The following is a 72,089-nucleotide window of genomic DNA, read 5'->3' as shown; positions in this document are numbered from 1 at the left end:
CTTCTGGCAGAGTGAATGAAAATAATTGTAAGGTTTAGGAAATTATCTGGAATAAAACTGAAATTAAGGAATACTGTACTAGAAGGAGTATTTTATAGTGATAGCATTTAACAATAGCATTTAGATTTATATATATTGTGGAAGGTCTTAAGCATAAAATGTATCAGGAAAGACTTCATGAACTCAATCTGTATAGTCTGGAGGACAGAAGGAAAAGGGGGGACATGATCGAAACATATAAATATGTTAAAGGGTTAAATAATGTCCAGTAGGGAAGTGTTTTTAATAGGAAAGTGAACACAAGAACAAGGGGACACAATCTGAAGTTAGTTGGGGGAAAGATCAAAAGCAACGTGAGAAAATATTATTTTACTGAAAGAGTCGTAGATCCTTGGAACAAACTTCCAGCAGACGTGGTAGATAAATCCACAGTAACTGAATTTAAACATGCCTGGGATAAACATATATCCATCCTAAGATAAAATGCAGAAAATAGTATAAGGGCAGACTAGATGGACCATGAGGTCTTTTTCTGCCATCAGACTTCTATCTTTCTATTGCTTCATAGTGCTTTACAGCCCTCTCTAAGCAGTTTACAGAGAGTCAGCATATTGCTCCCAACAATTTGACTCCTCATTTTACTGACCGTGGAAGGATGGAAGGCTGAGTCAACCTTGAGCCTACGGAGATTAGAACTGGCAGCCGGTGATCAGCAAAAGTAGCTTGCAGTACTGCGCTCTAATCACTGCACCACTGAGGCATCAAGGTCGACTCATCCTTCCATCCTTCCAGTAAAGTGAGAACCCAGATTTTGGGGGGCAATATGCTGATTCTGTAAACCACCTAGAGAGGGCTGTAAAAGCACTATGGAGCAGTATATAAGTGCCATTGCTATAGATTAAATAGACAGCTTACTGAATAGACTCACCTCTGCCGTCAGGCATGGGGGAACTAAAACACCTCTCCCTTGCCCATGTTGTTTTGTTGATTGATTGACTGTGTGCCTGTTTTTTATATATATTGGGATTGTTTTAGGAAATTACTAATTTTAAATTGTAATTAGATTGGTGGGCATTGGATTTTTATTATGTACTGTTTCTTATTATTGTTGTGAGCCGCCCCGAGTTTGGGGAGAGGGGCGGCATATAAATCCAATAAATCTAATCTAATCTAATCTAATAAAATAGATGAATCTTTATCTTGTTGAAATGTTTCAAAATATGGGGAAATGAATGGAGACTTTTTAAGATTTGCAAATACTGGTAGAAAGGTGGTAGGGTGTATGTGATATATTGTGACAGATGAATGTTTGTCTAAAAAATGAAAGTAACTCTGTATAAAAAGTGCTTTTGCCTACTTTTTTAAAAGGGAAAATGAGATTTAGGCATGGCAGAAAAAATGTAAAAGAACATTGTATGTAATGGAAATGGATGACTTTATGGAGTGCTGTATGTAATAAAATGAGAATGGATAGGATCAAGCATAAATGGGTGCTCAAAGGATGTGGATTGAATATAAAATGAGTAAACAGTATGAAAAGTGATTTGGAGTGATTTGGTCTTAACTGTAGAAGAAATGTATGAAAGAAGCACAAATGGGTTATGAAGAAGAGGAAGACCAAGAAAGTTGTGGTTGGACAGAATTGATAAAGTCCTTCAAAAAAGGGGGGGGGAGTTTAAACAACAAAATACAGTACAAGAAACACTGAACATAATGAAAGCAACAATAACTTCTAAGATTAAAAAAAGTATGGAAAGTTTTAGTTAAGTAACATTGCTGTAAATCACATTGATCCTTATTTTATGCCTTTGTCTTGTATTGGGGGAGGCTTTTTCTATACAGTGCAGTTTACTCTAAAGGGAATAGTATGATGGATACATCCAGTATGTCCTTATGAAAGAAATAAAGAAAAGAAAGCAAGAAAAAATAAAACAGGAAACATGGGTTTAAATGTCAGCAGCCACAGGTAAACGTATTTCACACTGGACGTGTTGTGATATGCTATACAGATGATAAGATGAACACTGCTGCTTGCTAAAAGTCTCACAGCAGCCGTCCTCAATTCTGTGACCTTCAGAGATGTTTATTTTATTTATTATTTATTTATTAATTAGATTTGTATGCCGCCCCTCTCAGCAGACATGTTGGGACAACCATGTTCCAAATTGTCAGACAGTTGACCATGGCAACTAAGGAGTGTGAGAAATGTAATCTCAACATTTCTGGAGAATACCACACTGGGGGTGGCTGACTTCAGATGGGAAAGAGGGTGTGGGGAAAAGGAGAAGTCAAGGATAAGATAAGAACTAGGAATTAATTAGGTAATTAATTAAAAATAAAAATGTGACTTGGGTGTTGGCAAAGGGAAGGACTGTTAAGAGGATACTTCATCATTATATCTACTTTATCTTTATACCTTTCCCCCAAAGAGATCAAGTTTCTTATTTTATTTTATTTTATTTTATTTTATTTTATTCTATTCTATTCTATTCTATTTTATTTTATTTTATTTTTATTTTATTTTATTTTATTTTATTTTATTTTATTTTTATTTTTATTTTTTATTTTATAATTTTACTTATTATTTATTTATGTCAGGTATGTATTGGCAGTATAAAAATATAACAATATTTATATACGTGGTATTGGTACTAATAATAGAGAAACATTAGGACAGGGACGGTAGGCACTCTGGTGCACTTATGCACGCCCCTGAACGACCTCTTAGGAATCAAGTGAGGTCAACAGTGGATAGTCTAAGGGTAAAGTTTTGGGGGTTACTACAGAGTTAGGTAGTGAGTTCCATGCATAGTTTGTTTGGGTTGTATGATTGTTTTTAAATCAAGGGTTTTTAACTGTTTTGCTTTTTAATCATTTGTATTTTGTATTGCTGTTGTGAGCTGCTCCGAGTCTTCGGAGAGGGGCGGCATACAAATCTAATAAATTATTATTATTATTATTATTATTATTATTATTATGTCAATACAACACAGCAAACGAGATCACTATGCTGGATTTCGTATTTCATCACCAGTTGGATGCTTCCCAAGCACCTAGGACTGCATGATGTAGCGGCGAATTATGTTTGCCGATCCCAGTAAAGCGACCTTTTGCAATTGACGGAGTTTTTGTCAATTCTGATGGTTTTCAAATGTCCGTTGAGATCCTTTGGCACTGCGCCCAGCGTGCCAAGTACCACTAAATTATTATTATTATTATTATTATTATTATTATTATTATTATTATTATTAATCTACTTGGTTGCTAAAGTCGTATTTCCTACAATCAAGTTTGGAATGGTTTACTTTGAGTTTGCATCTATCAATTTATTGTTGTGATTGAAGCTGAAGTGGTCATTGACAGGGAGGACATTATAGCAGATGATTTTATGAGCTATTCTTAGGTCGTTTTTAAGGCGACGTAGTTCTAAGCTTTCTAAGCCTAGGATTTCAAATTTGGTTGCACGGGGTATTCTGTTGCGTGTGGAGGAGTTGAGGGCTCTTCTAGTAAAGTATTTCTGGACATTTTCTAATGTATTTATGTCTGACATGCGGTGTGGGTTCAAGACAGATGAGCTGTACATGAGGATTGGTCTGACAAAAGTTTTGTATGCTCTGATTAGTAGTGCGATATTACTGGAGAAGAAGCTACACAGGATTGGCTTAACAACTCTTGAAGCCTTTTTGTGATGTTGGAACAGTAGACTTTGGGACTTAGGTCTTTTGATATGAGTATTCCAAGGTCTTTCATGGAGTGAGGGTTGTCTGTAAGGTCTTGTTTATTTAGTTTGTATTCGATGTTATGATTCTTTTTGCCAATGTGTAGGACAAAGCATTTTTTGGTTGAGATTTGGAGTTTCCAGATGTTTGACCATTCTGACACATATTTCTCCCTCTCAAGGTTTTGGCAGTTTTCACTTCTTAGCTTCATCCTCTACCCTCTATGATTTTTTTTGCTAGATCTTTTTTAAAAAAAGAGAATGCAGCAGTTTTAAACCACAATTTACATTTTTAATGAAACTTTATAACTCTGATACCCAAATGTGATGCAATATTGATAACGAGTTCTGCATCCAGCAAGCAGATTGCCCCAGAAAGCTTCTTGAGATCTTATGCAATACATAATAAAAATTATTTGTAATAAAAGGATCCAGGTCCCTCTAGCATTGTGAGGATCTGGCTTATGTAAAGAACTTATTTGCTTTATTACTTGGCTGCAAATTTCAGGCACCAGGGAAGAAAGTGACTTTGGGGAAAGGGACAACAACACTCGAGCACACAACAGATTCAAACTTAATGTTAACTGCTCCAAACTTGATTGCAAAAAATATGACTTTAGTAATCGAGTTGTCGAAGCATGGAACTCTTTACCAGACTCTGTAGTGTCATTCCCAAACCCCCAAAAAATTTTCCCTAGACTATCTATGGTTGACCTCTCCAGATTCCTAGGAGGTCAGTAAGGGCTGTGCATAAGTGCACTAGCGTGCCTTCCATCTCCTGTCCTAATGTCTCTATTAACTCCATGTATATGAACTCTATTATTCCCAATTATTATTTCTTCCATATTATTCCTAATGTCTTTTCTTCTATTCTTCTATTGAAGTATTTTACTATGACTATATCCTCTGAAACCTACATAATGTATTAGACTAAATATATATACTGTATATGTCAATTTTTTTTTTTGCTGAATTTGAAAATTAAGGGAGACTAGGATAGATCTATTTCGGCCTTATTTTGGCCTCATCAGCTAGCCATACCCACTGGGACTTGAACCTGCAACCTTTGCCTTGTAAAGCAGAGAATTATCCTCTAGGCTACAATATCCAATCCCTTCAGCTATATAAATATCGATATGGAAGAGGGACTGCAGCAAAATGCAGTAAACTTCAGACTGAGATCTTTGCCTCCTGCCTTCCAGAGCAAAAGAGTGGTCCGTCTTAAAGGCACAGAGGCCTTTTTCAAAGTGGCTGTTCCCTTGCAGGGTGCACTATTGCTGAACCATACACCCAAACCTGATTATGCTGCAAGTTCAAAGTCCTTGAAGCTTGCTTACTTTAGTGATTTCTTTTTCCTCCGGAAGACATCAATCCAAAGTCATTGTGTCAAACAGGCAGTGAATCTGACTGGTCGCACTGAATTGATAAGAGTGGCAGAAAATGCAAGCTTTAAATTAAAAAACCCCAATCTGGATTAAAGTTCCAATCCCTAGTGAAATTTCTACAGCAGCTTCTTTTCTTGGCATTTCTAGGCCGCTTATTTTAGCTCTGAGTTCCTGGCATCTAGGGCAAAAATATATCATAAGCCATTAGAGGTAAAGAACAATAAAAACAACCCACGACTGTGGAACTAAGAACAGCGAGAAAGAAAAATATATGAAAGAGTTTCAACAAAGGGGAAAGAATACACAGACCTTATCCAAATCAACGCACCCTTGTGAAATTCCTACAGGAATCTGCATGCCTTAATAAGATTAAGAATTGAGTCAGATCGGCTTTTGGGGCGCCTTCCATCTCAATTATTCCACAGTTTCTGAGAGTGGGCTTTCAATCTATGTGGGTTGTCTGAAGCATATATGCCTGGTCAGAGCTTTCATAAATCCTCTTGGTAAACCTGCCCAGCACTTTGCCTTTATTAATGGGGGTTTCTCTGATATGTGTCATTGGCTGCTCTTAAAAAAGGTGCTAGAACGGTGGCCTGAGACAGTTTTGGGAAAGTAGAGACTGCTATCGCAACAAGGAAGAAAGGGCTAACTTTCCCATTTAGCATCTAGAAAATTGGGTACCACACTTTGAATCATGAAAATGCTGAAAGGTAGAGGTGGGGAAGAGGGAGAGGACTGAGCAGTTTTATTTATTTATTTATTCATTCATTCATTCATTCATTCATTTATTAGATTTGTATGCCGCCCCTCTCCGTAGACTCGGGGCAGCTCACAGCAATAATAAACAATATATATCAAATCTAATAATTTAAAAGAAACACTAAAAGCCCCATTATTAAAAGCAAACATACACACAAGCATACCATACATAAACTGTATAGGCCCAAGGGAAATGTTTCAATTCCCCCATGCCTGATGGCAAAGGTGGGTTTTAAGGAGTTTACAAAAGGCGAGGAGGGTGGGGGCAGTTCTAATCTCTGGGGAGAGCTGGTTCCAGAGGGTTGGGGCTGCCACAGAGAAGGCTCTTCCCCTGGGTCCCGCCAAACGGCATTGTTTAGTTGACGGGACCCAGAGAAGGCCAACTCTGTGGGAACCAATCGGTCGCTGGGATTTGTGCGGCAGAAGGCGGTCCCGGAGATATTCTGGCCCGATGCCATGAAGAGCTTTATAGGTCATAACCAACACTTTGAATTGTGACCGGAAACTGATCGGCAACTAATGCAGACTGCGGAGTGTTGGTGTAACATGGGCATACGTAGGGAAGCCCTTGATTGCTCTCGCAGCTGCATTCTGCACGATCTGAAGTTTCTGAAGTTTTGGAAGCATCTTCAAGTCCCTGCTGAGAAATGAAAGGTATGGCGCTGGTCTATCTGCCAAGATATCTCCACTGATAATCAAGTGTACACACACAACGAGTCTCTAGCGATCTCATCCCTGTGAGTTATTTTGGAACACACAGCACTTTTGAAGCACTTCACTAATTAGAGAACAGAAGTCTATTTAAACAGCAAATACTGTCAATATCGAGTCATGCTACAGATTTAGAAGGGAAAAAAAATTCTGCACCAGAAAGAGAAAGGGCAGCTGCTTCAAGTTCACCTTTGCTGGGTGGAAATTTGTTCCACGGAAACGGCATGGAATTCCCTTGGAGAAGGGGGCAATTTTGAAAAGTTTTGACCTGTATATTGAAACAATGGACACTAGGCCCTGAATATTGATGCAGCCGTCCTTTCAGCAACCTCTCTCTTGCTGTGCAAAATAGCCTTTCCTGTTTTGCTGTCAGCCAGGTATTTGGTCTTGGAGTTCAGGAATAAATATAATACTGAATGAGCCTTTCAATAGCACTTTCTGAAGGTCAACGTGTCCGACTACGATCACTCAGCAAGATTTGGGAAATCTGGCTGAGAAGCAGTGACCTTCCTAGGATGACCTCCTGTGTTTATTGATAAAATGTTTTATTCTCACTCTTTAAAAAAAAAAAAATGTTGGCCACCCTGAGTTGTTTTTTATTAGAAAGGAGATCTAATAATGGCCCAAACAAATACATAGGTCTGAAATCATTGTTATCGATTTAGACATCTGACGTGATCAAAATGGCTAAAACAAAGGGGAGGGGAAATCAAATTCCAAAATAAACTTGAAAGTAGTCTAATTAAAAATCAAGACATTGATAATAAGATTGTCATTAAATCAATTCTGAGTAATGATGTAGTAGAAGTAGAGTTCTTTATTTGCCAAGTGTGATTGGATACACCCAAGGAATTTGTCTTGGTGCACATGCTCTCAGTGTACATAAAATGTATGTCTTTATATGAGAGAGAGAGAGAGAGAGAGAGAGAGAGAGAGAAAGAACAGGAGCCCAATACAGGCAATTTAATAATAATAATAATAATAATAATAATAATAATAATAATAATAATGAGAGAGAGAGAGAGAGAACAGGAGCCCAATACAGGCAATTTAATAATAATAATAATAATTATTATTATTATTATTATTATTATTATTATTATTATTTAGATTTGTTTGCCACCCCTCTACGAAGACTCGGATTTATTTAACAACCACTTGTTTGAACTGACAACAGCACTGAACAAGTGATAGTTATGACTGTTCATCATACTTATAGCCATCACAACATCCCTGTGGTGATGTGATCATCATTTATGTTCTTCCTTCCTGGCTCCCTGCAAGCAAAGTTAATGGGGTAGCAAGTGGAAGGTTGCAAATGGTGATTGTGTGTTGTCCTCACTTTATTTGTTTGTTTGTTTGTTTGTTTAATTTCAACACAATTCAAAGTGTTGGTAATGACCTTTAAAGTCCTACATGGCATTGGGCCAGAATACATCCAGAACGCCTTCTACCGCACGAATCCCAGCGGCCGATAAGGTCCCACAGAGTTGGCCTTCTCTGGGTCCCCTCGACCAATGTCGTTTGGCGGGCCCCAGGGGAAGAGCCTTCTCTGTGGCGGCCCCGGCCCTCTGGAATCAACTCCCCCCAGAGATTAGAACGGCCCCCACCCTCCTTGTCTTTCGCAAATTACTCAAGACCCACCTTTATCACCAAGCATGGGGGAGTTAAGATATTCTTTCCCCCTAGGCCATTACAAGTTATGCATGGTATGTTTGTGTGTATGTTTGGTCTTACTATAAGGGTTTTTAGTTGTTTTATTAATTGGATTGTTACATGCTGGTTTTTTTAATCATTGTTGTTAGCCGCCCCGAGTCTGCGGAGAGGGGCGGCATACAAATCCAATAAATAAATAATAATAATAATAATAATTTGACTTCTATGCTGCCCAATTCCAATGGGACTCAGGGCAACTTTCAACAATATTAAAAATACACTACAATAATAAAAGAAGTCAAATATTAAATATTAAAGCAATTAAAACCCAATTATAAAACCCACAAAGCAAGCAGTCCAATCAACACACATGCGTACCACTCAAACACAATTCGCCTGTGACAGATGTGATATTCACGCCCCCCAGGCGTGCGGGGGAGGGGCCCTGACCCATTATGATTTGCTTAACAACAGCAATCACGAATTTACATCCCTAAGTGGTCCAGTGACTCGATGTCACACTTTACAACCAGCTCATCTAGCAATAGAAATTCCACTCCCAATTGCCATTAAGTAAGGACCACTTTGCAGGAAGTAAAGTAAGGAAGTATTTACTATAGTTCATTGACAACAGACAAGACGGAACTTTCTAAATAAGTAATCAGCAGATGTTTACAAATGGAGTACCTTCAAATTTGCTCTCCCTGCATATCTGTCATCTATAGAGTTTTATAGCAAGGGATGCAATTCCCTCAAGTACCCAGTTCCTAGGCGACATAAAGCCTTTACGATTTAAACAAAACCTTACATTGAATCCCCAGATCAATTGACAATAAAACGAGTTTTTCCAAATGTCCATCATATGACCCTGATATTGTGTATCAGTTTATTTATTTATTAGATTTTTATGCCGCCCCTCTCCGAAGACTCGGGGCAGCTAACAACAATAAAAAAAGACAATGTAACAAATCTAATATATTAAAAAATAATCTTTAAAAAACCAATTTAAGAGGCCAATCATACAAACAAGCATACCATGTATAAATTCTATAAGCCTAGGGGGAAGGGGAAAAAATTCAATTCCCCCATGCCTGACGACAGAGGTGGGTATCAGTTAGTAGCCTAGCGGTTGAATTTTCCACCAGCTGAAGTGTCCACTGTCCAGATATTTTTATAAGGTTATCCCAGGTCGATAGCTATTGCAGTTGATTAATCAATGCATGGATAAACGTTGCCAACATTGTTTGACTGGGAAATGGTTATAAACTGATGCAATAATCACAAGTGTGCAAGGCCACTCATTGGCCCCACAACTATCTGCAAGTCCAGAAACAGATGGATTTCTTGGCTTATAGGTCACACTTTCTGAGATTCCTTTCCATCATTTTTCAGCTTTTATTGTTCACACCAAGTACCATTTATATTAGATTATCTTTTCCAGATAGAAGGCCTCATGCAATTGTTCCCCATGCGTTCAACAGCCAATTATCCTTCTGAATTAATCATTTACAAATTCTAGCCTTATACATCTCCCTCTCATCCACAACCATTTCTTTCTTCTAATCTTCAGGAAGAGAATGACTCCAAGTGAGATCAATTGCACCTGGCTCATCTAAACTACAAAGAAAAGCCAGCTGGAAACCTGTTCCCTTTTGTTTTAAATATGGGGAGAATTATTAAGAGACCAAAAAAACAAAAAACCCAACACCAACAGTTTTTTTTCTACACTGTCTCAATTCTTTAAAATAATTTCTTATACTTTGGAGACAAAAAGAGAAACTATCGAGGAAGATGTGACAACTTTCAAGTTCTTCCTATTGTGAACGAATTTGTCTAATCATGAAACAAGAACTTTCTCGCTGCAGGGCATTCCTGCCATAACATAGTTATTACTGATAGCCTGAACAGAGATTTTGCCACTTAGTCTTAAAAGTAAGAGATGAATGTCTAGATGCTCTCCTGATGCTTGGAATTCCATCTCCCATGTCCCCGATTAACTCAGCTTATTGGGATTTATCTCCAAAACATTTGTAAAGTATCATCTTGCTACACTTTTCTTCTTTCATAAAATTGCTTCAAATTGTATGCTTCTTGGGACATGATTTCTGCATCAGAGGATGCATCAAAATGCATATTGAGAAGCATATTGCAAAATTTCATATCAAGAAGAATATTGATAACCTCGCCAGTTACCTGCACACAATTTAATTATGCCTGAAGAATCACCCTTAATGGCTCAACAGGTTATCAACCATTAGCACCAGTCAATGGTATTTGTGACACATTTTAAAATATTCAGTTGACTGAGTTTTATGTTTAATGAATAAAAGAAATAATACTAATAATCCAGACAAACAGGCACCTTCCATATAACAACCCGTACTTAAAGGTTGTTGATAAGAAATACAAAAAAAGTCTGGATAATGGATTTGGCAGTGCCTGGAGGCAGCAGAAGAGAAAAGAAAAAAATGGAAAAGATAACAAAACACCTGCAAATCGAAATAGAATGACTATGGTAAAGGCAAGCAAAGGTAGTACCAATAGTAATAGGTGCTTTGGGTGCAGTCCTAAAGCAACTGAAGCACTACTTGAACACCATAGGCATTGACACATTTGTCATCAGTCAATTGCAGAAGACAGCTTTACTTGGAACTGCTTCCATTCTGCAACCATATCTGCAACACTGTCAAACATCCAAGATTTGCCTATCCCAGGTCCTTGGTAAGGACTTGATAGGTAGACAAAAATGCCAAATCCAGTCTGAACATCTGGCTGACTGTGCAAATAACAGCAGCAGCAGCAGCAACAACAACAACAATCTAGGATGCTGGCAGCAACCGTATCAGCCATTAGCACCAGTCAATATTATTTGTACTATTGGACACATTTCTAAATGTCCAGTTGACTGAGTTTCATGTTTAATGAATAAAAGAAATGATAATGTAATAACAATGGGGAAAGGGATAAATGATGGTACACTCCATAATTAATAAATCTTCTTCTTGTTGTTGTTTTAACATTACAATAACATTTAGACTTATATACCGCTTCATAGTGCTTTTACAGCCCTCTCTAAGCGGTTCACAGAATCAGCATGTTGCCCCCAACAATCTGGGTGTTCATTTTAGGATAGAAGGATGGAAGGCTGAGTCAACCTTGAGCCAGTGGTGAGATTTGAACTGCTAAACTACAGCTAGCAGTTAGCTGAAGTAGCCTGGTTTTGGTCTTCAAGAGAGAACTCTCACTACTGTGTCACATGCAATCCAAAACATGCTTAATTTAAATATTGCTTGCTGGGTCAATATAAAACATTGATCCAGAAACTTTTGTGAGGGGTAACTCAGTGTTGACCTTTGGCAATTGCCTGGGTAGGTCCCAGAAGTTTTGTTGGCAAGATTTCAGGAGTGGTTTGCCCTTGTCTCCTTCCTAGGGCTGAAAGAGAAGTCATTGGCCCAAGGTCAGGCTAAGAATTCAAGGTCAGCTGGTTCCTAGCCCAATGCTTTAACCAATACAAACTGCATCTCTTTAGTTCCAAAAACTAGTCAATTTCAATAAAATACAATATATGTAGCTCAGGATTGAACTGTGGAGTCTCTTCATTACCCAATCTGGTAGCAAAATGCCTGCAAGCAAACAATCAAGTTCAGAGAACATCAAGACACCACAACCATTCCCATTTTACTCTACAATGATTTGCAAACCTGGTTATTGAGAGAGCAAGGATAAGAGTACAAAGAGGAACAATGAAGGTAGACAGCAACGGCCAAGCCTGATGGACACCTATATACTTTGTTGTCTCCAGCCTCCTCTTTCAGATGTGCTGTAATCTCTAGTACAATGATGGCGTACCTATGGCACAGGTGCCACAGTTGGCACGCGGAGCCATATCCTCCAGCACGCGAGCTGTTGCCCTAGCTCAGCTCCAGCACTCATATTTGCATTGGCCAGCTGATTTTTGGCTCACATGGAGGCTCAGGGGCACTGTTCCCCATAAGCTGCACGCGTGCGCATACGCGCCCCCCAAAATACCCCCCGCGCAGCCTTTTCCATGGGCGCACGCTCCCCATCCACCTGCCAGCCCACTGGGGGGGGCAAAGAGGTGCGGCAGTAGGAGGAAAGGGAGCCGCGGCCGCCCCTGCCTTCCCACGGTGCCTCCGGCCAAATGCGCCCCTGGCTTCTTGGCCCTGCTTCCCACCCGCCCGATCTGCCCCCTCTCCTCCTCCACCACCTCCTGCCTTGGGGGCAACTTCTGCCACGGCGGTGGTGGCTGCAGGACGAAAACGCTGCCAGCCAAGGGGCTGCGAGAAAGGGCTTTCTCCGCGGGCTTCGGGAATGCCCACCCGCCCCTCTCGCAGCCCCTTTGCTGGGAGCGCTTTCGTCCCAGACTTCCAGAAAGGGGGCTGCAGTAGAGGCAGGGCAGGCGTTCCCGAAGCACTCGGAGAAAGTGCTCTCGCAGCCCCCTCGCTGTCGGTGCATCTGTTCCGGAGCTCCACCTCACAGCTGATCACCCTGCCGCCGCCCCACGCCGCTGCTGAGAGAAAGAGAGAAAGGGGGGGAGAGAGATAGCAAGAGAGAGAAGAGAAAGAAAGCAATAGAGAGAGAGAGAAAGAAAACAAGAGAGAAAGAGAGAGAGAGATGAAAGGGGGAGAGAGAGATAGCAAGAGAGAGAAGAGAAAGAAAGCAATAGAGAGAGAGAGAAAGAAAACAAGAGAGAAAGAGAGAGAGAGAGATGAAAGGGGGGAAGAGAGATAGCAAGAGAGAGAAGAGAAAGAAAGCAGGAGAGATAGAAAGAAAGTGAGAGAGAAAGAAAGCAATAGAGAGAGAGAAAGAGAGAGAGAGAGAGAGAAAGAGAGAGAGAGAAAGAGGGGGAGAGAGAAAGAGAGAGAAATGACTCTTGATTTAAAGCATATGGTAAAAAGCACCCAAATAATAACAGAGAAACCCCCCCCAGCCGTTTGTGTGTGTGTGTGTGTGTGTGTGTGAACTCTTGAAACATTTCCAATAGCTCACCTCTAATTGGAAATGGTTCAAGAGTTCACACACACACACACACACACACACACACACAAGGGGGGAGGAGACAGGGATGGAAAAAGAGAAGATAATAATAGTAATAGATTTTGGTTTTGTTTTATTATTAATTTCTTTTAATAGAAAAAGAAGGGAATTTTTTTCTTATTTATTTGTTTGTTTGTTTGTTTGTTTATTTATTTATTTATTTTTCTATGCCGCTCAGACACTATACTTTTCCGCCCACACAAAAAAAAAATTAGAGGGAACATTGCTCAGGGGGGGCATTTTTGGCTTCCAGAGGGCCTCCGGGCAATGGGGAAGGGCGTTTTTGTTCTCTCCAGGTTCCAGGGAAGCCTTTGGATCCTGGGGAGGGTGAAAAAGAGGCCTACTGGGCCCACCGGAAGTTGGGAAATGTGCTGTTCCTGCCCTACAGAAGGCCTCTTGGGGGGCACAGGAGGCAATTTTCGCCCTCTCCAGGCACTGAATTATGGGTGTGGGCTCTCATGCAGGCATGATAATGTGTGCGCAAACGCTTTCGGCACCCAAGGGAAAAAAGGGTCACCATCACTGCTCTAGTATTGTCGTCCATAGTGTTGCTGGTAGGGAATTAAGGGAGGCTTCCAAGACTGAAAAAGTTCATTTTATATAAACCAGTTGGGCCTTCAGCATTTTTCCCCCTCCTCTTGCTTCTAGCTTACATCATGCCGAGAAATCCTTCACATTCCTACAGTGAAGTCATGCATAGCCTATGGCAGTGTTTCCCAACCATGGCAACTTGAAGATATTTGGACTTCAACTCCCAGAATTCCCCAGCCAGCGAATGCCTGTTCTCCCAAATACTCAAACTTTCTATTACTGGTTCTCCAGAACCTGTTGGATTTCACCCCTGAGTTGTTTTGTTTCCCCAATATAGAGATCTGCACATGATCTTTGGTTAACGTTTTACTTCTGGAGTTATAGCCAGGGGTGGACTAATGTCCGGGGGGGATGGGACGCAGCGGGGAAGCAAAAATGGAGCTCCACCCCAGAGCACCCAATTTGCACTGAAAGTTGTTGAAAGAAAATGCATAAGCCATGCATTTGCTTGGTAGTAAAAATTTTGGTAGCCCTTCACTGGTTATAGCCCAACTATCTGAAGAGCACCAATTGAAGAAAGGCTTTTGTAAACAAGGAGAAATTTGCAGTAGTTCTTTTCCACAAAGAAGTGTGGATTCCTACCAGTTCCATTCACCGTCTGTGTGTGCATCCGCCCGAAACACCATCAGAGCCTCCTTCATTTGTCCCTGGGTGCCTTGCAGAGTGTAACATCCTCTTCCAGATTGTTAAGGCAGTGAATCACAGGCAGGGAGAGAGCTCCAAGAGAGCACTAGGACCTGCTGGCTCCTGGCCCAGAACATGTGCATTTGGAGGGAGGGAGGGTTCTGCTTTCTGCTTCCTGGCTTTGCAGCTCCCTCGGTGACAGCTCTTGCTACTGCTGCTGGTATTGTCTCCCCTCATCAAGGACACCAGTTTCAGATCCCCCTTAAGAGATGTTCAGTGAAGCCACTTCTGGTTAGTGCCTAAGGCTGCCACTCTTCTTTAGAAGGATATGGCACTTTCCCTTGGCTTTCCCCTTAAGGAACCCAACACATGTTAGTGACAGGAAATACCCCAACCTTGAGATTAGTTGATACGTTTGGATCTAAAGTTTTCAAAACAGAAGGGAAGCACTGCAAGAGAACAGATGGGAAGAACACTGCCTTCAGAGAGAGGGAAAGAGAAGAAAGCACAACACTTCCAAGGTTGAAGAATGGGAAGGGAGTCCACCCAAGAACGCATTACGGGCCTAAAGATCTAGCTCAGCAGTTCCTAAATTTTCTGAATGAGGTCAAGTAGAGGCCTGCACACGTACTGAAATATTCTTAGCCAATATCCTTGAGTGTTTGCATAATGACTGGATTGGATAAATGTGGATGATTGTGTTGGGATAGATGGACTTTTTAGAAATGTTTTAGTTTTGTAGTACAGTATTTTAAAAATTAGATTACTACACACTGTGTTGTACTTGAATCAGTTGAGAAGAGTGGCATAGAAGTCAAATGAATGCATGAATGAATGAATGAATGAATGAATGAATGAATGAATGAATAATCTATCTACCCATTCCCCATCTTTCTGTCCCTTTTTTTCACAAACATAGATGGGATGAAGAATGAATGATGGCAATCAAACAGAAAGCCCAGCAGGAATTAAATTGTATTTTTTTAGAGGAAGCTCTGGATGTAAGAAATGACTCTAAACCAGGGATAGGCAATAATGGCTGGCTCAGGAATTCTGGGAGTTGAAGTCCACAGGTTCTAAAGGTGGCATAGTTGCTCACGCTTCCCTGGAGCTGGGGAAGGGTAAAAACACCCTCCTCCATCCCCACAGAGGCTCTCTGAAAGCCAAAAATCCCCCCCCCCCCGAGCCTCTGTGTGAGCCAAAAATCAGCTGGCTGAGACACAAATGTATGTTGGAGCTGAGCTAGGGCAACCACTCGCGTGCCAGCAAATATGGCTCCGTGTGCCACCTGGGGCACCCGTGCCATAGGTTTGCCATCACTGCTCTAAGAAAAGGGAAAAGAGGATGGTGGAGGGAAGAGAAAATATGTAGGGCAGGCTGTAGTCCTCTATTCCTAGAGAATGATAGGTTGACGATCTCATCTCAGTTAAGGTGACCCAGAAGCCCACCCACGCATGAGGATGGGAAGTGGGTCTGAAGGTATCTTTTTAGCTAAGAAAGCTCCAAAAGTCTAGCTGAGACAGTGACCTACTTTCCCACTGTCATAAACCTAGTAGGACTGCTCTGGTCTGATCTGATGTTCGTCCATCATGTTTGGAGAGGATCTTGACATCTAATGGGTTGTGGGCTGTACATATGTCCGCAGGTGGCTGCTAAGGCCTATAAGTGCACAAAATGTTCTGCCACATGTTGGGCAGACATGTGTGAGCATTATTGTCCCAGCATTTGCAGCTTTGGCTTTGCGGAGGGCTGGCTTCTCTTCTGCTATGAATGTTCTTCTGGCCTGAGAAGTCCCACTGTTGTAAACTTAGTAGGTCTACTCTGGAGTAAGGAGCAGGATAAATCACAAGCCGGATGCGGGAAAATCAACCCAAGAGATTGATGAGGATATTGCTGGCCTTATTTTATTGATTGATTAATCATTCGGTGCCGTCAGAGCTCCATTGTAACTGTATCAGGGGACGGTTTAAGGACGGTTGGGGGGGGGAATATCTCACTTCTGATTCAGAATCACTACTCTCCCCGCCTTCATCCTCACCATCATCAAAAAGACGAGGGGTGTTAAAAGCGCGGTGCTTCTCAAGAGCTCGATTCAGGATACATCCCAGTGTAAGATGCTCGGAATCGTGCTTTCAGAATCCCAATTCCCCCTCACCGCCGACACACAAACACGCGCGCGCGCACACACACCACCCCGCGCGATGTCGGTCCGGGTGTTATTCAGGGAAAGCTGAGCTTTTGCTGTCCGTGCAGGGCGCTCTTCTCTCAGCCCCCATCGTAGGGTGTGATAGCGCCTGGCCGAGCAAAGGTCGGTTCCCGGCAGGAGAGAAGGCTCGTGGCTGGCAGCCTGGAAGAGGAGCCGGGGAGCTGCCCGCCCGCCCGCGGGGAAGAGGGTCGGGCGCTCTGCCAAGTCCAGAAAGGCCAGCCGAACCGATGCCAGGAGGCAGAAAGGGAGGGAATGAGTTCCGAAAGCGCTTCCCGCGGGAGGCGGGCGGGGATTGCGGGAAAGCGGTTTTCCCAGGAGCAGATCGGCCCGGGTTGGAGAGGGCGCGGGATGGGAGCGGTGAGGGTGGAGGGGAGAGTCCACACAAACACCCCGTCCTTCCCGTTCCAGTAAGATGATGCGGACATCCCGCCCTCCTCCTCCTCCTCCTTTCTCCCATTTCCGCCCGGGGAAGAAGATGTGGAGGGGGGGCGCCCTGTCTCTTAGGGCGAGGGCAGGAGGAGGGGACGCCGTGCTGCCCAACATCCCACAAGCGCAGCTTTCCATTCCGGCGCCAACGGAGCCATTCTGCTTTTTTTAAAAAAATCGCGGAGAAGAGAGGCCGAAGATCGGCCCCGGCCCGGGCAAGTTTCATTTTGGGCCGAACTGCGCTCTTTGAGACTCTGCTCTCCATCCGTCCATCCGGTTTCATGTGGAGGGGCAACAATCTCTTCCCCCCCCCACCTCCGTGAGTCAAAATGAAACCTTTCTTAAGTGTCTCCGGGGAAGAAGGAGTTGGAAAAAGAGAACGAAAATTATACTTAGGCATGTTGGCCTCTCTCTCTCCCCCTCCTTTCCCCACTCTCCCTCCCTCTTTCCACTCCGCCTCTCTCCCTCCCCCTCTCTTTCTCACCCTCCCACCTCCTCCCTCCCTCTCTCCCCCTCCATCTCTCTCTCCGCTCTCTCCCCCTCCCATCCCCCTCTCCCCCGTCTCTCTCCCTCCCTCTCTCCCCCTCTCTCGAAATGGGCAGGTGAAGAAGCAGCGAAAGATTTGGGGTTAGTAAAGCTGCGCTTCTCTGCTTAGTTTGCCCAAATCTCGGGCTCTCGCTCTCATCCCCCTCGCTCTCACTGTTTTAGATCGGCCGCACGCTCTTCCTTTTGCCCTCCTAGAATTGGACGCGTTCAAATCTGGCGTCCTCTTGTCAAACAGTAGCAAAGCGTGAAGCCAGCACCCCGGCCAAAGTACCACGCGGGGAGAAAAGTTACGCTCCGCAGTCCCCGCATCCGAAAGTCACAAGTTTTCTCTTCCACTGGGATGCACACACTACCTGTACCTTCAGACGGCCCTGTGGGGGGGATGGGGGTGGTCCTGGACTACGGGGGATAGGGGGAGAGGTGTCCTGGCAGTGCGATCCTAAATCATCTTCGAAAGCAGGCCGTCCTGATGATAGACCCGCCTGCATTTTTTAACACCCTAACATTCCTTTCCAGAACGCAAGCACGCTTGGCCGAGATCGTTGGCGATTCCACGCGGGGAAAGTTGCACCTAAGGCGGACCTGCCTTACGAGAGGGTTCCCAACATAAACCCTCCGAATTCCAGACGGCTGCGCTAACGTTTTTGCCCGAGGAACTTCACACACAGGGACTACTTTCTGGGGCATTTATTTATTTATTTGTTTGTTTTGTCAAGTACATATTGGTGGTATATAAAGATGTAATAATATGCACATACATGATACTAGTAGGAGAGAAACATTAGGACGGGACGGAAGGCACGCTGGTGCACTTATGCACGCCCCTTACTGACCTCTTGGGAATCGGGAGGTGGTCTAAGGCAGGGCTAGGCAAAGTTGGCTCTTCTATGACATGTGGACTTCAACTCCCAGAATTCCTGATTGGCTCAGGAATTCTGGGAGTTGAAGTCCACAAGTCATAGAATAGCCAAGTTTGCCTACCCCTGGTCTAAGGGTAAAGTTTTGTGGGTTAGGTGATGATACCACAGAGTCTGGTAGTGAGTTCCATGCATCAACTACTCGGTTACTAAAGTCGTATTTCCTGCAGTCGAGTTTGGGGCGGTTGACATTAAGTTGGTACCTGTTGTGTGCTCGCGTGTTGTGGTGGTTGAAGCCGAAGTAGTCGTTGACGGGAAGGAGGTTGCAGCAGATGATTTTGTGGGCTACGCCTAGGTCGTGTTTAAGGCGACGTCGTTCTAACTTTTCTAAACCTAGGATTGTGAGTCTAGTTGCGGAGGTTTCGGGAGCCTAGCGGCAGACCCGCTTCTGTGTTTAAAAAACCCAGCAACAGCAACCATTCCACTGCTGGAGCAGGCGGTCCGCCACCGCGATCACCCACCGTCCGAAGAGAACCGGCTCTGCCGCACAGGCGCACGCCTTACGCATCCCTCCGAGCGGGCTCGGGGCCTTTTCTGCGTGCGCAGGCCGCACCCTCTCCCCTCCCTCCCCTCCTCTCCCCTGCAGGTGGTCCCTGCGCGCCGTTCCATTCATCGCCAGAAGGCAAAGCGGCGAGTTCCGAGCAGGCGCCGGACCCGCTCGGCGTCCCTCTGATTTGGACTCCGACTTCCCGAAGCAGGAAACTCGAGGGGGGCCACCGAGCAATTAAAACAGGGATTCCACCCCGCGGTGACGTCAGCGGCGTGGTAGCCCCTCCCGCCCGCTATAAAAGCAGCCCGCGTGCCGCAATCGGCTCAGCAGTTCGGTGGACAGTTCCGTGGTGCTGAAACTCTTCGGCCCGCGGTTGTTGTTTTTTTTCCCCCCCATCATCTCCCCGGAGCTCGGCGTCGCTTGGGATCTTCGCTCCGGTCATGTTTGCCGCCGTCCGCTGCAGTTTGGCGTTGATCTCCCTTTTTTACTTCCAAGGATGCGCCCAGAATTTCGGACAGACTCGCTTTATCTGCACCTCGGTGCCGGTGGATATGGACATGTGCACCTCTTCCATGCAGAGCGGCGGGAGCACCGAGGAGATGAAGACCACCGTGCTCCAGCTCCGGGAAACGGTGCTCCAGCAGAAAGAGACCATTATGAACCAGAAAGAAACCATTAGGGAACTGACCACCAAACTGGCCAGGTGTGAGAGCCAAAGCACTCTAGAAGGAGGCCCCGGTGACTCTAAAACGGGTGTGGGCTCCAACCGAAAGCAGACCGGCTCTTCCAAAAACACGATGGGAGATCTCTCCCGGACTCCAGCTGCCGAAACACTGACCCAACTTGGGCAAACTTTGCAGTCGCTCAAAATAAGGCTAGAAAACTTGGAGGTACAACTTTCTCCTTTCTGTTCTTTCTTAAATCTAGGCAAGCGGATGCTTCGGAGTTGACTGTGAGTTATCCAGTCCTTGGCTGACTTCCCTCTCGTTTTAATGGTGCGGCTTTGCCCTGCATCGGAGGCAAAAAAAAAACCCCGTTCATCGTCCCATTCAAAATGTTCTCCATCGCTCAGTTCTTTAACAGATTGACTTGTTCCCTTTTTAAAATACGGCGCTGCTCTTTCACTTGGTAAGCTCTGAATGAGTTTAGCTGTGTCAGAGTAGTGAGCCTCAGAACGAGTCTCTGGAAAAATAATGCTTATGGTGTTAATTTGGTTTCCCCCCCAAGCCACTTACTCTCTTTGCTTCTCCCCCCCCCCCAACCTTGCACAGCAATTCAGTAGGATGAATTCTTCGAGCCAAACTAATTCCCTGAAGGATATACTTCAGAACAACATTGATGATTTAGAAAAGCAAGTGCTCTCCCGAATTAACAGCCTGGAAGAAGGAAAGTACAACTCCAAGAATGAGTCTGAAGAAAGAGGGAAAATAGAAAGCACCTTAACTTCCCTTCACCAAAGGATCACTGACTTAGAGAAAGGTAAAGCAACTTGGATTGAAATAGGTGTCGGGCTTTTTTCAAAATAGTGACCCACTTGGAGAAAGGAGAGTGGCTCCTGTATGTCCTTCCTAACACACACACATACACGCACGCACACACACACAAACAAACAAACAAACACACACACACATACTTTCCTGTAACTGCCTCGGCAGTTACTATTATGGGGTGAATCCTGAGTTTATGCAATTGGGAAGGGCAATAAATAGGTTCTATATAATTTGCCTAAAATAACATTGGTCCATGTTGGGGAAAAACACTGTTCACTGGTGAAGTGTCCTAGCAGATAGTTTCCAATGCACGTCTTAATATAACTGATTTATATAGATCGAGCTCTATCCTCTAAGTGACCTAGAACAAGAAAGAGGTTTTTTTTTCTTCAGACTCCAGTAAAATCACTGCATCCATTTACATTCCTTGCTCCTACTATGTGTGTGTTTATATACAGACATAGAGAAATAAAAGTCATTAAGAGTAAAAAGAGAGAAATGAGAAAAACAGGCTTTTCTCTAACCGCTGTCCATGTGATTAGGATTACTGTGCTGAAATGTGTTGGAGGGATTTGAATACTGCCATCTTAAGGTTCATTATATAATGAAAAAGAGAGAGAGATAGACAGGGGGAGAGAGAAAGAAAGAAAGAAAGAAAGAAAGAAAGAAAGAAAGAAAGAAAGAAAGAGAAATTTCCAAGATAAACTGTTCAGGTTTATGTGCTAGCATTGATACTGAGAAGTGATCAAGGCATTCCTACAAAGCTTCATTCCATTTTTGGCACTGCCTTAGTGGAACAATGTGTAATACTGTGTACGTCTACTCAGAAATTAGTCCAATTAACTTGATTCCAGATAAATGAATGCAGCTTTATAACCTTAGTAAATGAATGCAAACACAGAGCAAGCACTCTTTCTTATCTTCCTCCAGGTCAGAAAGATAATAGGCCAACAGATAAATTTCAACTGACCTTCCCTTTGAGAACCAATTACATGTACGCAAAAGTGAAGAAAAGCTTGCCAGAGATGTATGCATTTACAATTTGTATGTGGATAAAATCAAATGCCTCTCCAGGTGTAGGCACACCTTTCTCTTATGCAGTACCTGGGCAAGCCAATGAATTGGTACTTATTGAATGGGGTAATAATCCTATGGAGATCCTTATCAATGACAAGGTAAGCATCATTCTTTTATTGAAGAAATATGCATCATTAAATGTGCAGATCAACAATGAAAACTTTGCATTTGTCCTCCAAATATCATTTGGACATGAAGAATGTGTTTGCAAATCTTTGGTGCTAAATAATTACCATAGGTCTGGTATTAAAACACAGTTTAAAAGTAACAACACAAGATGAGTCTTTAAAAAAACATCACGTTTCAATGTATTCTCTAGAGCAAACAAAATAAATCTAGCTTTTTATATGATTCTGAATTAAACCATTTGATTTGACCAATATTTAAAGAAGGGCTATTGTACACAATGTAATCTTTAAATAATGTTTTCAAAGAAGGAGAACTTCTAACTTTAGTGAAAACTCGCATATTTTCATAATATGACCGGCTCATTTGTTTCATCCTTTCAGTTACACTCTGCCTCTCCAAATTTATCAAAATATATTCCAACTCAAGCAAGGCATTCTTGTGAGGCTTTACAATTGCATTCCGTTTTGAATACTGAAGAAGTCAACTCTCATTTTCTCAGCTTGCCGGAATTGTAGAAATACATGACAATATTTTCAGTTCTGTTCCCTTATTGTCATAGTATTTAAACCTGCAAATCTAATTCTGTGTCCTAGAACATAAAACAAGCATCCTTGTAAACTACTTCCAACGCAGTTCTGTTCATGGTTACTCAGAACTGAGTCTTGTTAAATTCAATAGGATCGATCCCAGATAAGTGTGTTTCGTTTTAGATTGCAAACTTTTGTTATCCTTCCAATAATATAAATGGAGATCAAAATGTCCCATGGCTATTATGGAGATTTGAGAATGTTCCCATCTTATTAGTAAATACAACAGCAACCGGATCTCCAATACCGTGCACAATATATTTGGGGAAATGCATATCTGCAGCAATTCTCGTTTTTCTCTCTTCAGGTAGCAAAGCTTCCTTTTGTCATTAATGATGGGAAATGGCACCATATCTGCATTGCATGGACAACCCGGGATGGTGTCTGGGAAGCTTATCAGGATGGTACCCAGCGAGGCAATGGGGAAAACCTGGCTCCTTATCACCCGATCAAACCCCAAGGGGTTCTAGTGTTGGGGCAGGAACAGGTAAGGTTGTGCAGCGACGACAGGAAACGACCATCCTCTGCAGCAGGGATAAGCAGAAGTCTGACTTGTGGGCTTTTAGAGCTAGAATCTTGAGGGCCACCAATTGGGGCCATGCGCAACACACGTAATTAAAGAGTGTGAAGTCCAAAAAAATTGTTTTGAATGACAGAACTGAATGTCATTCACAATCTTCTAATGCACCCACAAAAAGACTTCTGGCTATCCCTCCTAACCTCCCTCCACATATTTTTTTCATTTCTGCAATACATTTTGGTGGAGGGAGAGTTATAGTTGCTGCTGTTAAAAAAATAATAATCCATGCCCATCTACTGCAGATCACCCAGTGATCTACAGCAAATAATGGTCAGCTCATCCTTGCAGTAATTTGCTGTCATTTCATATAAAGACCGGTGAAGAAGGTGCTAAGCGTTAGAAATGGAGAAAACGTCCACTTCTGGTCTTAATTTATTTATTTATTTATTTATTTATTATTTGGATTTGTATGCCGCCCCTCTCCGAAAACTTAATTGCATTCAGTACTTCTGGATTTGCCCTTCTGAATTGTTCCAAGCTGATACAGGATTCCCTTCAATTCCAGATTGTGTATGCCTGTGTGTACTGAAATCAGTGGGCACTGGAGAGCTTTGTGTTAGTCTGTTTTAGCTCTAAATAATACTAGTCATGGGCCCCTGGTGCCAACATGACCCTGATCATATCAAAATATCTCACAGCCAAAGCCAGCTTTGTTCGTACATTATAAGGTTTCCTGCAGCAAAGTTGCCATGAGTTTCAGCATTTAACTGGTTAGATATGAAAAGATTTTTCCAGACTTGCGCTAGCATTTCCAAGCTTTGTTCCCCAATACTAAAGATGGTAGAATTTAATTTATTCAAAATAATAGCGGAAGAGAAATTAGAGTTGGTGTACTGGTGGGATGGTAGGAAAAATGCTTAAATGAGGAGTCCAGAATGCGTAGGAGTTAAAGAAGACTAATCCATTTCTTTTTGTGACACCTATTTAAGCTCTAGATACATATCCCGACATACAACCGCATTTTATAAAATGCATTAGTATAGATCTTTCACTGCGCAACTAACATTTTCAAGATTTCTTCTGCAATAAGATTTAGGCACCAAAACTACTGCCCAGTAATTTGTACCAGTGTTTGCTAACTTGTACTTTTGGAATACTTTCAGTTGTAACCAGGGGTGGGCTGCTGCCCAGGCGGGGGAGAACGCAGTGGGGTAGCGAAAATGGAGCTCCACCCCAGAGCACCCAATTTGCACTGAAAGATGTTGAAAGAAAATGCAGGGCATCCTGCATAAGCCATGCCCACAGTGTGGTAGTAAAAAATTTGGTAACCCTTCACTGGTTGTAACCATTCATTTCTCAGCCACCTGTGTGTTGCAGTTCCAATATATTTTGAGGGTATTAGGCAGGGAAAGAGGGATTTACACAGAAATGTCAATGTGTCACCTCTGCTTTATGGCAGTACTATATTTGGTCATCAGATCATAGATTCAGACTGCCCTGAATATTTCCACTCAACCTAAGCCATCTCAGATTTTTCTTCTCCCCCTTCGTAAAAGCAGGCAGCTGTTTTACTTATCTTACTATCAAAATAATATGAATAAATTATCCTTAACAATGCTACTCATCCACCTGAAGAAATTGTGTAGCCAGAGATAGAAGGACATGGTAATTATATAACGGGGAGGAAAAATCATGAATTCAATTATTGTTTCTTGATCTCCTCACCACTACCACTCCTTATTTGTAAACAAACTTTCTTCAGATGTGGATACATATAAGTTTATGTATTATTACATAACAGAATGAAATTACGGCAGAAAGAACAAAAATAAAAATTGCCAATTAGAGATAGTGTGAAAGAACGACGATTCAATTTATAGCTATTTAAAAACCTGGGCATTGAAAAAGCAATTCCTGTAGCTCATTAATAAGCAAAGAAATAGCAATTGGATAGGTCTTCTTGAAAATAATTTTCATTCTTCGAGGTACACCAGCAATATTAGAACTTGTAACCAAAGCTTCTAGTTCTGAAAATATATTCTACAGAAGACGCACTTCAGTGACTGAATATTTTTATCTCTATTCAATTTCCTACTGAGCTTCTTTAATGCAGTCTATTCTAGCTGACCTTTCCTTGCTACCCAAAAAGCTTTCTGGCTCATTTCAAGTGTTTATTATACCAGGTTTTAAGATGGTCGATGCTGTGTTCGTTCCCTGGAGAAGGGGAAAGCGCCTTGTGTACATGATGCTGTACCTATTAGCAGAGAATTACTTTTTCAAACCTTTGATCTTCATTTTTTTCCCCCATTCAAGGATACACTTGGTGGTGGATTTGATGCCACCCAGGCATTTGTGGGAGAACTGGCCCACTTCAACATCTGGGACCGAAAGCTCACCCCAGGGGAGGTCTACAACTTGGCTACTTGCAGCACCAAAGCCCTGCCTGGTAGCGTCATAGCCTGGTCTGAGACTAACATTGATATTTATGGTGGAGCCACCAAATGGACATTTGAAGCCTGCCGCCAGATCAACTAAATCTGCCATTCTTTCCCCGTCCCTCTCTCAGATCCACTCAACCCCGGGTGAACAGACATTCTTCTCATCCAGGAATGTTTTACAGACAACTTGCCTTCCTTTTTTTTTCTCTGTCACTTTCGAAAATCATATTACTTGTCCTGAAGAACCAGTATTTTATTGTGGGTGGCGGGTGGGAGGGAAGACTAGGAATCTAGGAAACGTAAATGGAGTTTCTTGATACCATTCTAAGATCACCCAGAACTTTGCAAACTGGCAAAAAAAAACCCAAACCGAGAAGGTCCTAGTTTTCCTCCTGTTTTATGACGTCGCGAGACGAATGGTCTGATTTTTCCGGCTTGCCAACTTCGTTTGAAGCCTGAGTGCCTTTGGGCTGGTGCAACTTTTTCAGCACATCTGTTTTCATTTGCATATACTTTTTAAAAGGTTATCTCTATATATTCCTACTCTACTCGATGTCTTTTAAGCAGCCATTCTCCTCTAGGCAGGTATTGATTGATTCTATTTTTTTTAATGTATTTACAATTAGTTTTCCGAGTTAACAGGATGGCAAAAACTTTTGAATGGTGCATAAGGAGGCTGGATAATGGAGTTGAGGGGAGGGAATGGGTTTCTTTTCTTAAATAGATCAGGTCCTCTACTGTCCCTCAAATATGGTGGTGTTCAAATATTGGCCATAGCCAGAATAGGACAGAGCCATCTTTGCCCCTTCAAACGGTACAGCTAAGACTCGGGAGACTTGCCAAGCTGAGGATCCTGGATGGCTTGTCCAGGTCTGGGATAATGTGTAGGAGCAGCTGTTGCTTATCCAGTGCAGCTGTAAAACTTTCCTATACTGCCTTTCTTTGCTTAGAGCCTAAAGGATCTGCCTCTGTTAGCCATCAAGCTTATGTGAAGTCTAGAGAGAGCCATCACCCCAGAGACATTGGCTACTGTTTCTTCCAAAGCTCTGTGGCCTGAAGATGGCAGTGAATACCCAAACCCCTTCCTGTGGGTTGACCTTCCCTTCTCAATTTCATAGCCAACTCTTCCCCTCCAAAAAAACACACAATGCATCTTGGACCTCTAATGGAAGACTTGACTGAGAGATGGGATCATTTTCCCCAACCCTTTGAGACATTCCACACCCTTGCGTAACCTCCTTTACTCTAAGAGCCATAAACCTGAAGGGCTTGTTGGGGGGAGGGGAGGGAGGGGTGGGGAGGAACAGGAGTCAGATCCAAAGTGTGTGGTTACTTTCTGACTTCCATGGCCATACTTGCGAACAGAGAATTTTGGTTTTTTATCAGTATCAATGGGGCATCGTTGCAGGGGGGGGGGCAGCATTGCCTAGTACAATGAGCCTTGCTTGGACTTTTCCCTAAAGGGGCCCTGTGTCAGATTCTGTGTTAATTTGCTCAAAGGGTTTCCTTTTTGATAAGAGGGAAGGGTGGGGAAGGCACCTTTCAGCCAATAGAGCTAAGAAGCCAAGCGAAGGGCCAGTCTTGGTTTTGCTCCGTAGACCCAAAAGATGGAGGAGGGAATGGCTGTGTAGCCATTTCACGAATCTGTTTGGAACTAACCCTGTGCTGTACTTTTGAAGCATACAAGGAATCCTAGCCTGAATGTAGGGGTAGGTTCCTCACCAAGGAGACAAAGTGCACTTCTGTTGTAAAAGCCAGAGTATTAAGGGTATCTTGAAAAGGACCCAAGACTAGGAAGGCATGTTGGTTGTCTTCTCCTGTGGGGATTGTGCTTTTGTTGAAGTAAAGGAAGCTACTTCCCCTGTGCGCATGCACACTCACATCTTCAGTGGCAACTAGTTGCAATTCAGTGTTGTTCCTTGTTTTGGTTCCCACTTATGGTACTCTTAGATTTCCGCAGGCTTCTAGCGAGACCAAGGGGTGCGCTGCCATTTCTTGCATGTTTCAGTAGGAGCCTCAATTGTGTCCCCTCGATCTAATGCTTGCCTCCTTGCATGGGCCACTGCAGAGCTGTGGGGGCGTTTGCCAAGCAATAGTTCATGCTTAAAAAACAAACCATCCAAGCACCTTAGTAGAGGTCAGGTGTGGCTGGAGAAAAGGCAGTTCATTCACGCCGTGTTCTTCCCCCTGATAAAAGCATGACCTTAACAAAAACAAAAAATGAAAAACCAACCACCTAAAGGACAAGCAATGAACTTGTTAACATTCAAATCAATGGGGACTGTTTCTTTCAAGCATGCTCTTGCCCCAAATGTTTTGGGATGCTCTCCGTTCAGCAAGGGAGTGTGATTCCAAACAGGAACTGTTTATGCCCTTCTGCTGTTCAATGAACCCTGTGCTTTTGGATCAAACTAACGGATATTTCCCGAAGCGCATGTCCTTGGGGTTGTCCCTTTACTGTCCCTTTGGGGTGGCCTCTTCCATGCCAAGTTTCCCAGGAAAAATATCTTGGGCATCAACGTTCCTTTCCTGGACATGGATTGGGTAGCAAACCCACCCTGGCCCAAGCCAAGGCTACTGCTTAATACAATTGATGTTCCCTCTTGCACTGAATAATTCATGCCTCTCTCAGGTGATGTCCTTTTATATAAGCAAAATGAGCACTAAACAAGCAGCACGCGTGTTTGCCTGAAATATTGTCTTGACAATTTCACCACATTCCTAGGGAGGGTTTTCGCTGGCCAAAAAAACCCGCCGTGGTTTTGTGCGTACGGACCACCGTATGAGGTGTCCTCTATTTCGTCAGTCAGAGAACCCGCCTCCTTCTGCCATTTGATTCCAAACATGCATAATTAAAAGTCAGTCCTATTTGCATCTAAGGAGCCTACTTGCAAAGAAGGCTTAAAGTCACAGATTAAGTGTGAGATTAGTTGAACTATCATTTCACCTTCCCTTGAAAGTGTATCTATTGTTCGATCTGTCCAGGCTTTGTGTTTAACACGCACTCACACGCACTCATGATCTCTTGTATTAAAAAAAAAAAGTTTACTTATCAAGAAAAGGGTATTTTTATTAGAAAAGAATATATTGAGAATAAACGGGTATTCCCTCGAAAAATACTTTTAAACTACAGAGGAAGGATAAAGAGAACAAGAAAGTTTATTTTGAAATATATGATGTTTTATATGGTTTCTGTAAAAAAAAAAAGAAAAGAAAAGAAACATAGAGAGAATTCCTGGTTTGTACGACTCTGTTGCAGCCTTCTGCCTTTTTTCAACCATCTTCCCCTTTTTCTGAATGTGGTCGAGGCTTTTTCTCTTGGCCATGGGGAAGAAAGGGAGAGGATCATAAGGCGAGTTGAAACCCTTTGGAATAACTCTGAAGCTGTGGCAAATGCATACGCAATTGGATAGGCAGAGAAGCAACCCAAGGCTAGGGATGCGTTCACACAAGGTTGTCGCTTGTCACAGAGCTACGCGAGAGAGCTAAGGGGAAAGAAAGCCCACCTGAACAGAACTCACCAAAAGAAGCCCTCTAAATAGCTTTCTTTTAAATAGCAACATACAGCAGCGTCCCTTATTATACAGTGCTCTTTTTAAGCTGACCAGCCAAATTGTACCTTGTAAGATCAATCTGCTCATGAACCTTAATGGACACCTTCTTCAGTATAATCTGGCGAAGAGGTGGTGGGGGGGTGGGATCATGAAAACAATCAATGAACTCAGTCCAAATTGCATGCCACTTGCCCTCTAAAGGGGGGAAAAAGGACAATGTTACAATTGTATATACTGTACAGTGTGAAAGACAGTATGTTTCTTGAGTTATCATTCTGTTAACCAAAGCTGTATATTTTCCAATTTCTTGCTATTAGTCTTTATTGGATTTTGAAAGAGTTATTGTTATATCTGACATCCAGAGAACACATCAGCAGTTCTTAAAATGCACTGTTTCTACTAGTTCTTCATGCTTTTCCCTCCATTTTATTGCTGGAACTACATGAATTGTCGAGTTTATTTTTACACAATTAAAAAAAAAAGATGAAAGACACGAGGTTTGCATTCATTTTCCTCCTCGCATGGTTTCTTTGTCCAGAAAAACTTCTATACTGGGTACTAGTGACCTGAGTCCCATGAGATAAGGTGGCATATAAGTCAAATAAATTACATTAAATAAAATACTGTGTCTGGGTTACTGCCAGACTTTCTGAATGAGTTGCTTCTAAGAAGGGGTTGCTGAGATTCCCACTCAGATCCTCCACAGATGCTCCACACATCTGCAAAACCCTTGCCAAAGAGGTGCAACCCCCAACACCAAAAGGCTAAGGCCTGCTCAGAACATTCACTACCATTTCTTCTGTCTAAACAATTTTGGTTGTCCAAAATTTTGAGGGAGGGGGTTGCTGCCTTTTGTTCTAGTACCAATTTGTTGCAGATTTTTTTTGGTCTCTGCTTTTATCAATTGCCTTGATCTAATGCATCTCCTGCACTCAAACCACAATGTATTTTTTTCTATCCCATGCTGTAGCAAGTTGAGGGTGAAGATTTCAGATATTTGTCAGTTCTATGTCTTAGTGATCTTACAGGACTTGTAGCATGGATTTCTGAGGCACGCTGATTGGGCTATATTCCAGTCTTGTCCTCTTCTGGTAGAAAAGCAGTTCCATCAGCTAGTGAGATCTAAGTAACACTGCCAGTGAGCAGCAGGGGTGGGTTCTATTCACCTTCTCCATTGGTTTGCATCGTGACGGAAGTGCACATTTTGCATGTACACGTGACTTCCTGGAAATGACCCTCTGCTCATGGATAGTACTTTAAAAAAAAGGATGAGAGAACTGACTCAGAAGTGTGGCAAGTCTGGGATGCTGCTAGTTCCATCAACTCAATTACTACCGGTAGAATAGAATAGAATAGAATAGAATGGAATGGAATAGAATAGAATAGAATAGAATTCTTTATTGGCCAAGTGTGATTGCACACACAAGGAATTTGTCTTGGTGCAGATGGTCTCAATGTACATAAAAGAAAAAGATACACTTGTCAAGAATCATGTGGCACAATAAGCAATGAAGAAACAATCGATATTAATAAAAATCTTAGGATACAAGCAACAAGTTACAGTCATAAAGTCCTAAGTGGGAGGAAAAGGATGATAGGAATGATGAGAATCCAGGCCGGGAGGAACCCATCTCTACCAGTGTTCCCTCTAATTTTTTTTGGGGGGGGGCGGAAAAGTATAGTGTCTGAGCGGCAGTCCCTTTGGGACTGGGTGGCACAGAAATAATAAATAAATAAATAAACAAACAAACAAACAAACAAACAAAAAACCCCACCCTGTTTTGCCTCAGAGAATTTCAAAATAAAATACTGTACTGTGTGTCTATAACAGTGAGCTCATAATAGGGCAACTCTATCAATATCAAAATGCCACTTAAATAGTTGAGCTAGTTTCAAACTAGATTTTGATTTTCTTTCTCTCTTCCTTACTCCCATTCTTTTTCTTTCTCTTTTCCTTCCTCTCTTTTTTCTATCTGTTTCTCTCTCTTCCTCTCTTCCTCTCTCTCTCCTTCCCTCTCACTCTTTCCCTCTCGACTTCTGGGCAGGTTTGGAAAACTCTGAGTTGATGATGATTTTTAAGTGAGCGATTGCTCACTGCTCAGCTTAGAGGGAACTATGATCTCTACCAGTAAGATAGAATTGCAGGCTACAGGTCCAAGTACGAGCAGAACAGCCCTTAAATTTCTGAAGTAGTACAGTTTATTAATACAACAGTAAGCCTTAAAAAGACCTTTTATCTAGAGCGTAAAATTTATCTCTTCTACTTCTAAGAGACCTAGCATTTAGAATACCAGAGAGATACATTCCACCAAGGAAAACCAAGTTAACACTTACCTTCTCTACCGGGAAATAACCAAAAAAAAAGGAAATGAAAATGTGAAACAATGAAAAAATGCCCCTTACGATGCAGTTTAGGATGACAAAAAATCACATTGCTCAAATAAGCCCCCAGAGATTATACATCAGTTTCTACTTTAACAGATACAGATAATGACATCTTCCATAAGTCAACTCCCATCTCCCATTTCCATTGCCTTCTATTTTCTGGTTGTCAGGGAAACAACATCTTGGAGTTTGGGCTCTTCACCGTTAAGTGCAAAAAATTCCACCAAAACACTTCTTCTCTCTCAGAGAGTTTTGATACTGGAGTTTGCCCTATTTCTTTTTAAAGAGTTGTTTGCAAAATAAATAAACAAGGGAAATGGAAAGAGAGCCAGCCTCCTATTTATAGACATTCAATCTTGTTTCAGAGAAGCAGCACAGATTTATTCCCATAGATGTTTGGGATACCTGTGACCAGAATTTCAAGTTTTCAGTACAATGTAGGATTCCAAAGTTCAGGTAGAAGAGATGATTAAAAGAAACCACAGGAATCTCGGTTTCATCCCCTTGGTGAGAAGAAAAGACGATGGAAATTTTCCCTGCCGCAACTCCAATGTTTGTACTATTTTAGTTATAAAGACTGTATGATTTGATGTTAAAATTGCCAGGGGAAAAACTCTGATTTGTTCCAAGGTACCATGAAGTCATATACTTGCCCTGCAACAAACAAAAGGAAAACAATCAAACTATCAACAAACCACTAATTTTTAAAAAGAGATCCATGGGGGATTCAGAAAATAAAAGATGGCTACCATAATATATTTTCTGGGTAATTGAACAGAAAGTATTATTAATTATGGAATTGCCAAACAGATAAAAGAATAGATAAGGCTGATGAAGGATCAACTTGACTTCTGCAAACATTCTCTCTCTCCAAATATTGTGCTGAAATTAACAGTGTTGTTATGATCAAGATGTTGCAACTATCAAGAGGATAGAATGTCTGGGAAACCAGATGTTAAGATTATGAAGCCAAAACATATTTGACGTAAACTGACCAATGCTGGGGTGGAGGTTGTTGGAAATGTATTTAAACTCTGTTTTTAAATGTATCATTTGTCCTTCTGTGGCTCTTCCAAATGAGCACAGATGGCCAACTTTTACAAAAATCCAAATAAAGCTCTCCTTTGTTTATGGAGTCTCCTGTTGATTCAATCTCACAATCTTCCATCCTTCCAAGATGGCTAAAATGAGGACCTAGATTGTTGGGGGCAATATGCTGGCTCTGTAAATGGCTTAGAGAGGGCTGCAAAGCACTGTAAAATGTATATAAGTCTAAGTATACTATTGCTATAGCCATATTTCAGTGGAAGGGGAATGGCATTCAGCATTTAGTCATGCTGGCCACATGACCATAGAAATATCTTTGGACAACACTGGAGATGAACCAAGACCCCTAGGGTCGGACACAATTATTCAGAGAAACTTTACTTAATTTTTTTTTTAGAAGATAGGGAAAGTATGCTGAGCATGGCTTCTGAAATGCTTTTCAGAGCCTTTCCCAGCTATGAGTATGGGAGAAATCTGTATTTTTTTGGCGGTAATGAAGTATTCTGTTGAGTCTCTGTGTGTGTATGCATGTTTCTACTTTCTTCACAGGTTGCATATCTGTGTGTGGTATGTGAGTGTACACACTCTGTGAAGCACAGGGCAGGCTGCCTACATTTGGAGATGTCAACTAGGAAAAAGAAAGGGGTTTAAAATGGACGAGTCAGCATCATTCTGAATCCCTGTCCAATTGGTGGAAGGTCTTAAGCATAAAACGTATCAGGAAAGACTTAATGAACTCAATCTGTATAGTCTGGAGGACAGAAGGAAAAGGGGGGACATGATTGAAACATTTAAATATGTTAAAGGGTTAAATAAGGTTCAGGAGGGAAGTGTTTTTAATAGGAAAGTGAACACAAGAACAAGGGGACACAATCTGAAGTTAGTTGGGGGAAAGATCAAAAGCAACGTGAGAAAATATTATTTCACTGAAAGAGTAGTAGATCCTTGGAACAAACTTCCAGCAGACGTGGTTGGTAAATCCACAGTAACTGAATTTAAACATGCCTGGGATAAACACACTGTATATCCATTGTAAGATAAAATACAGGAAATAGTATAAGGGCAGACTAGATGGACCATGAGGTCTTTTTCTGCCATCAGTCTTCTATGTTTCTATGTTTCTATTGCCACTCCAGCAGAGATGCATGGAAGGATCTAAGTCAACCTTCAAACCCAACTTTTCTTTTGTTGAGTTCTCCCACCGTATCACATTTGGTTCTGCTCTTTTGAACTGTTTGGGGAAGACTTATTCTGCTGACGGACAGATAGACAGAACACCCTGTCCCATTACATAACTATTTTTCAACGTTCTGTGGGGGTGGTGAGATTAACAATGACAGCGATGAGCTCCAGAAGGATTTTGGCACACTGCTTCTAGCAGGAAAGTATACAAACATTCATATTGCAAATAGACTTCTGAAACAGCAGTCACCACAGAGATCTTGGAGTGATAGTGTAGTGGAGAGCTCAGCGTGCAGCTGCTGGAACTGAAAATAAAACAGCCAATATGTAATATTGTTATATAAATGGGTGATGCAATCCCATTTAGCACACTGTGAATATTTTTCTTTATCACACCTCAAAATGGATATCATAGAGCTGGAATTATACTGAAAAGCTTAAGCAGAACAATCAAAAGCTTGGAGCAGCTGGGGGGGGGAAATAACACAGAGAAGTTGATCAAGAAGAAAGGGGGGGGGAGAAATGAAAAATATTCTGAAATTATGAGGAGCAAATAAGGGAAATACATAAGATAAATTCTTTTCCCTTCTCATGGTATTAGAATCTACAGATAATGTATTGAAATTGAAAGGTGAAAGAACTAGACAAAGAAACTATGTCTTCTCTCAGCTCATGGTCAACTTGTAGTATTGGCTTTCAGAAGTATAGTAATGGCATAAACTTGGGCAGTTTCCCTTTGTCTTTCTTAGAAATATTCCAAAAAAGACAAATCTGAATATTACATATGAGAGAAATTACAAACCTACCGATAGATGACTATCCAAAAGCTACTAAGAACGATTAAAATCAAAATGATGTGAAATAATTTGAACCAGATCTTTAAAGCCGCAAATTAGTGGTCAACAATATAGTTGACAAATAGGCAGTAAAGAAGTTTGGACGGCATCATCATAAACCTATGGAATTTAAATCTGACTCTATAAGATCTAAATATAAGGAAATTAAGAATGAAAATGTAAATTATGTTAACCCATACTTATATATGCAATACGTATTTAGTGATAAGTTACTATATATAAATTGGATGTATTTATAAAAATCACTTCTTATAATTACAATACTAAGTTTGCACCTTTATGATGTGTACCAACTATAGTTCACATTATGGAAATGTTTATTCAATGTTTTATTATGTGTTAATTGTCATGTTTGTTTCCCTTTCCTCCCCCCCCTTTTAAACTTTATATAATCAATAAAAACCATTTAAAATAAAAAATAAGTAAATAAAATAATTAGAGAGATTCATGCAGAGATTCATAATGGTTATTTATGTGTTACTTCAAGTGTGAAGCAATAAAACACTTAGTGCTACTTAGTAGGAAACAAAACTGGAAGGATACTATAGTACTCGTGTCTTGCATAAAGGCAACTTGATGATTCCTGATATTACTCTGGATATATTTTAGTATCTGTTAGTGGCCCTCCCACTAACAGATCTAATTAATTCATAGCTGAACCTTTGTGTACCAGTAATTCATTATAGATAGTCCTTGACTTATAACAGTTCCTTTAATGACCATTTGAAGTTACGGTGGCATTGGAAAAAGTGACATAGGTCTGTTTTCACGCTGTTTTCATGCAGCATCCCCAAAGGTCATGTCATCAAAATTCAGCCCCTTGGCCACAGGCTCATATTTTTGACAGTTGCATGTCATACGACCTCCTTTAGCACCTTCTGACAAGCAAAGACAATGGGGAAGCCAGGTTTACTTAACAACATGTTACTAACTGCAGTGTTTCACTTAACCCTCTGGCAAGAAAGGTCACAAAATGGAGCACATAACAACTGTCTTGTCTAGTAACAGAAATTTGGGGCTCAATTGTGATCTAAAATCTGATTCCTGTCAGAATCCATCAACAGGTAGAGCCAGCTAGCGTTTAATACCAGACTTGCATTTAATTAGTAATAAATCAAAATCAGGTCAGAACTTTTGAACATAATCCTTTAGGATTCATACATATTTTTTTCCCTTCAAAGCATGCACATATTAAAGCCTTAGCATTTTTTACTTCTAGCTGCGTGCAATACATTCTATGATGTTTCCATTAGGCTTTATAGTTGTTGGTATTCTCCCTGTAGTATTCCATTATTCCAGTTGTGTTGTTTTCTTTTCTTTCTATTTGTTATTTTGCTCTGTATTTAAGAAGAAGGGAAGAATTCTTAAGCATATTGTCATAATCTATTCATAAGGAGGAGGATTAGTAAGTGACCAGTGCTGTCATTTCTGAATATATATAGAAATGATTCAACATAACATCATCATTTCTACTATCAAATGTGCACGTCTTTTTTCTTAACCATTACTTGGAAATTCAGGCAATGAGAAGTGATCAAACTAGAGCCAAAGCAGGGCAAAAAAGAAAGATATATATTGAAAATATAGCTTCTCAAGGAAACAGTGAAATTTGCATGCCACCGTAGACAAAGTATTTTATCTTAAACAAAGGGGAGGTGAAAAAAATATGTACATAAACATGTCTAGACAGAAATATTCTAGAAGTGGATTGCCTAGTAGCCAGGAAATGATGGATGGCAATTAATAAAGAAAATGGGAAAACTAGAGTGGACATGTAAGATTGAATAGAGCAGTCTGCAGAAAAAAACACTATACTTCTAGTTGCATTGCTTCTGTTTCAATTGAACGTGTTGCCTGAAAAGGATAGTAATATCTCTCTGTGTGATCTCTCTTTGTGAATTTTACATTTATATCCTACTTGAGGCCAGCCATGACTTCAATAGTATTAGATTATGTTGAAATAGACATATTTATATGTCGGGACTTGGGGAAAAGGTGTTATGTTTGTTTAAATTGTTACCTTTTTTTTGGTTCTCCTTCTGTCTCAGTTAAAATCCCTCTTACCTGTGATTAATTTGCTGTCTTCACTTTGTTGTCTCTTCCCCTCTCTTTTCTTTCTCACTGCACACACGCGATGGCGCATTATGTGCCCACTTGTGTAGAATGTTTTTATTGTTAGGAAAGGAACCCCCTTTCTTTGCATAATCACTTTAGTGTTGAACCAGAAACGTAATGTGTATTTTGTGGGTTTGCTTTTGATTAAAAACTATTTCTTTTAACTTTTACATTGAGCGCTTAAATCACTAACACATTATTGTTCACATTATGACAATACATACCTTTCTTTCTTAAGGATAACATACAAGAAATAACACCCATTTTTACAACCAAAATTTTTAATGTTTACACATTGGAATGTTTAACTGAATTCTGACAGAGACTCCTGCCCCCTGCCCCAAGATCCTTTTATACAACATCCTCTGGTTTCCAGTCAGAACTGACTACTTTTCTTTTTAAGTAGTTTGGGTTTCAGTCCAGGATTCTGTCTCTTTGGAAATTAAGCCCTCTTACCAGGGAAGAATAAAGGGGTAATAAGCATCTCTAGATTTTAGACCACAGTGCAGGGGTGAAATGTTACCGGTTCAGCCTAATTCGGGCGTACCGGTAGCAGAGGCCCGGTGGTTCAGAGAACTGGTAGTGGCAGCAGCATGAGGCTCCGCCCACCCACCTGGAAGCCACCATTTTCTTTTTTAACCCTCTCCACATGCACAAAGCATTTTGCATGTGCGCAGAGGGTGAAAAAATGCACACACAAGCCCTGTACACACAAAGTGTGCACTTCCAAACCGGTAGGAAAGGTAAGTAGATTTCACCGCTGCCACAACGACATGGCTTTCAAGTGCTTTCTGGTATAATTTTTTTTTTCTCCGCCATGAAATAAAACAATATATGGTTATAAACACAACAACAATGCTTAAAATCAATAATATACAAACTTTTCTTTTCTCATTATTCGCTCAATGGAGGGTCTTATCTCTCTTCCCGTATAAAATTTTCTGTTGGTTTTATACAATATTAGCAATTCTTAAAATTCTAAATTAAAAATTTTCCTTCACCGTCTTACTACTAAAGGTTACAACAATGTAAAGAATAATAAAATCTCTTTTATCTAAATTTAATCTTATATCATATAGTTGATTAAAAATTCTACCTCTCTATATGTATCTTTAGTAAAAGAAACTATTCATAATATGTAACCTACATCGTAAAGTAAATTTCTATAAGTTTAAATCTAAACAATAGGTAATTTTTGTGTTATATCATTATATAGTGCTACCACCATTTCTCATCTTTGCCATCTTGTTTGCAAAGCTTAAATCAAATTCACTTGTTTCTATTTTTCCAAAATTAACCAATTACTAATAATACATAATGTATCTCTTAATTTTCTATCAAGTGCTTTCTAGGCCATCTTTAACCCAAGTAATAGACAATGGTGCTGTGGTTACAAAGAGATAAAACCAGAGCAGAGGCATGTGTGGTTCTGGAGAATTGATGCCGGAATACAATGGCCGGTTTGGTGGGCTTGAAATGGGCAGCGAGCTTAGATTTCAAGGCGTCCCAAGCGACGGAGTTTGCCGGCAACGGGTCTGTCAGCATCTGGGCAAGATCGAATATTTCAGAGATGCAATAATTAAGGAAAATGGCTCTCTGCCTGTCGCTTTCTGCGTTTTTCATTCCTGCAGCTTCCAGGAAGATGTCGAATTTTGATATGTAGTTGTCCCAGGTGGATTTTTCTGGGTCAAAGAAGTCCGGAGCTCTTCCAACAGGCAGGTTGTCCATTGTGGGAGATCGTAGGTTCGACCGTCCTTCGTCGCCAGTGAAAAGTCTGAGGCAGTCGGTTCCAAATAGTTTCTTTATTCAGTTCAGCTCTTTCGGAAAGTGACTTCAGCAAGGAACGCGACTGGCTTTACACAGAGCCAGACGCTCCTTTTATACTCTTTAACTTCCCGCCGAAACCCAACTATCAAATCTCAACCAATCACAGACGTTCAACACAAATTCAACTATTTACATTGCTTCATGCATACAGTATTTAACAATAACAGCAAAGACAACATCAAGAGAAAGTTTGAAATTCAAGACATAAGCTGGCATGATGGGAAAGCAAATGTGGAAAAGCGGTTGACGGACTGATTAGGACCATAAATAGCACTTGGCCATGATTCATCTTCACCATATTACATAAGCCTTGATTGCTGCATTTGTCCAACTTGCTAATGCAAAACACAGCAACCATATTGCAACCTGGTGTGATGACTGAACCCAGTTGTTACATGAAATTCAGGAGATTTCTTCATAGCTACTACAGCCCTACAGCCAGCAAAGCACAACTGAACTAAAGAAAAGTCTGCATGGAATTCACCCAGGGATGAAAGTCAGAAGGTTATGAAAGGTTACGGAGAACTGGAAGCTGAAATTTTGAGTAGTTCAAAGGATCCACAAATACCACCTCTGGCTGGTCCCAGAGTGGGATGGGGGTGGAGATTTTGCAGTATCCTTCCCCTGCCATTGCACCAAACCACGTCCACAGAATTGGTAGGGAAATTTTTGAACTTGACTCCTGAATTCACTGATGCCTTGAAATCATGTTCTCATTCTGTCTCCAGGTATAACTGCTAGAGAAAGAGGGTGTGGAAATACTGTGTTGTACTCTTTAACCATGATTACAAGACACTAATGATTATATATCCTGCTTAAACTGTCTTTATTACTTTAGGATAAATTGACACAAATGATTCAGGACATCAGGGGGAGAATCAGATATAACTCATTGCAACTTTTGCATTCAGAACAATTCCTCAGGACGGAACAAAAGAACAACAAAAGCACAAGCCTCAAACACAAGGGAAAGAGGGGGGAACCTCTGGTTTTGGATTAATTTATTTACCTAGTTGGTATGTTAGTAGTATTTTCATTCCAGTCTTTATCCTGGGAGAGTAAGGCAGGATGCTGGAAACATTTTAAAAGCATGATAGCAATTCTACCAAACTTTATCAGTCAAATTACAGAGCAGCGCAATTTTTAAAAATCACAAAAATATAAAAGCAGCAGTGGACACAAACAAATGGCACGGTACTTTTGAAACAAATGACCCTATTAGTAAATTCAGAGAAAGCTACTCCTGTTAGAGTCAGATTTGGTAAGATGGGCAGTTATATAAATTTGATTCATGAATGCAGAAAATACAGTTAGCCTGGTATTAAAAAGATAGCAATGATATATTTATTTCATGATCTTTATGTGGATCTCACTATGTGTACTTGTATATTTCTATGCAATTATTCCTCTTGTTAAGCATCTAATGATGTGAAAAGCAATGATAATTTTGTTGGTCCATTAAAACAAAATCTATGTTTTATAGTATAGGAGAGTCATTTTGATTGTTCTCAGTGAAAGTTTTTCTCTACGAAGGATATTCATTTTTTTCCCTGCTGATAATTATTGAAGTTTCTCATTGATCCACCTTCTCATTAGTTTTTCTTGCTAACCTATAGATTCTTCCATTAGAAGAATCCATATGTCTGGCCTGAAACTCTTGCAGTAATCAATACAGTGAAAAGCCACATGACAATCACTATCAGATGTTCTAATATAACCACAGACATTTTAGAACGATACTTTCGTACATGAATAAATTTACAGTATAGAGATACTGGATCTTTTGAGCAGGGAATAAAGGGCTCTGATTTAAATATATATGAGATTTGGGGGTTGTTTGTAAGCCTATACTAATTATTCATTTTAGAATAATTAGATTGGGAATATAATTAATGTGCTAGCCTACACCCTGATGTGCTGCTAAATGCCTTCTCAAAGCTTTTCTTCCTTATTTATAATGAATCTCTGTTAGAGATTTGAGCCTCAACAATGTTCCCATCAGCACTGACAGGGCAAGCCATTAGTACATTAAAAAGGAGAGCAAACCCCACTCAGGTCTAACACTGAAGAGGTTACTTAGATGGATAGCAAAATGTCAGCAAGCAAACAACCAACCTCCAAGAACACCAAGGACTCTAGAGCAGTGATTTTTCCTCAGGTGCCGAAAGAGCGTCTGTGCGCGGTATCGCACATGACCGAGTGCCTACGCCCATAATTCAATGCCTGGGGAGGGCGAAAACAGCTTCCCCCACTCCACAGAGGCCCTCAAGAGGTTGGAAATGGCTTCTTTCCCAACTTCTGATGGGCCCAGTAGGCTTGTGTTTCGACCTCCTCCAGGCTCCAAACGCTTCCCTGGAGCTAGGGGAGGGCGAAAATGCCCTCCTCCATCCCTCCAGAGGTTCTCTGGAAGCCAAAAACACCATACCATAACCAAAAATCAGCTGGCTGGAACACACATGCACATTGGAGCCTAGCTAGGGCAATGGCTCATGTGCCAGAAGATATGGCTCTGTGTGCCACCTGTGGCACCCATGCCAGAGGTTCGCTGTCACTGATCTATAGTCTCAGTTTTGTCCAGTCATCTTCCATCTATGTCCTTCAACAGTGTTACACCCTTAACTTTGAAAACTCAAAGTTTGGAAGTTGAGCTATGGCCACCAAACCTCCACCTCCTCCTCCTCCTTTTCCTCCTCCTCCTTCTTAAAAGGACGTCCAGTTACCATGACTCAAGCTCCAGACAACTCTACTTGGATGACTGAGAATCTTCATTGATTTTCTGGCTAGAAATTCTGGTGAAGTCCTCTGGGAGATATGTTCCACTGTTCTCTGTTCTCCTCTTTTATGCTCTTTCTTTCCTTCCACTTCTCTCTGCTTTGAGCTTTCTCGGCTCTTATTTTTACAATTACTGATGCTGGTTACATGTTGTAACTTCCTCACTTCTCTTTCCGTACAGATCCTTGTAAACTGAACAGGCATAAGCAGGTCTATGCGTGCGTATCTACATGCAGGTGTTATAATTTCATTTCATTCTAATGAAAAGAGTCATAATAATCAATATCCTTCTAATTAAACAGGGCAGTTTCTCACCATTACAATGACACAACAGTGAAGTTATTTGATTGTCATGATGAGGTTTGGAGTTGGGAAATCTTTAAAAATGCCTTCTTTAATATGCATTAAAAAGAGGCACCCACAAGGGTCGAAACAGAAGAGATGGCAGCCACAAATCATGTGTCCAAACCTCATCCCTTTTTTTTACATGCTTTGTGCAGTCTTGAGCAGGCTACATCAAAGTGAATTATAACTCTCCAATGGCAGCAGCGAGCAGTCTGATCTTGGGTCTACATTTCGCTTTTGGGTAATTTTGCACAGCATCAACCCAGCTAAACATGCTTAAATTTTACATTATTCTGTAGAAAATTAGTTCAGACTTCTGGGAAGATTCACCTCACCCGATACCTAAGAGGTCAGTAAGGGGTGTGCATAAGCGCACCAGTGTGTCTACCGTCCCTGTTAATTGTTCTCTCTTATCAATACCCATCTTATGTGAAATAGTCGGAGGCAAGAGTCGGTAACCAAAGGCTTTATTCAGGGTGTAGAAACAGCGTACCGAGATGAGGAACTGAGGCCATAACAAATGACAGAGTTTATATACTCACGCCGACTAAGGTAACAACCAATCGGGTGACAGAGCTTTTGCCGCCCTCGCTTCCGACGAATAACTTAACCAATCACAGCATCCTGGGTTCACCAATTACAACTAATCTCCAAGCTTACTTCCCCAATCTCTGGGCAGGACATAATATTATGTATATAAAAAATGTTATATCTATGGATATCACAAATACGGGCTTGAGATTAATCTGATGTATGCTAGTGGTGCAGAAGGAAAGAGGGAAAGAAGAGACTATCAGGAAAACAGAGGAATGTCACGAAGAGAGAAAGAATGCTCCACACAGTTTGAGATTTGGCTCTGTCTGATAAACCAAGTGTTATTGCTCTAATCCCCGTCCATCCTTTGTTTCAATGCAGCCTGCCAAATTGCTTCCTCCAAGGATCATGGTCCTTCCATGCTACCTGCTATTTTTGCTCGTGCCAGGTAACAATCACCTCATCACTTGCCCGTATAGTTTTTCTGAAAGCCTACAACAAAAACACTTGCAGATAATCTTGTCTCATTCTCACATTGCAACTGATAATTGGTATTTTATGAAGCCAGATGGAATGCGCTCCCTAGGTGACCACCCTCCCTGCCCATCCCCAGAACCCCGAATCCTAACATGACATCAGGATGGTGCCAGCAAGGATTCTGTCCAAAAGCAACTTCTTTTCTGGCTTGTTACTCCAAAGTCGTACTACCCCAGGCTCCCTTCGAATTATTTATTGAGCTTTGGCAGGCTATCAAGGCTTACAAAATTAGTCTCAAAGCCAAAATATTTGGTGCCACGGATCTTGCCAGCTGACTGATGAAACACTGTTATTGCACTGTTCTATTCCATTTAATTTTTTTTTTTTTTTTGCTCCAGACTCCTGGCTTTTGATGAAAGAAGGATTTTTCCCTCTCATGCACACTCTTTCTCCCCAGCAATCATTTACACTTATTTCCCCTGTGCATTATCCAAGCTCTCTGAGCATCCACAAACATGTTCAAATCTTCACTGTGACACTTTGTTTCTGTTAGAAATGAATTGCAGAAGCAGGGATTTACGAGACCCTCAGTTTCAGGTCACAGCTAGAGGCATGAACCTGCTTTAACCTCTCTTTATCTATGCATCCTCAGCTCCAAAGATATATTCCATATTAGGAGAAATACATAGAAACATAGAAGATGGACGGCAGAAAAAGACCTCATGATCCATCTAGTCTGCCCTTATACTATTTCCTGTATTTTTATCTTAGGATGGATATATGTTTATCCCAGGCATGTTTAAATTGAGTTACTGTGGATTTACCAACCACATCTGCTGGAAGTTTGTTCCAAGGATCTACTACTCTTTCAGTAAAATAATATTTTCTCATGTTGCTTTTGATCTTTCCCCCAACTAACTTCAGATTGTGTCCCCTTGTTCTTGTGTTCATTTTCCTATTAAAAACACTTCCCTCCTGAACCTTATTTAACCCTTTGACATATTGAAATGTTTCGATCTTGTCCCCCCTTTTCCTTCTGTCCTCCAGACTATACAGATTGAGTTCATTAAGTCTTTCCTGATACGTTTTATGCTTAAGACCTTCCACCATTCTTGTAGCCCGTCTTTACCTTCGTACAGCTACCACACAAATAGCAAGCAACTCAATAAATGTTTACCTTGTTCTGCATACCCTTTTGCCAGACTGCCACCATTCTTGAAATAAGCGTTACCTTCTCAGTGGGTAGTCAAAACATTTCCAGAAGCATCTGGACTCCATAATTACTTGCCTTGACTACTTTAGAATAGATCCTTTACAAAATTCACCTTTTTCCTGGAAACTTTATTTATTCTCCTAAGTCCTTGTGTTCAACTGCAATAATGTCTGAGGTTCATCGCCTAATTAAAATGGAAATTATTTAGGAGATTTTTAATTTAATTATTATTTTTATTCTACTGAGGAAGCTCATGCAATGAAGTTTGAAAGAAGCAAAATCTTTGTGGGTGGTTCACACACAATGGAGGATGGGGTGCAAAATTTTAATAAAATCAGGAGGTTGTGAGAAGTGTTTCTAGCAACATGCTGGTGGGGGAATATCTGTAGGCCAAAGAAAATGGAGTCGAGATACAAATAAAGACAGGTCACATGGAGATTACAGTATGGCCTGGAGTAACTAAGGGAGCCAAATATTTTTTAAGAAAATAGTGTAAATTACTTGTTTACATCTGCTTCAGGATATCAGTTTCTTTCTTTACTTGACAAATCCATAGTCATTACTCCGTTGGTACACTCTTGAACAGACATGTTTCCTGAAAGTAGGGAGAAAATGTTAGTACAATTATAATACAAAGTTTGACATTTGTGGGCCCCCCAGAGCTCAGGAATGACTAAGTTGCAAGGCTCGAAGAAGGGGATAAATAAGTTAAAAGAACCAGGAAAAAAAATTCAGTGCCATAAGGTGTGAACAGCAAGTAGGGGGGGAAATCCAGAGAATGACAGCAGCTGGACCATTATTTCACTGAGGATAACACCTGCAACCTGAGAAGAAAGGCCAAAAGTACCTATAGGCCATCAAGGTCAGGTTTGGGCAGATCTAACTCTTTGCCTTGGCCATCCATATCTAAAAATGAGCATTTTCACATTTGCAACCTGGGATAGAAATCTGTTCTTAGATTGAGAAAAATGAACAAGAATTGGAGAGGGACCTGGTTTTCTTTTTCTTAATTAGTAAACGCTGAAGCAGTTTTGATCATTAAACATCAATTTTTCTTACAGAAATGGAACATTATTTTCATTTTTAAATTAAATACTGTGACGGAATGCCATAATATGATTTTGGCTTTTTTTTTTTTTTTAAATGATTTCGCTTTAAGCCAGAAACTCATTCCACTAATGACAAGTTACCTTCCAGTCCTAACTTGCATGGCATTTATTATGCAACATGAAAGGTATCAAGAGGATCTGGGGAGAGAGAGAAGCTGGAAGAATTGTGCCTATCATACTGCTATGATGACACATTTCAAGTTTCTTTGGGGAGGGGAGAGATTCAAATGGAAAACTTTTTTAAAACTTTGGCTAATTAGGAGAAGTTAGTTGAAATGTTGAATGCTGGCATTATGACAGGTTCGTCTCTCCTCTCTTCCTCTCTCCTGCCTGATTTTGCCATTGACACAGTACTCCTGGTCCTTGGGGGATGAAGGCCTGCCAAAATGTCCAAAAAGCATGAGCTTTTGGAGGACAATAACGAACAAGCTGAGCTTACAAAACAAAACTCTGAAAATGAACAAACCAGGCTTTATTAGAACAGATGCATTATAGACAGAGGAGATACCAGTATATATACAGAGATAAATTATAGAAAGATGAGAGGGGGGAGGTAGAAGGAAAGAGGGGGGGATAGACAGAGGGAGAGGAAGATGAGAGAGGGTGAGATGAGAGAAAGATGATAGTGATAGAGATGATAAAGCAAGAGATAGGTATTGAGATGATAGAAATATAGCATGAGATGGATGGATGGGTGGATGGGGATATAGATAGATAGATAGATAGATAGATAGATAGATAGATAGATAGATAGATAGAAATAGATAGAAGATAGATAGATAGATAGATAGATACATAGATAGAAATAGATAGAAGATAGATAGATAGATAGATAGATAGATGATAGATAGATAGATAGATAGATAGAAAGAAATAGATAGTAGATAGATAGAAAGAGATAGATAGTAGATAGATAGATAGATAGATAGATAGATAGATAGATAGATAGATAGATAGGCAGATAGACAAGGGAGGGAGGGAGAGAGAGAGATGTGTCTCCTTCCTACCCCGAGAGCTGCTTGTTGCCTCCTTGTCATGGCGGAGGGAGGAGGGTTATTCATGGGGGGTGGGGGGATAAGTAAAAAACTCCGGGAGTGTCTGCCTAATTCCTAATCCCAACAGATCACCCAAATTCTGAAGTTCATCCAACTGCCTGGCTATCAACCGGCAGGAAGATGCTGGAGGTGAGTGACCATTTTAGTGGCAAGAGCAAAGGCAATGGGCATGTACTTTACCAAACAGATCAGATGGATAGAGAAGATGAAGCGATTGATGATACACTGGCCATGATCAGGATCAAATGACCCTTCACATGTTACTGAGGAAGACCTGAGGATGTTTTCGGAATGCTAAGGGGATTGCTGATGTGGTTAGGTTAAAGCCCTAAGGGCATCCAATTGCTGATCTTGCCATGCACGAAAATAAAATCCAAAGCTTCAAAGAGAATTACATGGAAGGTATGAAGCGTAAACATGGTAAAGTTCAAAACAATGAAAGGTGAAATGAATTGACTAATGTTGACATCTTAGGCATCAAAAAATGGAAATGGAGTCTCAAATAATATCAATCAAAAGAAAACAAAAAGCAGAGAAAGAACCACTATTTCTTTCACTGCCGGGGAGGATATAGTTAAGTCAAACAATACAATCCTTTAATATGTTGGTTATCCAAGTTTATGCTCCAAATACGGATACACACCCACACACAAAAAAAGAGGAAAATGGCAAGTTTTGTGGCCAATTTCAATCTGAAATAGACAACATCCAAGCAGGATATGCTGGAGAAAGGAATGCCAAGGCTGGAAATAGTACAGAGCATAACATAATTGGACTGAATGCTCTAGGAAGAGAAATAAACTAGGAGTACAATTCATCATTTTCTGTCAATCTGCAGGTGAATTAATTGCTATCACATTCTTTAGACATCTCAAGCTATAATATCAAAGTCATAGCTTCACACTCTCATTCAGATACACTACAGATATAATAGAATAATGCAAGCCTGATTATGCCTTACTTCTTCCCATTGTTATATTCATGATTTAAAGGATGAAACGTTTAGATATACATTCTTATTTTTGACTTAAACCATATTTTCTTCTTTGTTGGTTTGATAACAGATCACTCCTCTCTACATCAAGGTCATCCTCTTGATACTCCACACTTGGTCAGGGGTTAATTATGGAATAGATTATGATTGCTCATGTGTCAACTCTGGTCAAGCTAAAAACAAAGGTTTTCACAAAATGTTTGTCATTTTCAAGCAGAACCTCAGTAATCGCTTTGAGGTCCTGAACCACACTGACAGACACTCAGATGAACTATGGAATACGATCACAGTTTTTAAGGATGAACATGAAAAGAGACTGTCAAATACCAAGAAAGAGAAGAAAGCAATCTGTATTTCAGAACATATGGTGGAAATTGCTGAGAATGGAAGAAAAACTAAAAGCCCAAAAGACTAATATCTTAGGAAAGAACTTAACAAAGAATTTCAGAGAGCTGTAGAAAAGAATGAAGGACAGCATTGCAATGACTTCTGTAAAGACATCAAGGATGGAAACAGACACACACAAAATAAGGAAAGTCTTCCTAAAGAGATTTCAAAATCAAAGTGATTAGAGGAGACAGTAATTGTTCAAAAAGAAAAAGAAAACCAGAAATGGAAAGAATATAATTTTATTTATTTATTTATTAAATTTGTATGCCGCCCCTCTCCGCAGACTCGGGGCAGCTCACAACAGTAACAGAAAACAATATATAATACAAATTCAATAATTAGAAAGCTAAAAACCCATAATTTAAAAAAAAAACATGCACACAACATACCATACATAAACAGTATAGGCCTGGGGAAGATATTTCAGTTCCCCCATGCCTGATGGCAGAGGTGGGTTTTAAGAAGTTTGCAGAAGGCAAGGAGGGTGGGGGAAGTTCTAATCTCAGGGGGAAGCTGGTTCCAGAGGGTAGGGGCTGCCACAGAGAAGGCTCTTCCCTTGGGACCCGCCAAATGACAATGTTTAGTCGACGGGACCCGGAGAAGGCCAACTCTGTGGGACCTAATCGGTCGCTGGGATTCGTGCGGCAGAAGGCGGTCCCAGAGATATTCTGGTCCGATGCCATGAAGGGCTTTATAGGTCAAGACCAACACTTTGAATTGTGACCGGAAATTGATCAGCAACCAATGCAGAATGCGGAGTGTTGGTGTAACAAGGGCATATATTTCTATGTTTCTATACTTTGAGAAGCCCATGATTGCTCTCACAGCTGCATTCTGCACGATCTGAAGTTTCCGAACACTTTTCAAAGGTAGCCCCATGTAGAGAGCATTACAGTAGTCGAATCTTGAGGTGATGAGGGCATGAGTGACAGCTGAAAGATGATTCTCTAATGTGAACTGTGGATCGAGGAGGACGCCCAAGTTGCGGACCCTCTCTGAGGAGATCAATAATTCCCCCCCAGTGTTATGGATGGACAGATGGAATTGTCCTTGGGAGGGAAAACCCACAGCCACTCCGTCTTATCCGGGTTGAGTTTGAGTCTGTTGACACCCATAATGAAATATTGTATAGTACACATGTCAACATTCAAGGCACTTTAGAAGATATTCTTTATTTACAAGAACCTCAAATACTCAAAAGTAAAATTTCACCAGAACAATGGTCATTAATTTTGGGTAGGATGACTGACCCCTCCCTTTTGAGCCTTGGTGGTGCAGTGGTTAGATTGCAGTACTGCAAGCTACTTCTGCTGATCACCAGCTGCCAGCCGTTTGGCAGATCGAATCTCAGTAGGCTCAAGGTTGACTCAGCCTCCCATCCTTCCAAGGTGGGTAAAATGAGGACCCAGATTGTTGGGGGCAATATGCTGACTCTGTAAACCACTTAGAGAGGGCTGTAAAGCATTGTGAAGCGGTATGAGTCTAAATGCTATTGCTATTGCTATTCTTCTTTTTTGTTCCTTTGGATCTGTTTGTTTTAGGGAGGATATTGTATTTGTTGCTGCTGCTGCCGTTGCAATTCTAAAATGTTTTCAACGATTTTAACCACCTAAAGTTGCTGGGAGCCAGGTGGCATATAAATTTAATAAATTATTATTAAACCATTTCGGAAGACTACAGGAAATTAATCTATAAATGAGACAGTCCAGATAGAACATCACAAAACATAGAGACATAGAAACATAGAAGTCTGATGGCAGAAAAAGACCTCATGGTCCATCTAGTCTGCCCTTATACTATTTCCTGTATTTTATCTTACAATGGATATATGTTTATCCCAGGCATGTTTAAATTCAGTTACTGTGGATTTACCAACCACGTCTGCTGGAAGTTTGTTCCAAGGATCTACTACTCTTTCAGTGAAATAATATTTTCTCACGTTGCTTTTGATCTTTCCTCCAACTAACTTCAGATTGTGTCCCCTTGTTCTTGTGTTCACTTTCCTATTAAAATCACTTCCCTCCTGAACCTTATTTAACCCTTTAACATATTTAAATGTTTCGATCATGTCCCCCCTTTTCCTTCTGTCCTCCAGACTATACAGATTGAGTTCATTAAGTCTTTCCTGATACGTTTTATGCTTAAGACCTTCCACCATTCTTGTAGCCCGTCTTTGGACCCGTTCAATTTTGTCAATATCTTTTTGTAGGTGAGGTCTCCAGAACTGGACACAGTATTCCAAATGTGGTCTCACTAGCGCTCTATATAAGGGGATCCCAATCTCCCTCTTCCTGCTTGTTATACCTCTAGCTATGCGGCCAAGCATCCTACTTGCTTTTCCTACTGCCCGACCACATGCTGCTTCTAGATCAGCAGATAAGTGAGACAAGGTTATATACAGTACTCTCCTCTTTTTGTTATACATGCTGAATATATAGTGAGGGAGGCTAGATTGAAACAAAACCAGCATGGTTTTTGGCCTGGATGAAACAATTACCCTGTGCTAGGTTGGTGACACTACCCTGATAGATGGAATTGCAAATGATCTGCAATCTCTATTAATGAAAGCCAAGGAAGCACAGGGAAAAAGGGAACTATAATTAAATATAAAGAGCAAACTAAAAGCAACAGGTACCACAATCAGTTTTAAGAACTGACAATTGAATTGATGGATTGCCTCTGCTTATTAGAAATTGCTATTAATAGTAAAAGAACCAGTAGTCAAGAAACACCCTGCAGACTAGCACTTAGTGGGGTATAACTGATGTTCTTGGGAAAGACATTCAGGTGCTGTATTCTGTCTATACCTATAAGGATCAAAATTGTGGCAGGTTTTCCCTCTCATACTCTATGAATATAAAAGCTGGACATAGAAGAAACAAGGAGCGGGATAGGAAAAATATTGTTGCTTTGTACTATAGAATAGAATAGAATAGAATAGAATTTTATTGGCCAAGTGTGATTGGACATACAAGGAATTTGTCTTGGTGCAGATGCTCTCAATGTACATAAAAGAAAAAGATACATTTGTCAAGAATCATGTGGCACAACACTTAATGATTGTCATAGGGGTCAAATAAGCAATGAAGAAACAATCAATATTAATAAAAATCTTAGGATACAAGCAACAAGTTACAGTCATACAGTCCTAAGTGGGAGGAAAAGGATGATAGGAATGATGAGAAAAAACTAGTAGAATAGAAGTGCAGATTTAGTAAAAAGTCTGACAGTGTTGAGGGAATTATTTAGTATTGGAAAAAGATGTTTGTAAATATTATAGATCTTCAAGAACACAAACAACCTGACCATGTAACAAGTCAATCCAGTGTTTTCAAACTATTATATTTTGGGCACCAAATTCAAGGAACCAATACCTTTGAGAAGTCTGTACTGCTGAAAAAGGTTGTAAGAAATGAGGAGAAGAAGAGGATAAACAGCAGTAAAGTATATCTAAAATGTCAGGTTGGGGAATATAGGTGATCCACGCTTAACAACCTTGGTTTAGTGACTGTACAAAATTATGGTGCTGAATTAAGGAAGTTACAAGCCATACCTGAAGTTATGTATAGCCATTGCAGAGCAACCTGATAAAAATTAGGGTGCTTGGCAGCACACATGCTATTACCAGCCTTCCTCTCCCCCCATCTTCCCACCCCCTCTAAACTTGACTGCCCTGCATGTGGTAGCACTCAGTCGCAGCACCAGGCCAGGGCCCAAAGTAGAGACCCAGGGCCTTTAACAGTCTCAGGAGCTGTCCCTACTCCAGGCCTCTACCTCAGCCTTTCGTTGACCGTTCGCAGTTACAACATCATTGAAAAAAGTGACTTATGACCATTTTACACACTTATTTATTTTTATTTGTATTTATTTATTTTGTCCAAACAACAATGAAGATTACAGAGGATATACTCTTAGTAAGTATATCAATGAAAGAATAGAAGAGAAGATATAGGCGTAAAATATATCAATGAAAGAATAGAAGAGAAGATATAGGCGTAAAATATATCAATGAAAGAATAGAAAAAGAGATATAAGAATAGAAGAAAAGATATAGGAGATATAGGAGAGACAATAGCACAGGGGACAGAAGGTAAGTGTTATTCACTTACCTTCCCTACCTGTTTGCAAAGGTGAGCACGTATGCGCGTGCCTTCCACGCATGTGCTGTGTTCGTGTGTGTGGCTAGCATGCATTCATGTAGCTTTGAATCGGTCGCTACTACTGGTCACAGTTGTAGCATCCCCATGGTCACATGGTCACTTGGCAACCGACTCATTATTTATGACAGTTGCATTGTCCTGGAGTCATTTGATCCTCTTTTGCAACCATCTGACAAGCAAAGTCAACGGAGAAGAAAGATTCATTTAATAATTGGGTGATTAACTTAACAACTGCAATGATTCACTTAAAAGCTGTTGCAAAACTCAGTTAACAAATGTCTCACTTAACAACATAAATTTTGGGCTCAATTATGGTCATAAGTCAAGGATTACCTGTATAGATAAAAGGTTTGAAGAATGTAGCCAAAGAGGACAAGGTTATAAGTCAAAGAGGTGGAAAGATATTGGCAAACATTTTTTTAAATATTTGGAAGTGCACGCAAGAGTTAAATAAGAAACCCTTATTTAAATAAAAGCAATGAAATTATTTGGAATGAAACTGAAATTGGGGAAGTGATGAAAGATGCATTTAAGGGATTTGTACCGGAAAGAATGTGATATGTTAAAGAATAGAATTGCATCAAATGCAATAAAAGTTAGTGTCCAAGAAAATAAAAATGAAAAAGAAGTCGCAAATGCTGCGAGAATATTGAAAAATGGGAAGTCTACAGTGTAAATGATTTAGCTGGAGAAATCCTAAAATGCGGCTATGTAACAAGTTTAATGCATGTTCAAAGATTGCATATGGGCCTTATGATTGGAAAAATACATTTCCCTCTGCAAAGGGAATGGTGGTGAGAACGAATGGAAAAATTATAAACCAATTTATTTGTTAAAAGTGCCTGCAAAGAGATTTGGCAAAATTCTGATTGGAGCTGTATCAGTGAGCAAAACTGAGAAGTGCAGTATGGCTCAATAATCTTTCTGTTATTCTGAATTGTGTGAATACCATGCGAAAGTTAACTGTGCTTTTATTGACTTAGAGAAACAACATCATAAACTGTTTTGAACATTTGGGGACTTAAAGAGTGGTGGTTTAATGCATTAGAGTGATATATGGGCTTCCCTAGCTATGCCCATGATACACCAACACTCCGCAGTCTGCATTGGTTGCCGATCAGTTTCCGGTCACAATTCAAAGTGTTGGTTATGACCTATAAAGCCCTTCATGGCATCGGACCAGAATATCTCTGGGACCGCCTTCTGCCGCATGAATCCCAGCGACCAGTTAGATCCCACAGAGTTGGCCTTCTCCGGGTCCTGTCGACAAAACAATGTCATTTGGCGGGACCCAGGGGAAGAACCTTCTCTGTGGTGGCCCCGACCAGTGTTCCCTCTAATTTTTTTTCCGGTGTAGGCGGAAAAGTATAGTGCTTGAGCGGCAGTCCCTTCGGGACTGGGCGGCATAGAAGTAAAAATAAATAAATAAATAGATAAATAAGAAAAAAATTCCTTCTTTTTTATTAAAAGAAATTAATAATAAAACAAAACCAAAATCTATTACTATTAGAACTAAAACAACCAGCAAAACCAAAGACACAACTATTAATAAATCCATGTTTTAAAATCTTCATTTCTTAAATATTTATTATAGTATTAATAATCTAATAATACTATGAAAATCTATCTGAACACCAATGCATCAATTAATATATTTCCATATTTACTTTGCTATAATTTCATTCAATATTTCCAAGCTCAAATAATTTTCAGGCACTTAGCATTTACTATTATTAATTCTTGTCAATCTTCTACATTTTCAAGTATATTTTAAATACATAATGCAAAGTCATAAAATCATACAGTGCATATCATAAACCCCTTATTTATCATATGTATCTTCCATTAATTTTAACTATGTAATTCTATATAGTTGTATAATTCTAATCCAATTTTACGAATTAATACATCCTAATATTAAACAACACCTAAATATATCTTTTACCATCATTCCATAGTCAATCCATATTTAATAATCAATCATCCCTCCTCAAATTTCTACCACTGTGTCTTTTTCCTGTGTGGAGAACAAGTTGCCTGCAGGTCTCTCCCCCCCCCCCCCTCTCTCAAGCAGCTCCAACGATCTCCAGCTGGCGTTCAAGCCACCGGCTGCTAGGTAAAAAAGTGTTGGTTATGACCTATAAAGCCCTTTATGGCACCGGGCCAGAATATCTCAGGGACCTCCTTCTGCCGCACGAATCCCAGCGACCAGTTAGGTCCCACAGAGTGGGTCTTCTCCGGGTCCCGTCAACCAAACAATGTCGCTTGGCAGGACCCAGAGGAAGAGCCTTCTCTGTGGCGGCCCCGACCCTCTGGAACCAACTCCCCACAGAGATTAGAATTGCCCCCACCCTCCTTGCCTTTCGCAAGCTGCTTAACACCCACCTCTGCTGCCAGGCATGGGGGAACTAAGATACACTTTCCCCCTAGGCCTTCACAATTTTATGTATGGTATGTTTGTATGTATGATTGGTCTTTATATAATGGGTTTTTAACTGCTTTTTTAGTATTGGATTTTGTTGTACTGTTTTACTGCTGTTGTTAGCCTCCCCGAGTCTGCGGAGAGGGGCGGCATACAAATCCAATTAATAATAATAATAATAATAATAATAATAATAATAATAATAATAATAAAAAAACCAAGACTCACAGATAGCTGGCGGTCTGGTTACAGACAGTGGGCGGGCCGGATGCGGCCTGTGGGCCGCACTTTGCCCAGGTCTGTTTTAGAGGTTGACCCAGACATATACATGAAGACTGTTCTCTATTGTGGCAACTGCCTTAATGATCCCTTACTGTTAGCAGCAGACATCCCCAGCCAGTTCTGCAGTGTATTTGTACAAACAATTTCAAGCCTGTTGCCAGATTTTCTTGCTTCCTGCTCCTTATTTCTCTTTCATCATTGCACTATTTCCTTCTCTGGGCTACCCTGGAGACAAGCTAACCACAATGCCTCCTTTTAATATTTGCACCAAACAAACTGCATAGTACGTGCTCTCCTTTTCTAATAATTGGAGGGGGAGATGTAAAATATATCACTGAATATCATTTAGGAATGTGTGTCTGAATCTCAGTGTATACAGTGATAAAACACCATTAAGTTGCTATTGAGTAACATAGAAAAGAGATAATTTCCATAAGATCTGTAGTTTGAAATCATCCCTCACTTCCTTTTTTTAACATTCTTAAGTTTTGACAGATTGAAGTCTTCTTCCAGAACTAAAGCTATTAAAAAGAAATCCGAGGATGCTTTCAGACATCATGTTTTCAAGCGTCTCTGGCGTTTTCACTTGTTTTTCAGGCTTAGAATAACATACAGGGCTGGCATACGCCAATATATATTTGCCACCCGGTGACTGAAGCCTCAAGGGATGTGTAATGAATTTTTGCTGATCAAACAGCACAGAAGGGATACTGTAAATACGTTTCGGTGGGAAAAATCTCACATTCAGTTGCATCCAGCAATGATAAATCAAGAATGCTCCTAACAAACGAGGCTGAATCATCCCGATAAACATTCAGTATTGGCTTCAATTATTTTGTCCATGATTAAGAAGGGGAAGGGGGGAAAAGGAAGAGTAAGCTTAGCTGATTAATTGGTTTGTTCTTGTTCGATTTGACGTAGAGATATTTCTGGCCAAATTAGTCCTAGAAACAGTACAGCAACCAGTATGGTATATTTTGGGACTGTTCTGAGCCAATCTTAGCAGCAGCAGCAGCAGGAAACAGACACCTTGTCACAAAACTCCCCCCTCTCCTTATTTACCTCTTGTGAATGAATTGCATTCACCCACCAAAAGGTCCAGGCAATAGTCCTTCAAAGGAGTTAGCTGCAGTAACAGACCTTTATCAGTTCCTTGTTATAATTGAAAGGCTGTGAGTTCCCAGCCAAAGGGCTGCAAATTACGTTCTGGCAAACAGTCTTTGTGGCACAAAACACAATGAGCAAAATCTTCAGAAATACGAACTGTTGTCTCCTACGACAACCACTCCCCTTTCCTTCTATTTATTCCCCAGTCAGCACTTCTCGAGTCAACTCCTTGTCCTCTGTTGTTCACCTCTCCTAACTGCTCTGTGCATTGGTGCATCTGGAACAGGCCCCAGCTGTTCTTCCGCCTCACTCATATCAGCTGCCTCTCCAGTGGCTGGGAAATGTTCAAAGCCCTGGTTCTACCTCTGTGTCCAGTGCAGAGCATCCATCAATTCCCCAGACTCCAGAACTGGCCCAAGTTCCTTCCCAACCTCCTGATCATCTGAACGAGCCGCCAGTTCCGCTGGCAGCTGGTGGGCCACAACAGGGATTAGGGAGCTGCAAACACCATTCATTCTCCATCTTGAAAGTTCACTAGGTGACTTTATATGATTTACCAGCTATGGTGCTTGTTGTGGTTAGCTCTGGCCCAGCTCCTGCCCCAAGGACTGTGGATGTCGGGGAGACATTCACATGCCGCAGGCCTGTTTTGCTCCCAGTGGAATCTGCTGATGAAGGCTCCTCTGACCAAGAAGACATGAGTGACAGGGAGGAGGAGAGTGGGGCAGACAGCTCAGAAGGAGATCAATTATCTAGCTCCTCCTTGGATTCAGAACAAGAGTTAAGGATACAGCCACGCATGCGGAGAGCAATGCATAGGCAACAACAACTGAGAGATTATTATCAAAGAAAATGAGGCCACCTGTGGTTGGGTGGGGCTGTGGTAATTAGTGAGGCTGCTATAAAGAGCAGCGTGTGGGTTTGGCCATTGTGGAGGGTTATCTGATCGTTGTGTTTCGTGCCTGCCTTGCTGACTTCGACCTTGGTGTGTTGCTTTTCCCCCCGCTTTGAAACTAAAACAGAGCAAAGTGTGTTTCACTTTGTGAAAGAAGAAGGACTGTGAATTGCCTCACAGCTGCAAGCTAAGTATCTCAGAACTGATAAGGGACTTGTACCAATTACCAGTTTGTTTGGAGACGAGTGCTCTTTGCTATACAAAAAGAGTGCTTAGTTTATTTGAATTTTCGTTATAAAGAACATTGTTTTGAATTTTCAAACGTGTGTGTGTCTGAAATTTGTACCTGTGAATTTTCGGGAGGATTCTACCAGACAGCTCAACAGAACAGGTGCTCAAAGGAAACAGCACCCCCCCCCCCCCGGCATACACACATGAGCAATCAAACCTATGAGCTACACCCCCTCCCCCATACATTTGATACATGTGAACCATTTAAAGAAGGGATGTCAATCTTGTGGCCCACGGGACGGATGCATCACACGCTGGCTACTCCCACCCCCTGTCTTAGTGAAGGGGGAAAAGTTGCGAGACATCACGTGACAACTATGTGTCATCGTGAGTGTGACACCCCTGGTGCCCTTTTTTAGTGTCCTTCTAAAAAAACGTTCACAGCAAGCTGAATTAACACTGAATTCACAAGAGGAATCAGTCAGGAAGTAGTAAACCGAACTGTTTGTATTCATTGACTGTATTGCAGAGATAGCAAGCTAATGTGCTGACCTAACAGGAAGAGAAGAATGATAATAAAGTGGCCCAGATCCCATCATGCTGTAATTGACACCGAGTCTGCCTTTTCCTTCGTCTTTGCTTTGCAATACAACAGGCCTAAAGTATACAAGGCCTAGTTCTCCTTTTGCTCAGGGTGTCTCAGTGAAGCGCCCAAACCATGAACGTTGTGTGCATTGTTTACTCACCGTAAGATTACTAATTAAAATGGGTTGCATCTTCAGAATGATTTGGTTGCTTTAGGTGAGTCAGGTTGGGCCACAGCCTGGCTCCCAGCCCAACCCACCCCACAAAGATGTTGTAGGGAAGAAACTGGAGGACATATTATGTCAATCACTGCATGCTCCTAAAGGAAAGCCAGGATATAAAATGCGTGGATGAATGAGAGTTCAGTCTGGACCATGCTTTCCCAATTTGGTGGACTTCAAATTTGTGGACTCGAATACACATAATATCTAAATTGCAAATGATTGGAACAGTAGTCTAAGACAATCTTTTTATGATCTTGTAATCCCTTAATTCAGGGTAGAATGTTGGGTTTAACTACTCTACTACATGCTTGCACTGTCTTGTAAACACATCTCTATGGTCAGGTTGCAATTAACTGACCAGTGTGTCACCTTTTGATGACCAAAAGGGGCAGGTACTCTGCAGACTATATAAACCTCTGCAGAGTAGATGCTCCCCCCTCTTCTGAACTCTTTTTGCCTTGATGACCCTTCCTTGTCCACCTCCTGTGTACTCCATGGTCCTCGGCTGAGGACACATGTGTGAGATGAAATCCAAAGCCATCCTCACACATGGGACCATCCAGAAGTTATTAATATGGACTGGAATATAAACTTATCTGCCTGCAATTTGCAATGGCATGAATCAACATAATTGTAAGTAAAGATTGTATTTTTCATCTTTATGAAGGAGTGATCATTCATTGCTAACAAATGGGATTCTGAACCACGTGTTATTTCTTGCCATGCTAAATCTGCTGCAAATTAAGCCAGCTGAACTCTGCTAATACAAATAATATTAATAATAATCAAAATACCCAACAGAGTCGGGGTGACTGAATGTCACTGAGTGTTTACTAGCTGCCCTTCCTGATGCCTACATGGAGTTTTTAGCAGTCTTTGCGCCCTGAGAAAGAAACATCTATTTGGTACCTACGATTGAACCCTCAACCTTCCAAGTGGGAGGCAAGTGTCTTCCCCTCTAGGTTACCATGCTGCTTGCCTTTAGCCTAGATTATGGTCCCCAAATCTCTACCAAACAGTCAAATGCCTTCCTTTTTTCCTATGTTCCTTAATAGTTATGGCTGCCCATTGCCTCTCTCTCTGTTTTTTTTTTTTTGGGGGGGGAGGGATACAATTTATTGTCTTGTTCAAAACCATTCCACTAACATCAAGGCAACAGAGACCAAGGTTCCAGTACCACCATGGGAAAGGAAGAAACAAAAGCTTTCAGGCTTTCAAATGTGGCAGGTAGCTAAACCAAAGGACAGGCTGGCGATTGCTATTCAGGAGGCCAACCCAGTCAAGTAGTCATAGGAGAATAGGGACTGCCAAGGAGATGCTGGAAACTCAAATTGAATCCGAAAGTTTCGCTGGGGAAGCTTTGGGGATTTGCTAGTAGATGAATCAATTCCAGCATCTTCCATTTGGCGACCCAAACAATGCATTTTGATGAGTTTCTAACATCTTGTTACATTTAGTCAAAGGTATCCAGGGCACCTGGATTCTCAGCCACTAATATAAAGAGGGCGAGTCAGATCAAGAGAAGATAAATATGCCAGACAGAATTAAATTACCCGGCATATATTAATTCCTGTCTCAGCTTGATTGGTCCAATTTAAGATCAGGTTTTGGGGACACGTGCAGCTAGAAGACTCAGAATCAGATTTGTTTTCAGTTAAAGTGCTCAGACGGATTTTTCTGAAAAACCAGACTCCGTTCTGAAATCTCAGTTCTATAACTACTGTATATATAAACTATATGCAGAGTATGCCTTTCTTTGCATTTAACTTCCATAACTAGAATTGGAAAGAAGAATGTTCATGGCAAGAACCTTTGGATGCTCTGAGCTTCAGCATTTCTCCTGGTAGAAGTAAAATTTGAATGCTCCTCCTGGGATGTCCTAGGAAATGTACTGAAACATCCATCTCTCTCTCTCTCTCTCTCTCTCTCCCTCCCTCTCTCTCTCTCTTTCTCTCTCCCTCCCTCCCTCTCTCTCTCCCTCTCTCTCCCTCCCTCTCTCTCTCCCTCCCTCTCTCTCTTTCTCTCTCCCTCCCTCTCTCTCTCCCTCCCTCTCTCTCTCTCTTTCTCTCTCCTTCCCTCCCTCTCTCTCTCTCCCTCTCTCTCTCTCCCTCCCTCTCTCTCTCTCCCTCCCTCCTTCTCTCTCTCTCTCCCTCCCTCTCTCTCCCTCCCTCCCTCTCTTTCTCTCTCCCTCCATCTCTCTCTCTCCCTCCCTCTCTCTCCCTCCCTCTCTTTCTCTCTCCCTCCGTCTCTCTCTCTCCCTCCCTCTCTCTCTCTCCCTCCCTCCTTCTCTCCCTCCCTCCCTCTCTCTCTCTCCCTCCGTCTCTCTCTCTCCCTCCCTCTCTCTCTCTTCCTCCCTCCTTCTCTCTCTCCCTCCCTCCCTCTCTCTCTCCCTCCCTCTCTCTCTCCCTCCCTCTCTCTCTCCCTCTCTTTCTCTCTCTCTCTGTCTCTCTCTCCCTCCCTCTCTCCCTCCCTCCCTCTCTCTCTCCCTCTCTCTCTCTCCCCCTCCCTCTCTCTCTCTCCCTCCCTCCTTCTCTCTCTCTCCTTCCCTCTCTCCCTCCCTCCCTCTCTCTCTCTCCTTCCCTCCCTCCCTCTCTCCCTCCTAATGGCATTCAAAGACGACATCCAAACAGCTGTTTTGCCAGATGTCCATCTCACCCTAGAGCCAGCAGGAAACAATTCTTGCTGGGGCAGCTCACAACAACATAAACAGTGTACAAATCCAATTTTAAAATGCAATTTAAAACCCTTATAATAAAATAAAATAATCACACAACCAATCAAACCATACACCAGCCTTGACAATTGGGGCGTGTGTTAGTTTCCCCATGCCTGGTGGCAAAGATGAGTTTTTAATAACTTAAGAAAGGCGAGGAGGGTGGGGGCAGTCCTAATCTCTGGGGGGAGTTGGTTCCAGAGGGCCGGGGCCGCCACAGGGAAGGCTCTCCCCCTGGGTCCCGCCAGATGACATTGTTTTGTCAATGGGACCCAGAGAAGGCTCACTCTGTGGGACCTAATCGGCCGCTGGGATTCATGTGGCAGAAGGTGGTCTCAGAGGTATTCTGCTCCGATGCCATGTAGGGCTTTGTAGGTCATAACTAACACTTTGAATTGTGACCAGAAATTGATCAGCAGCCAGTGCAGGCTGTGGAGTGTTGGTAAAACATGGGCATACCTGGGGAGGCCCACGATTGCTCTCGTGGCTGCATTCTTCACGATCTGAAGTTTCTGAACACTCTTCAAAGGTAGCCCCATGTAGAGAGTAGTCGAACCTCGAGGTGATGAGGGCATGAGTGACTGTGAGCAGTGACTCCCAGTCCAAATAGGGCAGCAACTGGTGCACCAGGCAAACCTGGGCCCTCCTCGCCACAGCTGAAAGATGGTGCACTAATGTTAGCTGTGGATTGAGGAGGATGCCCAAGTTGTGTACCCCCTCTGAAGGAGTCAATAATTCCCACCCCCAGGGTAATGGACGGACAGATGGAATTGTCCTTGGGAGGCAGAACCCACAGCCACTCCGTCTTGTCATGGTTGAGTTTGAATAACTTGACTATTTAATATATTGTCCATTAAGTGGCAGCAAAGAGAGATTTTGTACCCCTTGGTTAACTACTAATCCCCAGGAGTGTTAAACTGGCAGCCAGCGGGCTGATGCATCATGCGTAGGCCACTCCAACCCCAGCTCCACAAAGGCAAAACACATCACAATACATCACGTGATGCAATCAGGTTTGACACCCGTGTATTAATTGTTATCTGAATATTTGCAGCCATAGTTCCCTCTAAGCTGAGCAGTGAGCAATCGCTCACTTAAAAATCATCATCAACTCAGAGTTTTTCAAACCTGCCCAGAAGCCGAGAGGGAAAGATTGAGAGGGAAGGAGAGAGAGAGGAAGAGAGGAAGAGAGAGAAACAGATAGAAAAAAGAGAGGAAGGAAAAGAGAAAGAAAAAGAATGGGAGTAAGGAAGAGAGAAAGAAAATCAAAATCTAGTTTGAAACTAGCTCAACTATTTAAATGGCATTTTGATATTGACAGAGTTGCCCTATTATGAGCTCACTGTTATAGACACACAGTACAGTATTTTATTTTGAAATTCTCTGAGGCAAAACAGGGTGGGTTTTTTGTTTGTTTGTTTGTTTGTTTGTTTGTTTGTTTGTTTAATATTTCTGTGCTGCCCAGTCCCGAAGGGACTGCCGCTCAGACACTATACTTTTCCACCCACCCCAAAGAAAAATTAGAGGGAACACTGTTTGCAGCTGATGAATAAATGCTGTTAAAAAGCTGGAATCAACAGTGAGATTGGTGTAGAATCTGTAAATTACCCTGAAGATATTGTGAGGATAGAACAGGAGGAAGTCAAAGCTCCTAAGAGCAGCTACCATAAAGTCCATTCACTGCCATTAAAGCCTTATAAAAACTTCAGACTCTTAATCAATCCATTGGCTTTGGTTAATACACCAACGTGGTGTAATCTGTGCTTGAGGTTTAGAACATATAATAATAAGGTTGGAAGGAATCTTAGAACCTTGGAAGGAATCTTGGAGGTCATCTAGTCCAACCCCCTGGCAATGGCAGGATAGTCTATACCAGGGGTAGGCAAAGTTGGCTCTTCGATGACATGTGAACTTCAACTCCCAGAATTCCTGAGCCAGCATGATTGCCTCAGGAATTCTGGGAGTTGAAGTCCACAAGTCATAGAAGAGCCAACTATACAAATGTCTGCAAATCGTTCTGCTGATTAATTGTTCTCACTAGTGAATAATGTGCATTGATCTACAGATAAGAAAAAAAATCCTATTTGGGCTCATTCCTAGGTGAACAAAACTGCACCCTGAGGGTTATTTGCTGTCAAGCTTCCAGCTAGTAGATCCATTTGGAAAATGGTTTCATCTGTAGCATCTACGGTATGTTCACTCCCTTCTTGTGCAAAGGAAACTCCTGCTGTACTGCTGCTTGTTTGTCAGGTATGCTGCTAACTCTCTGAAAGGCTGGGTTTCTGTCAAATCTACTCATTAAAGGAGGCAAGCTGGCATTTGTCTTGCAACTTTGCTCAGGAAATGGTAAGTACATAGTGTACACTGTTAGGGAGCTGAGTTATGGAATAAACTGGGCTAGACACTGTATGAGTGGCACTGGAAATGAGGTGACCTTGTTTCAAGCCATCATCACGAAGCCTTTATTTCTCCCTCTTTTGTCCAAACAATAAAAGCAGACAAGCTGGAAAAGAGGCTTGTTCCTTTTAATTGTACCCAAATGCTCCTCAGTGGCCTGGTTCTGCCATAGCAATAAGATTCGGTATTGGCCGCCTCCATCTGAGAGCTTCTACAGAGGGATCCCATGTATATTGCAGTAGCTCTTGCCTGGAGTGTGATCGTTGCTGCCTTCACAGAATGAGAGCGTCTAATATAGCACACAGGTATGTTCAAGCAAACTCACATTTTCTGAGCAGAGATTGAATAGGTAATGGGTACAAAGACACACCGCATTTAGCCTGTTTGAAAATCTGCAACATTTCCTAAAGGAGGAAGAATATTAGTAGGACTCAAGGGTACCCAGTGGTGGGCTCCTACAGGTACGGTCAGGTACGCAGTACCGGTAGCAAAATTTTGATTTTTTTTCTTTTTTTCCATTCTGGACTCTGGGTATGTTTTTCCTATCATAGTAAATGCCTTTGCTTCCTGGGACCTAAATACTATTGTTTCCTGGGAACTTGTACTTCCTCAAAGCCATAATGCCACACCCAAATGTTCTCCACAACTTCAGAATTATTGGATGATTTTTTTTCCTGAATCATTCCACACTCCTGCCTCAACCATTTAACCACTGTCTTCTTATTTATTTGCTTGTTTTGTTGTTGTTGTTATTGTTGCTGTTGCTGTTGTTATTGTTGTTGTTGTTGCTGTTGCTGTTGCTGTTGCTGTTGCTGTTGCTGTTGTTATTGTTATTGTATTAAATTAATTAATCGACTTCTATGCTGCCCAATCCTGAAGGACTCAGGATGCCTTACAACAATATAAAATACCAAAAAAAAAGGTGTGTGTGCAAATGAAGCTAAATTTCTAAGATGAACAAAAATCAAATGTTTATTTCAGTGTTTCTCAATTATTTTCTGTTACACCCCCCCTTTCCCCCAGGAAGAAGTAAACATTTTGCATCCTCCCAACTCTCCGCCGGGACAATTGTTTGCAATATTTGGCATGTTTTCACTGGAAAACCTCAAGCGGCTTATCAGTGATTGGGGTTTGATGTGTTTAAATGGCACCTTAATTTATTTGGCTTCACACTGTCCGCTGCCAACATTTTTAGACACAGTAAACATACTGCGGAGAGGGGCGGCATACAAATCTAAATAATAAATAAATAAAATAAATACCGGTCTTTCCTCATCTCAGTCACAGTGAAGCCAAGCGCTACATACACTTCGTCATATTTCCTCATCTTAGCTTTCAGGAGACTTACGTTTGTCTCATTATCTCCGTCTCTCTCCTCCTTTCTTTTCATCCCTGTTCAATATTTTTCCATGGTGTCTCTTAAGGTTTGTTATATGCAGTTCATATCTCCTACTCTGTGCTGTGTGCTATTGTTTGGTGCAAAAAGCCCCTACTTCCTGTGGCAGAAAAAAGCACGTTCCCCGGAGTCACACGCCCCCCCCTAGCATTGCTCCGTGTTCCCCTGGGGGCCCCACCCCACTATTTGAGAAACACTAGTTTATTCAAAGGCTGTCTGTGGAGAAGAGAGTTTTTGAGGAGGGTGGGATTTGAGCTTCTCCAACCAAGAGAAGATTCACTCCTGGATCTAAAGATGAAGAGAGGAACAGGGAGAGGAGGGATGGGAGTGGGGGCATGTTGAGAAGAACATGCTGAGAACTTCAGGCTGAGCAGTTGTCTTCCCTCGTCAGCCAGTCTGTCAAACGTGCATGAAAGGCCAAAGAACTGCGCAACATAGTAAGCGGAGCCTTGACAGCATCTCCAAAGCACACAATACAAAGTGGCAATCGTCTGTTAAAGAGTACTATTTTTTTTCTCCCCTGAACTTCCATTCTGGCTCTAACGTTCTTGGAAAAAAACAATAAGCCAGGAAACCAAAGTGCCACAGATTATAAAGGCTCCCCAGGTGCACTTCTGTGGGCAATGTGGGAAGGAGAAGAACCGGGGGAGACGAACATTAAAAAAACCACAGTGTGGCAGATGGAGGTGGGAGACCAGCGAAGAACACGGAGCAGGCTGAAGCAATGAAGCAGCCGCAGCAGCAGCAGCAGAATGGAGCCTCTGCAGTTCCTTAGCAGAATATTGGGGGGAAGGTCTCTCCCGTCCTTGTTCTTGCAGCCAGGTGTTTGGGAAAGCTTTTTATAAGCAGCATGATTTGGAAGAAGAGAAAAGCTGTCTTCATTTCTCCTACTGCAACACTGTTTATGATGGAGGACTATCAATGATCTCCTAAAAGAGAAACTTGGGGGATACTAACAGCAGCATTAAAAAAAGCAGGAAGATGGGCTTCACTAGAGAGCCAACCTCTTCCCAGCAATTTTCCTACCAATTGTCTGCAAAAGCCCGATGGTCCATGATGCGAAATAGTCCATGGTCTGCAATTCAGTCAAGTCTCAGGGAGAAGGATGGGGAAAATGGACTAGGCAGAAGGCTACACATATAGTAACTATAGGCTGGATAATATGCACAAGATTATGCCAAATCAGTGAGGGCAAAGCTATGACACACATGTGAAAGGTGATATATGTCAGAACATTTTGAGTCTCCTGCCGCATACCTCCCAGAGACCAATAAGAGCTCACAGAGTTGGTCTTGACTAAGTCGACTAAGCAATGCAGGTTGGTAGGACCACGGGGGAGGGCCTGCTCTGTGGCTGCCCCGGCTCTATGGAACTAACTTCCCCCCAATATACGTACTGCTCCCACCCTGCTGGCCTTTCGCAAGGCAATGAAGACCTGACTTTGCCGGCAGGCCTGGGGGCAGTGTTCCTTCTAATTTTGGGGGGAGGTGGGCAGAAAAGTATATGTCTGAGCGGCAGTCCCTTCGGGACTGGGCAGCACAGAAATAATAAATAAATAAATAATAAATAAATAAATAAATAAACAAACAAACAAACAAACAAAAAACCCACCCTGTTTTGCCTCAGAGAATTTCAAAATAAAATACTGTACTGTGTGTCTATAACAGTGAGCTCATAATAGAGCAACTCTACCAATATCAAAATGCCACTTAAATAGTTGAGCTAGTTTCAAACTAGATTTTGATTTTCTTTCTCTCTTCCTTACTCCCATTCTTTTTTTTCTCTTTTCCTTCCTCTCTTTTTTCTATCTGTTTCTCTCTCTTCCTCTCTTCCTCTCTCTCTCCTTCCCTCTCACTCTTTCCCTCTCGGCTTCTGGGCAGGTTTGGAAAACTCTGAGTTGATGATGATTTTTAAGTGAGCGATTGCTCACTGCTCAGCTTAGAGGGGACTATGCCTGGGGGCCATAAATTTAAATCTTTGATGGCCAATTGTATGAATGGTGTGTATGTACTGTATATGATAATGCTGCCTGGTGGAACCCAGGGGAAGATCCTTCTCTGTGGCAGCCCCAGCCTTCTGGAACCAACTCCCCCCGGAGATTCGAATTGCCCCTACTCTTCCCGCCTTCCGCAAGATGTTGAAGACCTATCTTTGTCGCCAGGCATGGGGGGGAATAACTATCTCTTCCCCGCACTACCACCCTTTTTCCTGACTGTAATACATGAGAATGGTGTGATTGTGCAGTAATGATTGTTTTTAATATCTATGGGTTTTAAATTTTATTTTTAATTTATATTGGATTTGTACTCTGTATATTGTATTATTGTTGTTGTGAGCTGCCCCGAGTCTTCGGAGAGGGGCAGCATACAAATCTAATCAATCAATCAATCAATCAATCAATCAATCAATCAAATCATGAGTGTGACCACCATTTCTTATAATAACTTTTTTAAGGGGTTTTAGTTTGTTAATGTTTTAGCCTTAGATAATGTTCGACTTCTTTTACTGTTTTGAATCTATTCATACTCTTGTTCTAAGTCGCCCTGAGTCCTTCGGGATTGGGCGGCATAGAAGTCGAATAAATAGATAGATAGATAGATAGATAGATAGATAGATAGATAGACAGACAGACAGACAGACAGACAGACAGACAGACAGACAGACAGACAGACAAACAAATAAATGTGCCTGCATTTACCGGCATTCAAAAAATTTATTCCTGAAAGCAGACCCAGTTCTTCTGCAGTTTTTGTAGGATGCCGAAGCCACATGAGAATGGAGTACACACTCTTGCATGGCCCTCTGGACTCTCTGGAAGGCAGGGGGACATGTTCTTGCATAGGCTCCAGAGTCCCCCAAAATCACAAGAGAACGTGACATGCGTTTGTGCAGTTGTCCAAAGCTGCTTCAAGAACAAAGCCAAAGAGCAGCCTTGGGTAGAATGCAGGGCCTGTCTATAGAAAGACAGCAGCACCTGAAAGCAAACAGTGCACAGCAGATCTCAGGGACTGCTGGGTTGCAGACCATGCAGGATGGACTGTGTTGTGTATATAAAATGAATATATAAATAGTTATGGAAATGAGTTAATATGCATACCGGCCACGGATTGGCTAAACCACACCTGGGAAATTCAAGAGGCTGTCTCCTCTAGCCGAAAAAAGTTAAAAAGGGCAGCACAGCCGCAAACCGATTATTCTTGCCTACTATTTTGTTACTGTTTCTTTTTGGAAGGATTTTGCTTCAAAAGAAGTCCAGCTGAAAAAGACAATGCCGTACTGGTGGAATGCTAATAAAGATTATAAATGATATAAAACATGAATTATAGAAAAGATAAATTCATATATAGTATACAGTGATCCCTCGAGTTTCGCGATCTCGATCTTTGCGAAACGCTATATCGCGATTTTTAAAAAAAATTAATTTAAAAAAAAAACCACTTCCGGGTTTGGCTTCGGGAGTCAGCTGGGAAGCGGCGCGGCTGTTTTAAAAGGTCGCAGCCGGCCTGGGGGGCTTCCCAGCACCCCCCCGAACCCCCAACCTGGGTCTTCCCGGCCGCCCACGCAAAGGGGAAACCCCGGCTCCTCGCTGATGCCCGCCACTCGCCCGCCCGCCAGCAAGAGGGGGAAGACCCAGGGAAGGTTCCTTCGGCCGCCCAGCAGCTGATCTGCTTGGTAGCGCAGCAGCAGCGAGGAGCCGAATCGGGGTTTCCCCTTTGCGTGGGCGGCGGGGAACGCAAACTCCACCATCTACGCATGCGCGGCCATAGAAAAAAGGGCACGCATGCGCAGATGGTGTTTTTACTTCCGCAACCCTACATCGCGAAAAATCGATTATCGCGAGGGGTCTTGGAACGGAACCCTCGCGATAATAGAGGGATCACTGTACTCATGTTAAATAGATATGTTTTAATTTTATTAATAGATGTGAGTATTTTAATTACAATAATACAATGAAAATGTTGAATTGAGTAGACTTTATACCATAGTAGTATATTAAGAGATATGTTATTAACAACTTTTAACTTTCTGTATTGATCGAATTAGAATTATTATTTTTTTGTATTAGAAAGACTTCTACACTTTGCGGAGCAATGGTAGCTCCTTTACATGTTAATTGTTGTTTGTCTTGTTTTGTTATATATTTTTTTTAAAAATCAATAAAAAATACTAAAAAAGAAAAAAGAAAAAGACAATGCCGCAATAATTATGTTCATGGCACCATCTCTCTTTAAAACAGGAATGGGCCACCTGTGGTTCCAGCAAACTGCAATTCACAATACAAGGCTGGGGTTGCACAGATTGTAATTCAGCAGAAAAATAAGGGGGATATGCTTCTCGTCCCTTGTTTTTCCCACTGTGCCAAACAAAAAAATTGGAGAAAAAAACCCCCTTAACTGCTGACGTTAATAGTCAATCCCAATATTGGTGGCCTCGTTGCTGGGAAACTGATACGAACAGACTGTGCTGTTTCACTGATTAGGTTTTCACACCTTATGAGCGGAGATCCTGCTATTCTCTCTGCCACTTGAATGCCTTCTTCCCCGAGTCCTTCATTTCAAAGTAAGTTCAGTTCCCAGAGCTTTGGGTCCATCATGTGCCTGTTCGGTATTAAATTGGACCAGGCAGTTACAATGATGGCTAGCTCCCAGCATAATCTATTACACAGGTTTTCCCTACAACTTCATTTGAAATAAGAAGTGTGTGAGTGCATGTAAATTTGCTTATTTGCCAGCTGGCTGCAAAACAAGATGAGACTAGCATTTACAGAGGTGCCATTCTCTTTGATATCAAAAGGGTTGGTCTTAATTTACCTTCAGAGGGCTTTTGGACATGTGATGCAGGTGGCTAGCTGATGGAGCTCATTCACCTTTTCATAAGCATGGGAAGAAAAATCTGGTCCAGTTCCAAGTCAAGAGAAAGAGAGAGAGAGTTCCAAGCTGGAAATAAAATGGTGGTTGATTGAAAAGAAGGGCTCTGTTTATTTGGTTTCCAGAAACTTCAGTTATATCAGCAAATACTGTATTTATGGGATGGCTGATCCCTTGGTTTAGGAATGGCTGGATTTTTATAGGGTTATGAGATGCTCCAGAGGTTGTGCAATGTAGTGAGCCTTGTGCTTTTTGCTATTCTAATACTATTATGACCTAGAGCTATGTCCTGTTCTTAGAATTTGGGTGCGGGGTATAAATTCTTAACCCCAGCCTGGGGGAGCTAGGGCTGTAGGTGTTTTATTTATGAATAGAATGGCCTAGCCTTATCTGATTGGGTACAAAATCTGCATTCCTAAAGACCGGTCTCTTCTGCTTGAGAATGTTTTAATAAGGCTGGGGCTGCTTTCTGTCTTTCTGCCACATGAATCCCAGCAACTGATTAGGTCCCACAGAGTTGGCCTTCTCTGGGTCCTGTCGACAAAACAATGCTGTCTGGCAGGACCCAGGGGAAAAGCCTTCTCTGTGGCAGCCCCGACCCTCTGGAATCAACTCCCCCCGGAGATTAGGACTGCCCCCACACTCCTTACCTTTCGCAAACTCCTTAAAACCCACCTTTGTCGCCAGGCATGGGGAAATTGATTCCCCTCAGCCACTCCGTTTTATGTATGGTTTGTTTGGGTTGTATGAGTGTTTTTAATCAAGGGTTTTGTAACTGTTTTGCTTTTTTAATCATTGAAATTTTATTTTGTATTCCTATTGTGAGCCAGTCCAAGTCCTCTGAGAGGGGTGGCACACAAACAGACAGACAGACAGACAGACAGACAGACAGACAGACAGACAGACAGACAGACAAACAAATAAATAAAGATAGGTTTCTCCATTTCTCCTTTTGAGAAATATAATATTCTGTCACTCTTAATATTAAGAATAAAGAATATTTTAATCAGGGAGGGGCGGCATCCTACACAAGTGTAAAAAGAGTTGCAGTCTCAGAAGTACTGGACATGGTAGATCAAATGTGTGATTGGCTAGAAGCCATCTCCAATGGTTACAACCAGTAGTGGATTCTAAATCCTGTCGCTACCAATTTGTTCATGTGCAGGCGTGCGCTCATGTGTTCACTCATGCACGGGCATGTACAGAAGTGTCCAAGGTGGGTGGCAGAGACTCCTGCTGCTGCTGCAACCAGTTCAGCAAACAGGGCTGAACTGGGAGAAACCCACCACTGATTACAATAGTAGAGATCCAGAGATTGGTTGTTTTTCGCTTCCTGAATCCCAATTATCCAAGTAAAGGGGGGGGGGAGTGAGGGGGAAGAGAGAGAACAAGATGCATATTTTCTCCATCCCCATTTCCTTAGTTTATTTTCTTTTTTTCTTTTACTTTCATATCAATATCTGCACTTTCCCCCAACTCTTTTTATCCTTCTTAAATATGTTATTTAGTCATTATTAATCTACAGTACATATAGTCATCAACCCATTCGTTTTTGATATATTTTTCCTTTTTATCATTATAGTTATCAATGTAGTCATAATGATCAAAATAACAACCATCGTAATAATTGTGGTAATTTTCAATATATTCATCAGCATATTTCAATTCTGATATTCTTTTCCTCTTCATCACTGTGTATCTCAGTGTTTTCATTAATCATCTCCTCCTCAACTGTTTCTTTCTCTACTTTTTCCAGCCTCTTAATTTCCGGTCTTCTCACCCACCCCTTTTAATTGTTAAAATACTTTTCTAATGTTTTCTTTCAGCAAAATCACTCACGAACCTCTGTTTTTTTCAGCACTTAGCTTTAGAATCCTCTTCCCAGTTAACTCCAATCTTTCTATTTTAATCCTGCCGTTTGCGGCCATTGCAGCTAGGACGACACTTAAGGTCATTGTTCGTTCACTGCAAAGTTGGATCCCTGGGGGGGGTGGCCACCTTCCCAGCAGGTGCCTCTGTTTTCCCCAACCCCTACAGGGTGGTTCTGATCCAGTTCTGGCCAAACTGGGTCTCCTGGCAGCACGAATATTGCGATTCCCCAGCAGAGCATGGGGAACTCCGTAGCGCTACGGCTTTGGCCATGCCCCTCTCTTCTTCAATTGTTCCTTATCAGATGTTCCTCGATTCCTGCATGCCAGACCTTTCAAGCCATAGAGTATTGCATGAATCCAAACAAATTGTGACTTATTGCATATAGCACTTAGACTGATATTCCACTCCATAGTGCTTTACAGCAGGGGTTTTCAACCTTGTCACTTTAAGACTTGTGGATTTCAACTTCTAGATTTCTTCTGGCTGAGGAACTCTGGAAAGTCCGCAAGTCTTAAAGTGGACAAGGTTGGAGACCCCTGCTTTACAGTACTCTGTTGGTGGTTTACAATGTCACTTATTACCCTCAACAATCTGGGTTGTCATTTTACTTACTTCAGAAGGATGGAAGGCTGAGTCACCCTTGATCCCCATTAAGAGTGAACTCCAGATGGTGAGAAATGACTGCTGAGGAGGAGGCAACATGGACAAATGATGATGTGTGTGTGAGGACACCATCATGCAAGAATAGACTTGTGTAGGTGGTCATGATGCAGGTACAATCACCACCTTGTGTGTTGATGTCATTGCATGCATGGCATCATTCGTAGACCATCATGATTTCTTATGGGTGCCAGCATTGCTAATATGCATACAATCTTCTCTCCAGAGGAAGCACCGGTAGTTTAGCATCTCATTAGTCGGGTGCCTCTTGCTGCCACTTACCATTTGGCAAATAAAATAATGTGGAAAGAGGTGTGATGAATTGGGATGCAATTCTTAATTCTTATCACCTCCCAAAGTTGTATTCAGGGTGAGGTCTTTTGTTTAGCCATCAGTCACTGTATTTTTAATATCTGCTTGACAAAATCCAGCCTGTTTTCCTCTATGGTTTTATTTATTTGATGGATCACACTTCAGAATGCCTGACCAATCTGTGCTGATGCCAGCAACATGCCCCGAAGAGCTGGATAGGAACAGGATGTTCTAAGGAACGGAGAAAAAGGGGAGATGGCCTCACAAAGTGGATTAACTCAGCTGAGTTGAGAGGGATGCTTCATCCTCCCCAAGTCTGCATGGCTACTTTTCTCTTTTCACACAATCATTGCAATCCTGTAGCTGTCCATAAAGGAGATTATTTGTAGCTCAGGGTTGAAATGAGGGGGCTCTCGAGTTTGGTTGTTTTCTTGCAGATATTTCATTACCCCAACTTGCATTGATGATATTAATTAGTTGACTATTGCAACGCGCTCTACATGGGGCTGCCCTTGAAAGCATTCGGAGACTTCAGCTGGTTCAAAATGCAGCTGCTCAAGCAGTGATGGGCTACCAAAATTTTTACTACCACACTGTTTGCATGGTTTATGCATTTTGTTTCAACATCTTTCAGTGCAAATTGGGTGCTCTGGGGTGGAGCTCCATTTTTGCCATTTCGTTTCCCCCTCCCCATCTGGGCAGTAGCCCACCCTTGATTATCTATTATATAAAGTATATGTACACACACGCAAGCATGCACAGCTATTCTAAAATTATACAC

At 41.6% G+C, this 72,089-nt stretch overlaps 1 protein-coding gene and 1 long non-coding RNA gene across 2 annotated transcripts; one reads left to right on the top strand and one right to left on the bottom strand.

Moving 5' to 3' along the window:
- Positions 1-19,219: 19,219 nt before the first annotated feature.
- Positions 19,220-28,549, top strand: NPTX1 (neuronal pentraxin 1). Its single transcript, XM_070740187.1, has 5 exons — positions 19,220-19,977; positions 20,359-20,566; positions 21,508-21,752; positions 22,678-22,857; positions 25,204-28,549. The coding sequence occupies exons 1-5, from the start codon at positions 19,528-19,530 to the stop codon at positions 25,423-25,425; spliced, it is 1,305 nt and encodes a 434-aa protein (XP_070596288.1). The 5' UTR covers positions 19,220-19,527; the 3' UTR covers positions 25,426-28,549.
- Positions 28,550-31,624: 3,075 nt separating this feature from the next.
- Positions 31,625-54,096, bottom strand: LOC139158646 (uncharacterized). Its single transcript, XR_011557727.1, has 3 exons — positions 53,995-54,096; positions 44,138-44,231; positions 31,625-31,921 (listed from the first exon to the last, which is right to left on the bottom strand). It is a non-coding gene; the product is annotated as an uncharacterized lncRNA (long non-coding RNA).
- Positions 54,097-72,089: the final 17,993 nt, after the last annotated feature.

The sequence above is a fragment of the Erythrolamprus reginae genome, chromosome 2 (genome assembly GCF_031021105.1).
Source record: "Erythrolamprus reginae isolate rEryReg1 chromosome 2, rEryReg1.hap1, whole genome shotgun sequence".
Taxonomy (NCBI): domain Eukaryota; kingdom Metazoa; phylum Chordata; class Lepidosauria; order Squamata; family Dipsadidae; genus Erythrolamprus; species Erythrolamprus reginae.
Note: the sequence above shows the minus strand (reverse complement) of the source record. Positions and strands in the feature narration are given on the sequence as shown.

Bases quoted from the DNA above. Each gene is read 5' to 3' on its own strand.
- NPTX1 (XM_070740187.1), top strand. From the start codon at position 19,528: ATGTTTGCCGCCGTCCGCTGCAGTTTGGCGTTGATCTCCCTTTTTTAC. The intron at 20,567-21,507 runs GTAAAGCAACTT...ATCTTCCTCCAG, and splicing joins GATCACTGACTTAGAGAAAG to GTCAGAAAGATAATAGGCCA. The intron at 21,753-22,677 runs GTAAGCATCATT...TTCTCTCTTCAG, and splicing joins AGATCCTTATCAATGACAAG to GTAGCAAAGCTTCCTTTTGT.